The sequence below is a fragment of the Camelus ferus genome, chromosome 20 (assembly GCF_009834535.1).
Source record: "Camelus ferus isolate YT-003-E chromosome 20, BCGSAC_Cfer_1.0, whole genome shotgun sequence".
Classification (NCBI taxonomy): domain Eukaryota; kingdom Metazoa; phylum Chordata; class Mammalia; order Artiodactyla; family Camelidae; genus Camelus; species Camelus ferus.
Window position 1 is genome coordinate 35835316 of NC_045715.1, and position 72089 is coordinate 35907404.

Genomic DNA, 72089 nt, shown 5'->3' on the forward strand with positions numbered 1-72089 from the left:
ATCGGGTAGCAGGCTGAGATTAGAACCTGAGATGCAGAGCAAATAACCCAGTGCCCATTATTTAATGCTGAAGTGTTACTCAAGATTGGCCAAATCAGGACTGCCCTAGATCAAAAAAAGAAAAATTAACTGGGCAAGTTATTTAACCTGACTCTGCTGTGGTTTCCTTTCCTGCAAAGCAGCAATAATACGACCACTGCCCTCCTCCAGAAGGCTGCAGTAAAGATGACATTCTACATAAAAACATCTAGAAATGTGCGGTAAGTGTTAACTGTATGATTACCTGCCACCAGAACTTACGTCTCACGATTCCCAGATGCGACGAATTGGCCTTCGCCGTCTCTACAATCACTGGCTTCCTACCTCGACGTCTGCACGATGATAAACTCTTTAATGGCCAAAGCATTTGTTACCTCTTTATACCTCCTGGCGCCTGGCATAGGCATCCTTTTTGTAATTAAACTTTTTATGTTGAAATGCTTATAGAGTCAGATCCAGTTGAAGGAGGTAATACGGAGAGATCCCCTCTACCTGTCACCTGTTTTCTCCAGTAGAAAGAGTTTGCAGAACTAAAGGACAGAATCGCAGCCAAGACAGATACTGCCCTCTAATTTTATTCACTTTGCCCCAGTTTGACTTGTACGCACGTGTGTATGTGTGTGTGTGTGTTTAGTTCTGTACGATTTTTTTTTTTTTTTTTTTTACAATCCAGGTCTTTTCTTTACACCCTTTGTGCCATGAATTCATAGGGAACGGGTTCCAACAATTCAGGCTCCTTTCCGTTGGTTCTGACGAAGTGTGCTTCTCTGGGTGGCGCTCCAGCTGAACCCGAGTACCTTTCTCTTTGGCTTCCTTCTTTTTCTGATCCTTTTCCTTCACTTGTTTCTGGAAGCTGTCTTGGCTTTTAGAGGGCTTAATATGCTCAACACGCACCTTAATTCTCTTGGCAAGAATCCTTCCCTTAACTTGTTTGCTTATGACAATGCCAGCAGCCTGCTCAGTAACATTGTAGACTCGTCCGGTTTTGCCATGGTAACATTTGTGGGGCATTCCTTTTTGGACAGTACCCATTCCCTTGATGTCTACAGTGTCAGCTTTCTTATAGATTCACACGTATGTGGCCAAAGGAACAACTCCATGTTTTCTAAAGGGCCTGGAGAACATATGGCGGGTGCCTCTCCTCTTTCCCTTTTCCTTGTGTTGGTCATTTTGGCGAATTACTGGAAGGTGGCAGTGCCAGCTGAAAGGAATGGTTCTGCACGATTTATCACATGTGCAGGTTCATTATGACAGTCCAGATACAGAACAGGCCCATCGGTCACAAAGACCCCTCGTGCTGGTCTTTCACAACCATACCCCCTTCTCTCCTGCACTCTCAACTCCTAATCTCTGGCCACCACTAATCGGTACTGAGGTTTGTTCACTCGGTATAGCTCACTGGAGATTCGTCCAGATTGTGGCTTGTATCAACAGTGTGTTCCTTTTTCTTGCTGAGTCGTATCTGATGATATAAATTGTAGCACCGTTTCTTTAACCATTCACCCCCCTGAAGGACATCTGGGTTGTTCCCTGTGTTTGGCCACTAAGCATAAATAAAGCTGCTGTGAACCTGTAAGTACAGGTTTGGGGGTAAGTATAAGTTTTCACTTCTCTGGGATAAAAGTCCACGAATGCACCTGCTGGGTCGAATGACAATTACATATTTAGTTAAAATATAAAGTCATAGATGGATTGCAAGTAAAAGAAGGAAAATAAGCGGTCATCATAAGAAAGCTGGCTATATTAAAACCAGACAAAGTAAACGTCAAAACAAGGAGAGAAAGGGATCCACTATTACGATACAAAGGTGCATCCATCAAGAAGACACGTCAGTCCTAAATGTGCAAGTATCTACTAACAGACTTTTGAAGCGTATGGGACAAAACTTAGTGGAGAAAGAGACACATCCACAAATGTATTTTGAGATTTCAATCCTCTCCTCTAATGAAGCAGACAAAGGAAGGAGGCAGAAGATTTGAGCAGTGTCCTGAGGAATTCAGCCTAGGAGCGAACACCGCCCACCACGCATGTCAGCACACCTCTGTCCAAGAGCACATGAAATAGTCATCAAGAATGACCATAGGCTGAGCTATAAAATGAGTCTCATGTTTAAAGCAGTGACTCGTACAGAATGTTCTTGGACTGCAGTGACATTATGTCAGACATCAATAATAGAAAAAAAAAATCTAGAAAAACCCCACAGGTTTTGAAATGAAGTTACACACTGTTAAATAACCCACGGGTCAAAGATGCTCTCACAAGGGACATTAGAAAACACAACTGGACAACGATGAAACACAACTTAAGAAAACATATAGGACGCAGCTAACACAGCAGTAATGCAGGTGAGACCCACAGCTTTTTTTCCTCCTAATGTCTACTTTTATTTTTAAAAAAAAACTCAGTAGGAATAAATTCCAACATGTTTATGTGTTATGTATACATTCTGTCTGCTTTCTCGCAGCTTAGCGTTTGTGCAATAGTTAATCAGGGACGGAGTGGAATTCCAGAGTTTTATAGTGCCCTAAACTTTCAAAAACAATGTGAAAATATTTGCTAGAATAATAAACACAAAATGGAAAGATGTAATTACATATAATAATTTCCAACAATGCAAATATTTCAGCGATTCCCCTTAACCCTTAATTAAATAAGACAGCATCTTTTTCCAAGCATGGAATCCACAGCTGTAACTGGTCATGTTAGGCTGCAAGCTTATTTCCAAGCCTATTTTAAATGAGAGTAGAAATAAAATAGATTTCAATACAGAACTTCATTTTACAGTAACTTTGTTTGGGATTTTTCTCTCTGTGAATTAGGAAATACTTGTAAATCAGTAAAACAAAATAAGAAGGCAATTACAGAATTGAGCCATAGAGGGCACTGTTACTTAAGTCCAGAGGGAAAACCTTTGCTGTGGAAAAGGGAAAAAATACCAGCTCTGGAACAGACCTGAGACAGCATTGAGATTTTATCCCTGATTTTGCAAAGGAGACATTTGAGGTCCAGAGGGAGCAGGTGACTAATGCCACCTCTTGGTTTCGGTTATGCCAGTGGGTCATATCATTTTTTTATTGAAGCCTAGTCAGTTTACAATGTTGTGTCAATTTCTGGTGTACAGCATCATGTTTCAGTCATACATACACATACATAGATTCCTTTTCATATTCTTTTTCATTATAGGTTACTGCAAGATACTGAGTGTAATTCCCTGTGCTGTACAGAAGAAACTTGTTGTTTATTTATTTTATATACAGTAGTTAGCATCTGCAAATCTGGGTCTCCCAATTTATCTCTTCCCACCCCCTTTACCCCCTGGTGACCATAAGTTTTTTCTCTATGTCTGTGAGTCTGTTTGTTTTGTAAATAAGTTTATTTGTGTCTTTGTTTAGATTCCACATATAAGCGATATAATATGGTATTTTTCTTTCTCTTTCTGGCTTACTTCATTTAGAATGATGATCTCCAGGTCCATCCATGTTACTGTAAATTGCATTATTTTATTCTTTTTTATGGCTGAGTAGTACTCCATTGTGTGTGTGTGTGTGTGTGTGTGTGTGTGTGTGTGTGTATCTTTTTTATCTAGTTATCTGTTGATGGACGTTTTAGGTTGTTTCCATGTCTTGGCTATTGTAAATAGTGCTGCTATGAACACTGGGGTGCATGTGTCTTTTCAAATTAGAATTTTCTGTGAATATATGCCCAGGAGTGGGATTGCTGGATCATAGGGTAAGTCTATTTTTAGTTTTTAAAGGAACCTCCATTCTGTCGTCCATAGTGGCTGCATTACCACCGACAGTGTAGGAGGGTTCCTTTTTTTCACACTCTCTCCAGCATTTATTATTGGTAAACTTTTTTAAAAATGTTCTCAAGATTTTGCAATCTTCTAAGGATATAAAAACATAAATAACCACAGTGATTTCTGATTTTTAAATAGCCATTTACACAAAGCGATGTGCTGATAACATGTACCGGTGTTACTGTGCCCCTTAGTAAAATATTAGAATACTTAGCGTCTGCATTTATAGATCTGCTCTGAGCCCTGGCTGCCACAGCTTTGACCCTTCCCTGGAGCTCCCGATGATTCACCAATGAAGCGTTTAATTCCTTATGAAAAGAGGCCCTCAGCTTATTACCAAGCTCAGTGTCCTTTCTGACTGTTGGATGCCCATTTTATTTCAGAAGTTGTTAAATATTTTGGATTTTACTGCTGAACTTATAGTATCATCAATATAATGAAGGGGAAAGTGTATTAGAGCACATGCTTTGGGATCTCTAGACTTTTGAATGATGGCCATTCTAACTGGTATGAGGTGATACTTCATTGTAGTTTTGATTTGCATGTCTCTGATAATTGGTGATGTTGAGTGTCTTTCCATGTGCCTGTTGGCCATCTGGATGTCTTCTTTGGAGAGATGTCTGTTTTGGTCTTCTGCCTATTTTTTGATTAGGTTGCTTGTTTTATTGATATAAAGCTATATGAGCTGTTTGTCTATTTAGGAAATTAGTCCCTTGTCGATCACATCATTTGCAAATATGTAGATTGTCTTTTTGTCTTGTTGATGGTATCCTTAGCTGTGCAAAGGCTTTTAAGTTTAATTAAGTCTCATTTGTTTATTTTTGCTTTCATTTCCATTATTGTAGGAGCTGGTTTGAAAAAAATATTGGCTGTGATTTAGGGTTATTTACATTTTTGTTTTTAAGGCCAATTTCAGACGCTTGCCACCAAGAGTCTGGACTATGACAAACTTCTCTACTTTGCATTAAGGCCAATCATATTCAGAACTCACGGTTTTAGGTTGGAAAAATTTTTAAAAAAACGTTCTAGGGAACTCACCAGGACTGTGTTTTGGGAGGTGACAACTAAGGATAGACAAACATATGAGAACGTGTTCATGTTTCATTTTCTCTGCCCAGAAATTTTAGTTCCTAAGTCATCGATTACAATTGGTTTTTTTCTCTTGATGTCTCCATTGCACTCTCAGAGGGGTAAATTACTTCCAAGGGGACCATTAAGAAAATATAATAGTAGAAAGCAGATGCAGGCTGTGTCACATTTAATACAGTGGTGTCCTCTGACTCTCCAGGGCTGAAGGGCAGGGAGGGACACTGCCTGCCCGAACGGGTCAGCTACGTGCTTTTAAGTGCGCAGTCTCATTTCTGCCCCCAGGGCAGCTCTGCAGAGTAGTCCCACACCTGTCCCTTTCACAGATGAAATATCGAGACAAAGGAGTGATGTCACCCTCTGTCACCCAGCCAGCACGTAGAAATCGTAGGATTTGAACTCAAGTCCACGCTCTTGCTTTTATACTAGAAGTACTCGTATCCCATCCTGACAAATTGCCTAAGGACTTCAGAACACGATACTTTTGACTGAGATGTTAGCTCTTCCACTGCTTTCATGGATGCCATGATGGAAGTATGTTGTATTTGAAAGGTCTAAAAATGCAGTTCTTTCTTTTAGAAGTTTATGGTTTCAGGTCTTACCTTCAAGTCTTTAACCCATTTTGAGTTAATTTTTATGTATTAAGATAGCAGTCTAATTCCATTCTTTCTCACGTGGCTGTCCAGTTTTCCCAGCACCATTTGTGGAAGAGACTGTCCTTTCCCCATTGTATATTCTTGGCTCTTTTGTCGTAAATCAGTTGACCAACTGTGGGTTTATTTCTGGGCTCTCCAGTCTGTCTGCTTTGGTTACCAGTTTTGTAATGTGGCTTGAACACAGACAAAGCTGGAGACACCATTGCTCTCGATGTATCTTCCATATTTTATGTTTTGTTTCATAACACGTTAAGAGTGAAAGGGACCTGAGGGGTTATCCAGCCAATTTCAGCCTCTACTTAACAAGAAAATGCAAAGAGAGTGTATGTTTCTCAGCCAAGGTTGCCCATGCACCCGGGTCTCCTCCCTTCCTGTCCAGACCTCATCAGTTCCCTCCCAGTGCCCACTTTTCTAAGCATCACCTGGCATGTCTGTTCAGGAGTGTTGACAGGGAATGTTAAATATTTACACAAAAGCATAATGGAGAGGCGAGGGCAGCCGGTGGCTTATCTTCAGGGAATGTGGGAGAGACTTAACCTAAACGGATAGTTTATTAGCAATGTCTCTAAGAACTTTGAAGTGAAATAGCCTGTTTACAGTTTGGAAAAGGGCCCCTTCCCCAGCTGAGATCTGATGCCCTGGCATCACAGAGATGTCCCATGTCCTTCTCCCCACGTCAGGCCACCCGCTATTTGAAGGATACTGCCACATTTTCTCTGCAAGGTCCCCAAGAAACCTCCCGAGACACAACCTGCACATCTTAGTTAACGTTTGTGTGGATGGTGGCTTAGGAGGAGGTGGCCAAGGCCAGCTGCCTGCACTGAGGGACAGAAGGGCTGACCAACAACCTCAGGCAGGAGCCAGGTGTCAGGGGCAGAGGCATCCTGGGACCAGGAGGAAATGTCTTATTCATCCAGAACTGATGGGCAGGAAACAAAACTTTGGGTGAGAAGCAGCCACGTGAGGGTTGGAGTGCCTGGTCTCAGCACAGCGATTTCTGAGAAAAAGCCCTCTTTGCTTTATCTCCCTGTTTATATTGTTCTGGTCCCAAAGCCCTGACTCCTCAGCTGTGTTCAGGGGTAAAACTCACGAGAGGCAGTGCTTGCTTTCTGTCTTGGATACAGACTAGGTGCCACTGCCTGGTTTTCAGATCCACACATTAGACTCAAAGACAATTGTCATTTGAGACTTAAAATTGCTTTGTGCAAAACTGAGGTTCAGAAAGTGATCGAAGTCCTTGTTATTCAACGTGGCCCACAGATGGGCAGTGTCAGTATTAAGAGGGGGGCTTCTTAGAAATGCAGAAATGAGGGTCCCCTACCCCAGGCCCCCTGAGCCAGGACAGGCACTTTATAAGACATGTGTACGCTAAGCACTGCCCTAGGATCGTTCAGATAAAGTGGACGAATCAGATGAGTTCTGACAGAAGGGGATGGACCAGATGAACTGGGGATGGGGGCAGGACAGGGATGTTGACCCAACAACAGGGGCTGGAAACGGCTCTCGGCAGAACCTGCTGATTCAGTCTAAGTGCCATGACACTGGTGTGCACACAGCACCCCAGTACCTGGTGATTCACCGTGTGACCACTGACTCAGGGCGGTGACAGTTTAGAGTAAAAGAAACATTCACTTCCAGTGGTCCTTCCCCCCGCCCCGCCCCCCCACCACAGGAGCGGAGGGCTGGAGATGAGGCATCTGTTATCATCTGGGCTAATTAAAAAAAACAAACCCCACCGCCCTCTGTTTAGTTGTAGAATTCACACATTCGAGAGTTTTCACAATGCTAATTCCATTCTTTTATTTCCTCATACCACAAACATTTCACTCCCTTTTTACAACCTGAATTTACACAAGCAAATTGCGAATGGAAAACAGGCATTCGTTTATCTTCCAAAATGCATGTATGAAATTTAGCACAAATCCTAGTATTTATACATTAACAGGCTTAGCTGCAGCTTTATTGCAATTTCCTAAAATTAGCATTAGTTTAAATATTTATGTCTATAAAGTTTGTATAATCTACTATACATAGTTATTTCATAAGCAGTTAAGACTTTTCTTTAATTGGAAAGAAAAACTTCAACAAAAAGCTCTAACAATTGTGTGAAACTTAAGTTATTTACAATTAAACATTTAGGGCCCTGATTCACAAAATTTAGTGCAGATCATGATTTCTTGATGAGTTTTACAGAGAAGGTAAGGAGTATGTAGAATATCCCCCAGGTCAAATCTAGGATGAATGGCTTTTGGAAGAATGTCACGTGCCACTGGAAATGAGAGCTAAAGTAACGAAAACTTTAGCAACCGCATTTGATTTGAAAATTTGTATGCAGGGGCCACGACAGAAGAGCTGGTGTCATTCTGGACATTCCTCTTGGTATGTACAAGATGAAAAACGATTCTCCTTTTTTCACACACAAAAAAAATAGTATTGCCTCCCATAATCACTAGTGAACTCAGTCTTTCTTCCTACAGAGTTGTCTTCTGACTTAATGCCCAAAGCAGCAAATTTAAACAAAGCAGGACTGTCAGCTCAATGGGTTCTGTTTAGTGGTGAAGGCTTGAGGGACAGGGTTACCGAGTGGTTAGCTATTATCACAGGGAAGGTGCCCGAAATCCAAGATTTCCCTTGAAACACTTGAGTGGACTCCGTAGTGATTTAACGTGTACGCCAAAGGAAACGACTCAAAGAAAATGAACAGGATTCAAACTGGTTTTAAAGCGAAGTGACAGGTTTCAGTGAATCAGGTCCCAGGTAAAGTCTTTAAAAAAAACAAACAACCTAACAAAAACAAACCCCAAATGTACAGTAAACATTTTAAACTCTGGAATGCAAGTATAGTACAATTAATTACCAGTACATGACATTTACAAAACTGCTTACACAGTAGGCATTCCAGAGTAAGAAGTGAGAAATGTACAAGCCGTTCACGATGACTTTAGATACAGTGTTATTAAAATACATTGTTAATCATAAAAATACTTTACTCTGTACATGTACACTGTATAAACTCTAGGTTTGCCTAGCTGAAGGAAGCTTCTAGACCCATTTCTGGCGAGCGGCCCAGGTCAGCGCTGCACTCCGAGCCGATGTTCACACCAGCCCCGCGAGCAGGGACACGGTGACGCACTTTCCCTGCCGCGGGACGTCTAGTTGGAAGGGTCGGTTTTACTTCCACTATATTTTACTTTCCTAAATGCTGGTCCAAGTAACTCTGGGCATTCACATAATTCGTTTGCAATTTGGTTACACTTTAAAAGAAGGCTATAGTTTATTTTGTCAGTGATGACACTGTCTTGCTTGTAGTCAGGATGCTTTGCGATGAACTCCCTCATCCACCTGGCAACTGTCATTAATTCTCCTGAAAAAAATGTAACAACTTAATAGTACAGTGTTTTTTTTTTTCCTTTAATAAGGTGACATTTCGTGGCCAACATAACACCACCCTGAAGAAAAATCAACCTGGTGTCTTGGTGTCGCTGCCTGGCAGGGGCTGGGAACAAATGTCCTGGAATGCTGGGAGAGTTCCCCCCCTTCAGTGCTGCGGGCAGGCAGCTAGAACACACACCTCCCACTGCCATGGTACCTGTTAGATGCCACCCACCCAGTGACACTGCCAGCTCTTAAGGAACAGGAGCCAACATGCAGCTGAAGGTTCAGACTGGCTGTGCTGGCACCATGAGCCTGCCTCAGGACAGGAGGGTCCCGTGTGCCCAGAGCCATCTCTGATCAAAGAGGCGGAGGGTATATGCACGGAGAAACCAGCAGGTACAGCATCTGAGGTGTAGATCCTGGGTGACTCCAAAGAATTTTACAAAGCCTCGAGTGAAACCCAGATGCCATCACCATCACGACTCTCCCCTCGGTCACAGCTGACAGCTCCCCGTGCCAGGCACGTGTGCGGCACCGCCACTGTGATTTCCTCCAAGCCAACAACGAAGCAGGTGCCTGGAGCTGGGCCGCGGGGCCCGGCGTCCTAGCCACGTGGCTTAGTTACCCTGCAGCCTGACTGAGACTCGCTGTAAAGAGAGCCCATGGTGACGTCCCCCACACACAACTGGGCACTGATGACAAACAGGCAATTGAGAGACTGGACTTCATTGCCTAAGATGCCATCGGCTAGAAGATGCAACGCTATGTCATGAACCAGTAAGAACAAAAGCACTGCTAATTCAGCTGTGACTGTCAAGGATGTAAGGTGGATCCAGCTAACGGGATGTTACAGTGTGGGAACCGCACACTGTAAAAGACTACTTTAAAGACCCAATGTTGTGAGACTGTGAGGTTCTGCCTGTATTAAGAGATGTTTTAAAAATAAAGAAAAGCAAAAGACGCCATACCGGACGCTCTCTTCTTGATCAGCTTCAGGTAGTTGAGAATACTGCATCTGGTGTCCACATCCACCTCCATGTTCTCCAGGTAAGAGTTCAGGATGGGGATCAGCCCAGGGAACACGCCTTCCTATGGGAAGCAGGCTATGAGGTTGGCTGGGTCTTGAGCCCAGGGGTGCAGCGGTAGGGAGGGTGGGGAGGGCGTGGGTGCGGGATGGGGCGCCCGAGGGTGCAGCTGTGCGGGGCAAGGGGGGTGCCTGGCGCAGGAGCGGGGATGGGGGGCGGGGCGCGGCCCTACCTTGCCGTTGATGATGGTGTCGATGGTCATGAGCGCGTACTCCTCGGCCGCAGGCTCCGCGCCCGCCGCCTTGCCGCAGCCGTCCACCACAGCGCTGCCACCTGCCGGAGGGGCGCAGAGGGCGTGAGCGGCTGCCGCGGGCCCGGGTGCCCCCAGAAATGCAAGAGAGCGCAGTACCTTTGCAGATGTCTTTTCTGAAATAAAACCTGCCCCGCAGGACGGCGTCTCGCTTCTGTGCCACTTTCATGTTCTCGTCCACCTACGGGGGAAGGGCAGGCGCGGCCGCGTCAGCACGTCCCAGCCGCGCGGGAGGCCGGGGACTTGCGCCTGGCGAAGCCGACCTCCCCTCCAGGGCTGCGGGAGCCAAGGCCAGGCTTCTCACTTCAGTTCAATGTGGAGCAGGGGCCTCTGCCACAGACCGGGGTATGCTTTTTTAGTAACAAAGGGGGAATTCTAAGAGAAGGTCACCTTAAACATCAAAGAGAAAACGTACGCTCCCCAGGCTGTCCACACTCCGAGGCGCCTTCGGGATGGCCGGGGACGAACGTATGGTGTTGGGAGGGTGGGGGCTGGTTCCCATGGAAACAGCCCCTTATTTCTATCAGGAAATCTTTGGGGAAGCTCCACAGACAGAAACGAGTTGGAGGGTCATGTGGAAGTGGGGTGGACAGTACAAAGTCTTCAGTTACTTAGCTTCGCCCCTCATACTCATTAACTCCTGTTGTTTCAAAACTGGGGGGGGGGGGGGGGTGGTAAGTCGGTTACTTATTTTTTCAATGGAGGCACTGGGGATTGAACCCTGGACCTCGTGCATGCTAAGAGCGCGCTCTACCACTGAGCTATATACCCTCCCCCGCTGTTGTTCTTTAAAGACATATTAATCCAAAGCTCGTATCTAGATACTTCTAGAAACTTACTCAATAGTCTAAAATTTTATCATGGCTAGGAACAGCTGGTTTCATTTCTAATAGTATTTGCATTTTTCTTAGTCTTGACAAAAATTCATTAAAGTCAATGGTTTTGTTTTGATTTCTGCTTTTATGAATTCCTTTTCTGTTCTTTAGATTCTTAACTTAGCTGCTTAGGTTTATTTCTAATCTTTCTGCTAAAGCATTTAAAGCTACGATTTTCCCTTGGAAACTAGCTTTGCCGGCATCATTTCCCTATACAATCTATAATTCTATATAATCTGTAATCCTAGTTTGGACTTAATCTAAAACCTATCAGAAAAACTAAAAGCTGTTAGAAAAACGATTTAAAATTTCCAGTGGTTAACTGTTGTTGCATTTTGGTGGGGGATGTACCCTGTATGGTGTCTACTTTTGAGAAGTAAAAATCTTCCTTGATTAATTTGTTATTCTTCCTCAGGGCATTTAAAAAAGGTGTGCTGTGGTATGAGATCTCTGATACAGGTGACACAACCACGCTTATTAACCATGTCACTTAACTCTCCTGTGGCCCTTCTCATTCTCTGAGCGTCATGACCTGTCAGTCACGGAGTAACACAGGCAAGGGACTTTGCTAAGTGCTTCACCTCCACGAATCCCACCTGGCCTTGGAACAAATAGCCCCGTGTCTCCCTGTTTTACCTGCAAACTGAGCTGCACGGAGGGTAACTCACTCTGGTTAAAAAGCTGGTAAGTAGTGCAAGTGATTTATGAATTTAGTGCCCACCCCAAACCCATATGTTACCCACCATACTACAGTGTCTTTACATTCTCACCTGTCTGAGAAATGTTAACTATACTTTATGGTAAAACAAACAAATAAATAAATAAGAACCACAGCTTAATGTTATCTTGAAAGAGGATACAAAATTGCTTTCTGTATCTCACTGAAGACTTCCTCACATTTTGCCTGTTGTTACTTTCTTTCTTGCTACCTTCTGTCTTTTTAAAAGGTCATTATGTAGCTCTTTCCCTTGTTTTAGGTATAATCTCATGCAAACAGATCCCACTCCATTACTTTTTTATACCATCTGTTTTAGCTTTGGAAGAGAAGAATTTAGTCTGCTCAGGTTTCTTTTCATTTTATTTAACCACTGCATGTTCTCTGGGCTTTACTGTCTCAGCACGGCCGTAGCCCCAGAACCACTTTTGGGACACTGGTAAGTTTTCTTGGTTCTTTGCCCACCCCCTTTAGCTAGGAGATGAGAAGTGAACAAGTCCTATTTCTATACTATTAGTAGCTTTTCTTACTTTTGTGAAATTCTCTCTCTAGACGTCAAGCATGAAATCTACCGTCCACCTCCTTCCACTGTCCTCCTGCATTAGATAAGATTCCTGGCTTCCTTTCAGCCCTAATTTCATCTGTCATGTTAGAATCACTTGGAATTTAGACTAGTTTGGCTGGCTGCAGAGAAGCCCACAGTCCTAATTCCTTACCCTTCAGGATTCTGTATAGACACTGCTCCGTCTCTTTTAGCATTTAATGTTTCAGATGAGAAATGGTATCAGTCGATTTCTTCCCCCCTTCTTAGGAGAAAGTTAATTTCTTCTCCTGTCTGGATGGTTGATCTTCTCTTTGAGATTCAGAAATCCTTAGGTTTGGTTTCTTCTTTAAAGATTCCTGTCTTCTCCGTAGTGAATTCTTTGACTTAGGGAAAATTCTATTATTTATTTTCCTTGTTGTATCTCTTTTATACAGATCATTCTCTTCTTCTAAATAATTATACAAATGATGCACCTTCCAGAGAAGTTCTCTCATGCTTTTCCTGTAATATCCATTTCTTTGCCATCTTGCTGGGGTGAATCTCAGTTTAGTTCCCTAAATCGCTGACTCTGACCTTCAACAACACCTGCCTACTGGTGAGTGTGCAGTTTTAAAAGTGTGGCTACCATGTCCTTCATTTCTGGGAACTCCTCTTTTCCTTGTTTACTTTAGCTGTGACCCTTCTCTAGAATTTCTTCAAGGGCACTAATGAGAATTTCTTTCAAAATTCTTTCGAGTTTCTTAATTAACTGTGGTTCACTGAGGATAACATACTCCACAGGCTCATGGCCCTTCTCTTTAAGGCTATTAAAAGTTTTCAGTTTTCTACTGACTTTCAGACATCCACGGCTGACCCCTGAACAATGTGGATCCACTTACAATGCACGTGGATGTTTTCCGGTACTCAGTACTACAGTATTACATGATCTGCTGTGGGCTGAATTCCGGGATGTGGAGGATCCTGTGTAGGGAGGGCCAACTATCAGTTATATGCGGTTTTTTGACTGCATGAGGGTTGGGTCGGGTCGGAACCCCTAACCCCCTCATTTCCGAGGGTCACCCGTATTTAGTCATAAGCAAAGGCTTGGACTGGACGCTTAAATGGTCCACCTTACCCGGGCTGATCTCCCAGCGGGGGCACCACAGGGCTAGCCCGGGCCCACAGAATCCTGCAGGTCACCTGGGGCCTGGTGGTGGCGGGCAGGTGTGGTCCCTCCGGGTGTGCAGGGGCGGGGGGCACAGGTGCAGGGAGGAGGCAGTGAGGCACCTGGGGGGCAGTTTTATCCTTCCCTCCATCCTCGCTGAGACTGTGCTGCTCTCTCTCCTCTGCCCAAAAACCTCAGCAGACCCTCACCCTACCCGGCAGCCTGGCCCAGCCACTCTCTGTGCCAAGAGAGCCCACGGCCCAGGAACTACAGACCTCTACCTACTTGGCTACTGCCCCGCAGCCCACAAGCTTTGCTGCCCCGCGGCCTGGAACTGTTCCACGGCTCTGCCAGGAAACTGCTTCCAGAAAGCTCCTTGTTGGTCTCTGCTGGGCTGGGGCTGATTGACTCGGATTTGCTTTTCCGATGGCGGCAGGGCCACCTCCACCTGGGTTCCTCCGAGGTTCCCTGTGCCTTCACTACAGCAGTTACAGGTCCCTCCATCCCAAGTCTAACACCGTGTCCGGGACGGGATTAGAAAGGACGAAGTCCATTTGCGGGACTCCCTCCAGCCATCCTCTTGAATCAAACGCCTCTAGAAATGAGCAGTTATTCAAATGCAACCCTAAAGGTCTTTCAAATGGGCTGAGTAAGGGGGCTACTTGTTTTCCAGGAGTCTCCACAAAAACTACCAAAATCTATAGCATAAGCTTAGGTTTAAAAGGGGAAAGAAAATGTTGGTGGAAGGATGAACATTTCACTCTAAAGGGTGAACAATTCTAAGTGCGGTCGAATGTGAAACAAATCCTGTATAGCAGTGAGCAGCCGATGGTCATCTCCAGATACCCACCCCACCCACCCTATGCTGGAACTCGTCCTTACCTTCGACAGGGGAATGAGGAAGTCCAGTTTGTAGGACAGGATCACCCTGGTAAGCAGCACCACAAACACCACGTATGCAGAGTTCTCGAAGTCTGTCAACTGCACCTGGACGAGGAGCCGGGGGACGTCATGGACCAGCCGTGCAGACGCACTCCTGCCCGACGCGCCCCCTCGGGTCCCCTCACTCCCGGCATCTCCCACCCGACCTGGCCCCAGAAGCCCTCTGCCTACAACGGCTTCTCAGGAAGCAGCCCTCCTGAGCAGCCGGGCTGATCTGTGCTGCCTTCGGTTAAGCTAAGCCTGTGACAGGGCAGGTGGAGGGGGGCGGGCGGCTGGGAATGGACATCTGAGCTGGCTCCCGCCGACGGCCTCGTACCTCCATAGGCCGGAATTCCACTCTCCATCCAATGTCGGAGTTTGGGGGAGGAGGCTTAAATCTCATCGTCTGCCAATTTGTGGACTGAATATTCTGTAATCAAAAGCTGAGAATGAAGCCAATTTCCTGCATGTTCAGGAAGATATTAAGATGATTTGATATTGAATACGTAAAGCAGACATTTTACTGTCTGCACCAAAAGCTCGTCAATTTACAAATACAAAAAGGCACCATTTAAGATTTTCTCAGAGTGTGAGCTGCTAGGAAAACAAAACAGTGAGTGTGGCACATAAGTTAGGAGACACGTCAGCAGCCCTGAAAGAAGGGGTCGTGTTACTTTTTCGGGCAGCATGTTTGAGGAAACAAGAGGAAATATTGATATTAACAAAGAATTCAGAACCGGAGAGTAAGAATCCTAAAAGAAGGGTACTTTCATGGACTTAAAATCTGTCTTCATTCCCTGCTGCACTGGGTCACAAAAGTCACAGGAGGCCCTACTCTCACAGACTCCGCACAGGCCCAGAAGACGCCCCCACCCTGGTGAGCGATGTGAGATGCACTCAAAACAGAGCAGGTACCTCGAAATGGTCAGACTCGTTGGCATCGTCCAGGTGTATTTTCTCCTCAAACAGAGTCAGCGGGTCTCTGATGAAGAGGTGAGCCACGTGCTGGGCCAGGAGGTGATCGATGCCTGCAAACAAAAGTCACTGTTTGCTTCCATGCCCGAGACCCTGGGACAGCTCAGGAAGCCTGCGGACGGGGTCTAGAAGCTCAGGAGGTGGCCGGTTTGTGCAGCGTTCTTGCGTTGCCCGAGACTTTATCCTGCGGACCCTGGGGGGGGTGGTGTCGGAGTTTTACTTGCTCCCTCCACCGTGCCTGTGGGGACACTGACGTGGCCCCGGGAACAGACCCCCGAAGTAAGCTCCTTTCGCTAGAAGTCAAGAAGGTCTCACAAGTATTTGTAATGTGAAACGTTGGGAACAAGCAGCCTCATTAGAAAAGCTGAGAGACTTTATAATTAAAAATAGAAACCAGACCAGGAGTCAAGCAAAACTAAAGGCTTGCAACCAATCTAGAAGAACGGAGCGGAGGCCCACCTTCCTGCAGCAGATGGCCGTAGATCTCCCTGTCTATGGTCAGGTCGAGGTCATTGTACTTCTCCCCGCACTCGGACAAGTAACTGTCGATGGAGTCGTACCGGGATTTACTAATCCTATAGCTATTGTTCTTCAGCGGCTAATATGTGAAGAAAAAAAAAAAATGAGTGCCGTATAAAACTACCTAGAAGTAAACTAATGCCCCAAATAAGTATATTGAAATGTTATACATTTTACATATAACTACATAAACCTTTCCAACTTAAACACGAGATCCTGCAAAAAAGCTAGTTAACCCTGAAAAGTAAATTATTAAAAAAAAATCTGGAGGCAGTTTAGTCTGGTCTGTTATGATTTAAATATATATATTTTAAAGCAGACCACCTTCATTCTTATTAAGCTAGGAAAATGCCAATGTTAAGAACAAAAATATAAACCTATAATGAAAAACAAAGCTACTGAAGTGATTTCTCCTTTAATGTTTCTTTCTACTTAGAAAGCACGTTCAACAATTGATGAACGATTACATAAAGACCAGAGCAGCAGTGGTGCAGCCCTGGTTGAGATCCTCAGAATCACCCGTGAGGGCTCGTCTACTAACACCTATGTCGAGGTCCCAGTTCTGGACGTACTTCCTGGGTCTCGGACGGGCCTGGGTGTCTACTGCTAAAGCTCTCTGTAGGTGGCTCTGATGCGCACTCGTGGTCGGAGAGATGTGGGGTCACAGTTCAACATGCAAACAAAAGGCACAAACCTACCCTTATTAGGCAAACCTAACCTTTTATAAGGGGCAAAAGGATCTTGGACAACACATTACACTTTCCACAGCAGAAAGCATCATATACAAAGCACTCACGTAGCGCCAAAAAGCCTTCTGGTAAAACCAGCCATCAGCGCTGACTTCCAAAATACAGTCACCCTGTACTACCGACTTTAGGTGGTGAAACAGATACAGGTTTTAACAGATGATGGAAATTAACTGTCCTCCCCCCCAAGACCCAACCAACCACGTTTCCCACATTCTCACCCCAAACACATACTGTGAAGCCAAAGACAGGTTGATAACCTGTAAATTTTTTCCCACGTGTGACAAACCCACTCAAGGTAAAAATTTTAGGGGAGACTTCAAAACTGCGAGTCGTTACCATAACCCCATTTTACCTGTTGGAGTTTAAAAGGCTATTAAGGAAAGTTATTCCCACCTCCAGTCCTCTCTCCTCCCGAGTTCTATCATCTACAGACGCAGAAATCACTCCCCAGCGACAATCAATGTCTGACACATAGCCTCGGTAAAAAGGAGACGCAGCGCTCAAAGCCATCTAAAAACAAACAGAAGTCAGCACCTGCAAGTTCAAAGTGTCACTCACATGCTGAAAAAAGCTCCATGCAGTTACCCCTGGTCAAGAACCGGTTTATGCACCCTTACAGAGTTCCGCTGCAGCTGTCTCTGCCTGCCTTCTCCTTGTGAAATACACCAGAAGTGACTCAAATCCCTGCATCTGATGCATTTAAATCCTCCTCTCAAACTATCACGTGAGGGCTCGGGGGATGGGAGAGGGAAAACGGCTAAGCTCGAACTTGACACTTTGCACACAAACACCCTACTGCTTGGCAACACTAAACTCTACAGTTTAGACTCTTACCCATTAGTTGTAAATCTGCACGTTACTTTTGTTAGTTCAGTTCTAAATAAAGTTTTAACTGGACTTAAATAGCACACAGTCAGCAAATTTTGCACATGCAGTCTTTACTATATATAAAGGAGTATTTAAGATTAGATGTAATTTCTACTTACAACAATTGGGCAGATAGTGGCCAACTGATCATACAGGTAGCGGGCCTCAGATATGCTGCAGGCTTGGAACGTTACCTGTTTAAGAATCGCAAGTTACTCAACCACAACACAAAGTCATTACCATCCTCCCTGAGGAGTCAAGTCTGAAGGAAGGCAGCCGGAGGAGGGAGGGGGTCGGGGTATTGATGACAACCCTGAACACGGGAGTTTTGGTGTAAAAGCTGGCTCGGATGAATTCTGCTAGAAGACGGATTTCATCAGGTTCACATCTAATATGAATAACCGTGTTCCTACGTTAAATAAGATTAAGAAGTCAGGAAAGAAAAATAAGACCTAGATTAATGGTGAGGTTCAGCCTGGCATTTCCTCTCCTACTGGGTTACCTCCCTCTCTAGCTTCCCATCCACGGTGGTTAGCTGAGGGCTGTGTAAATTCTGGTGCAAGGGGGATTTGGAGATGCGAGCGATGGGCTTCAAAGTTCACCGGGAGCACAGCTGGGAAGAGCTTGGAAGGGGCCGTCCAGGAGGAGACTGAGGAGGGCAGGTGGGATGGGGCACACCAGAGCCAAAGCAGGCCTGGTGACCAGGGAACACAGACAGCGAGGAGGGACTTGGGTTTTGGCCTGGACGTTCCTAGGACAGACGGGAAGCAGCAAGGAACAGGACAACAGCCCTGTAAGTGGCTTGGTCTCCGGGGCTGGTGCCAGGAGGGAAAATGTGAACTGGAGGAACAGCTGGGGAGCAGACCCAGGTGATGTACCTGGGGCAGATCGCCCAGGAAGCCCAGACAAGAGGGGTAGATAGGACATTTAAGAGCTGGGCAGAGAAAAAGATCACATAATTGATTCATGCAAATCCTCTAAGAACAATTACTCAAAGAAACCAAAAGACAAAAAAAAAAAAAAAAAAAAAAATCCTGCCCTCTGTGGGGTGCAGGGCAGTGGAAGGACAAGGAATACAGATTGTGGCTAGTGTTGGCACATGTGTGATAACTGCAGACCGGGGACAGTTCTCACGTCCTGTTAATTTGACCACGACAGTCTGAATTCAGTGTTGGCGCAGGAAGTAAGCAAAGTGCTTAATACTTGAAGTAGAAGCGGAGAGAATGTTCACTGTTCCAACCCCAACCTGTCAGGTCCTGCAGTTTTAGCCACGTTTCAGCTCTGCCTTTTCCATTCTGCTCTGACTTTTGTTTAGACAGCGAGTGCTCCTGCGGGAGACTCGCTGGTCTACCTGCTGGATTTGGGGGGCGTTTCATGTCTGCCTGGTGACTGACGACAGACAACAACTGTTCAGACAACTTAGTGCCCTTAACTTTCCTGTCGTTCCTGTGTGAATTATGAAGTCAGGGCTACATGTTAATTAAAACTTGATGATAGTTAGCCAGCCGTTACAAATTAACTGAACATGGAGAAGGGCTGTGTCACTGACATTAAGGAGCAAGAGTGGCAAAGGTTAAAACAGAGACTGAGAAGGACTGGCCATTAGGTCACCGATAACCAAAACAAGGGTGGTGTCTACAAAGAGGTGGGACTTCAGAAGCAGCTTGTGCGACAGAGACGGGAGGCAAAGTATTAACATACTTACCTGCCGGGACCCCCGCCCTAAAATGTGAGCCCCAGGACGGCTCTGCCTTGTGGCTCTGTCCCCAGTGTGCAGGACAGGGCCTGACGCCCACTTGGTACTTGACATTTATTAAGTGAACAGAGTGTCCTGAAGGAAAGAGCTCTCAAGAGGAGAACCCAGGAGCGGAGACAAGTTTGATTGGTGTACAATGGTGAGTTACTTGAAAAAACTGACCCTACAGTCCAAACATTTATAGACTGAAATTAAAAATACGTAAAAGTTCCCCCAAGGGTTTTGACCACTGAATGCTTTTGAATACACATCTCTTCTTCATTTATTTAGGTCCTTTGTTTTGCATTCCTCTTAAGTATTCTAGAGTGTCTGTTATTTTTAATTTTAAGAAGATACTGTGCTAAGCATGATTTTTTCTTTTCAGTTTCCTGATTGGCTTCTCTTAGATGGACTAGCATATACTTGACAATTCACAGGCAGATCCTGAAAAAGCCAACCCTAGAGAAATTCCATAGTTGAGTTACAACAGTGATAGGACTCAGTTATTCTAAACATACTGAGTAACTAGTTTCCCTACCCCAGGCCTGACACAGCTCTTGCCAAAGCAAACAGGACATCACTGCAGTAATGGCTTCTGTGGGGTAAGGAAAAGAGTTCTCAATACCTTAAAGAGATACGAATATATGAATGATTTTGGCTTCTGGTAACCTCCTAAAGTACCACATGAAGAGGAGAAGCAATGTCACTAGGAAATTGATGAGGGGAGAAAAAACAAAATATGAAAAATAGATGTTAGAAAACCTGAATACCTAAGATCTGTCTAGAGCCCAGTGTTGAAACCACAGGACTTTCTCAGGGGGGAAAACCTTTCACGACATGCATGAGCTGACTAAATGGTTCCTGAGAAGTCCCCCAGAAGAGTCAGGAATTTGAGAATATGGTTAAAATGTGTTTTGTTCTGTACAGAAGTCTCTCATTAACCGTAAAAAAAAATCCTTTGAAGCCTTTTTTGCTGCTTTATTGTAATAAGCAGTTTCTAGTGTTCCATTTAAGAGAGAAAGCAGAAACTTCTGTGGCTAATTGTGGAATTTGTCTCATTTCCCATACATTTACATGCTCTCTACTAATAATTTTTAAGAAGAGTATTGAAAGTGGGGTGCTGGACATGCTACTAAGAAAAAGAAAATCTTCAGCCCACAACAAAACTTCACTTGGATGGAGACCTGTATCTACGGGCAGTAACAATGTTAACTACCTACCACTTGGACATATTTACTTGTATAAATACCCTGTTTCAAGGGAAAGAACATTCCCTTGGAATGAGGCAACTGTCCTGTCTGTGGCAAAACACTCTGGTGGTTTAATATTAAACCAAGGGAAAAAGGCAATCAGTACTCCAACAGCACTGATACAATTTTAAAGCCATGTGCTGTGAGTTCCAGAGCTGAACGGTTCCCTTTAGAAATATTTGTAATTAAGATAGGAAAGCAGATATGCAGTTAAAAGTCAAAAGGTCCCTTTTTTTATGAAGTGTGACCATCTGTAAGGAAATTTACTGGCCTAAGTTTGTTTGGAAGACATGTGTTCCACCACCTATGTAAGTCAGGAAGAGCAGGAAAAAATGTTATCCTTGGCCATGGTTATTTAAACACGCTTAGCATGGACAAATCTGACTCTGGTGTTCACTTCTGATTATACATAGTTGTAAGAGTAAACGCATCTGAGACATACGAGCAAGAAGGTGTGTGTCTGGGCTGCAGCTGTTGGAACGCGGGGGTCGCTGGGTCCCTCAGCCGAGGGGAGAACACGGACTAAAGGCTGGGGTGGGGCCCTCGCGTGGGGCCGGCTCTGCGCCTCTAGGCCCCCAAGGACACCGTTTCTCATCAGACAAGTCATCAGAACTGGATAGAACCTCTCCCTGGATAAATAACAGGAGGCCTTCTTATTTAAAATTTGAAATCTTCAATTTGAAACTTTTAACTTGGTGCGACTCCTTCTTCTGTCCTAACATGATCTTAAATAAGTGAAACATTAAAACAATGAAATACTAGCTCAGAGTCAGACCTGGAAGGGGCCTTCGTATAAACACTTCTTTCAACTGATGAGAAAACCACGCCCATTTGGGAGTTGCCCAAATGCCTGACAAGAAACAACACTCGAACACAGGCTCGTGAGCCGGGCCACAACCACTGCCGCGTCGCCAGGAATCTGATCAGATCCAGGGAAAGTTTTAACCAAGGAATTAAGAGAAAGGCTATTCTTATTCTGCTTCCTGTGAAACATAGCCAGGGGCTGCTCAATGTTTATTCTTCTGGCACCACTAGATGCCTTGCAGGAAAATAAAAATTTAAAAGTCCAGGCAATCTCCCCCTTGGATCACAAAGTGCATCCGTTGGGGTTCATTTCAGAAATAAGATCAGAGGGATATTTACAATCTCAAAGCTGGACCATCACTAGATGGCAGCAAAAATCAGGCCCGTGGAAAACAGAGACTGGCCCCAGAATAGCTCACATTTTAAGTTAATCAACAACCACATCTTGGTAGCTCTGAACTGTAAAGTCTGTCAAGAGGTAACTTCCAATGAATTTATTAACATGACTTCATTGGTTTTCAGAAAGATGTACTATTGTCATTCCAATCTGGTTAAAAGGTGGCTTTTTAAAAGGCAACACGCACACAAGGAAGGAAGCCCATCAGTAGGAATGGGTGAGGGCGCCTCCCTCCCTGCATGTGGGAAACGGTACCTGGAGACAGCAATTGCCCATCCCGAAGCCCATGGCATCCATGTAAATGTGGTCCGGCTTAGCCGCCTTCGCTGCCTCGTCATCCTCGGGAAACGTCTCTATAAACGGAGACGGCGTGTTCTTGTCCTTAAATACTGTGTTATTAAAAAAAAAAGAAAAGAGCCGGAAGCAGGTGAGAGTCAAGGATGAACAATGATGGGGGGGGCGGGGGGCCCTCCCACCCACCACCTCGGCAGACTCACTCGGGACATTGATGACGACTTTCTCTCCCCTCCTGTGCCGGATGTTCCTTGTTAGGGTGCTGAAACAGACAACAGACGTGGTAAGTGCATCACCTAAGAACCACCGTGCAAAAGAATTTGATAATATTCAAGTACATGGACTGAAATCCTCCATCAAACTCATCCTCTAAGACAACCCTACAGAAAATGCACACAGACCAAGAGACTGAGGGAATTCCTTCAAAGAAGGCTTCGCATGGGTACCATGTCCTCTGGCTCTTGCTTGAGAACGTCATTCCCTCCCCTGCCCAAGCCCTGATTTCCGAGTCCGTGGAACTCACCAAAACCAAGTTCATGTGTTCAAGATCTGCCAGGGTCTGGTATCATCGTGTTTCTAACACTTACCCAGGCATCTCTGGACCAGTACCTCATCACTCCCTCCACTCGGTCTGCAGCCTTAATACTTATCCTGCAGACCACAGCGTCTGATCCAGAAGCCACCAGGCACACGGGGGTGACTGAGCACTTGAAATGTGGCCGGTCCTAACTAAAGCGTGCTGTGAGGGTGCACACACAGCAGACCATGAAGACCGGGTACAGAAATAGAGTAAAACTTCATATTAATAATTTAAAAATACTGATTACAAGTTAAAAATAATATTTTGAACACATAGGGTTAAATAAAATGCTATAAGTTCACCTTTTTACCTTTTTAAATGTGGCTACTAAATTATTATTATTTAAATTATTATTAAAATGATGTTTGTGGCTCATGTTACGTTCCACCCGACAGGGCTGCTGTCAGCGAGGCTGGCCTTGACTCCCTCAGTGAGAAGCACCCTCCTTCCTCCAAGGACAGTCTCTGGTGTTACCAGCAGCTGAGTGTCTCTGTGTTCCCCAGGCACACTGTAACATTTGATGTTGGGGCCTGTGTTAACCTATCCTTCTCTCCCCCGGGAGACTGCAAATAGCAGGTGTGCAGACCTGTGAGAGGAATGAAGTCACAAGGTCCCTAACTCTAGGTCGGGAGCCCGGGTTCAGCATGATGGGTGAGACTCAGAGGTGCAGAGCTGAAATCAGACGGGTGTGGGCCCGAGACTTCAAACTACAGACTAGCAGACCTGGAAGTTAACAGAGCAGAAGGCGGAGCCCCAGTCACGTAACGGGTATTGTCCGTGTCAACCCCACTGTAGGGGCACACGGAGTGCGACAGCAGAACACAGGTGCTGGTGGTAACATGCACAGGGGAGAGGGTAAAAGTAACGACGGGAGAGCTTCCCCAAACAGGTGTGTGCAGAGAATCAGGGCTGGAAACATCCTGTGGCTGAGTTAACAACTTCAGGATGACTTGGAAAATGGGCAGATCCAGCCCGGATAGAGGCGGCACCGACCCAGCAGCCTTGGGGGTGCTGAGGGTGTGCGCAGGCGCAGCCGCGGGTCTGCCGGCTTAGTTACAGAAGGAGCCGGAACCCAGGAGCTGCGGGCTGGGGCTGGGGCTGGGGTGCAGGGGTCTGGTCCCTCGCCTTTCAGCACAAACACACTCACCTGAAGCGTGGGTGCTTGTTGATTGCTTCGTCGGGAAAGAAGAGGGACTTGGAAGCTCCTCCTTCGACCGGGCGGGGCCTGAACTCGGGCAGCGTGAACCCAGGGCAGCCTAATCTACAACAAATTGAAGAACTAAATAGATAGAATCTGTCTCCGGGGATTAGTTCTGTCTCGCTGCTGCTGAACACTGCCTGTGTGACGCTGCCCTTTGCAGAGAGTCTAGTGCGCAGGTATTCTACAAACACTGTGCCCGCAGCAACCACCCCACTGTGCTCTGTCTTTGCTCACAAGCTCTTCTCTTGCGACTGCAGCCCTGTAGCAACTTCATCAGCGCCTGGGCCCCTCAGGGTCTGCAGGACGCATGCTCTGGCCTGGCCACCCCGGTGGTTCCCCACCGCAGCTTCAGAGGCGGCTGGCTGTCCTTCCCAGCTCTCGGCTCACCTGCTGATCCCTGCACCCCACCACCTCCTAATAAGCCTGCTTCGGATCTGGAGGGGCCTCCTGCTTGTTGCCTCCGCAGGTCACCCCATGGACCCTCCAGATCAGGCGGGCTGTCCGCAGGTGTCCCCATCCGCCCCCAGACCTCCCTCTGGAGTCTGAAACCCAGCTTGCTTACCTCACTTCACCCCAGAAGAGCTTTAATTCCAACACAGACACAAGCTCAGTCTCTAAAGCTCAAATTCCCCATTACCGGCAGTGACGTCACCGGCTCCCCCGAGTTAAGAAATTTAAGGTCACCGCTATGTGTGCCGTGGGGGAGACCCAGACTAACAGAAACCAGAGGAAACAAAACAAGAAAGGCTCTTGTCAGGGCTTAGATCTGTGGTGGGAAACTTCTGGCTGGAGGGCCAAGACTAATGAGCCCAGGCCTTATTTTCAACCCCACTTTTCATAAAGTTGGCTGCCCACATTTGCCTTGTGAACCATCCAATTTGCCATCCAGTCTTTTCTGAAAAACAGTTCTCAGCTGTGGGGAGGGCTCCTGAGAACTCCTGCAGCTCCGTGCAGGCTTTGCCTTGGAAAGCCCTTGAGGAGAGTGAGGAACTGAGACCTGGGGGAGTCTTCACTAGCCAGAATCGGGCTGGAGGAAGAGAGGCGGCAGTGTCTGTTGGGCAGGAAGCAGGCTTTGGGCCTCAGGCCCTCACCGCCCACAGCACAGCCTCTCTCCTGGACCGGCACTGTCCATCGGACTCTCTGCAGTGATGGAAATGCTCACTGTCTGCACCCGCGGGACCCACAGGGCCGCCACCAGCCATGGGTGGGCACTGAGCACTTGGAATGAGGACAGTGAGCCTGAAGAACTGAGTCTCTCATTTTATGTAAGTCTGGTTAATTTAAATTTAAACACACAACCGCTTCCTGGATTACAGGTCCAAGCTACAGTTCTGCCTGTTTACAGAAAGAAAATCACTTCCTTATCATTTAACTATGGATGTAAGGTGAGGCCTCCACAACTAAATAATTATTATTCCTGCTCTGTTTACAAGTCCAAAAAAGTGCCCTCCCCTCATAAAAGATTTGGTTAGACTTTTTAAAAATTAGATTTTTAGAATAAAACTTATTCCTAGCTCAACACTCCTCCCTTAATAACTTAAGACAAAGAAAAAGATACTTCTCTAAGTGTTGGATGAGTTGTTTAAATAAGGTTTCCACTATTCAGAAGTGACCATGGAGATTTAAAAAAAAAAATTCCCTTTACGTGTCCTTCTCAGACCAGTGGTATGACTGACACTTGTCGGGAAAAAAGGAAGGTATGAGAATAGTTCAAAGTGTTCCAGGCCATGGACACCAACTGCCGAAGCACCTCTGAACTTTGGGGAGGTCAGCGTGCTTCACCCCAACCTGACAGAGATCCAGCACAGATAGGCAGATTGACGACTTGGTGGAGCTGCATTCTTGTGCACGGGCCCTGCGTGTAACTGTACAGGATTTCTCCACCGCATTCTAAGCGAAGGACGCAATTCCACTGTTCGTGTTACATTATAGTTACTTTCATGAACTTTTAGCCGTGGCTAGGTTTAATGACAAATCCTAAATTTTCTTTCCAGTACAATATCCAAACCTGACCCAATGACTCCCTGGTTCTTAGTTAACACGTATGGACAGACCCTGGGAGCACTGACGCCAGCCCCGCATCAGGGCCCCCCCGACCTTATCTGGAGGGAGCCGTGGTTACAGCGAGCTAGGAGAAGACACGACCATCTCCTTCTTTCCGGGGTCAGGACTGCTCGGCAGACACTCGCTCTGTCCACTGGCCTGGGGACGCAGTCACGTCGCTAATCAGTCCCAGGGTCCTTCTCATCCAGCCCAGACACGTCCTCCCGGCCACCAGCACCGGCCGAGCCAGGCAGGTGACTCTGCCTGCAGCCCTGGTGTTATAGATTCTACTGGACGCAGCGTGGAAAGTGTGAACTGTCCGCAAAGCTCGACGGTCATCAGGGCCAGTGCCTGGGTCGTGATTTGCTCTCTTTATCACCTGCCGGGCACGCTGACACGGGAACTAACCTGGGAAATGAGGTTATCGTGCAGACAGCCTGGTTGTCTCCCAGAAGAGACGTCGCCTCCTGGCGGCGCTTCCTCATGTTGTCCTCCACGGTGTTGAACTCAGGACATGGTCCCCCCGTACGGCTGGCCCGGTGTCCCTTCGATCATGTAGCTCCCGTACTCTGGTCTCCAAAGGGTAGGGTGGCTGTAGGGGAGAAAAAGTTTTGTTCCATCTGATTCTTGTGCCACAGTCTCCTCCATTTCTAGATCTTAAAAAGTTGCTTCAAAAAATTCAGAAACCACTGGGTATCAGTGATGCCAAGAACTCCGTTACAATTCCCAAAGGCTAATTTCCCAAAACTCTTCAGCTATGTAAGAGTTAAAAGTACTACGGGGTTCAAAATATTTATAAATAACTGGGGTGCACGCAGGGCACTCACTGTCCAAGACAAGCACGCCAGTCTACTTTTCAGGACAGGAGGCAGGGACTTACAGGCTCGTTCAGTTTGATGCTGGGCCCCAAACTCAAATGCAGCCCCCCTCGAAGTCTAGTGAGCAGGAAAACGAACCTGGGAGTGCATGCCCCCGTCACCTCTGTCTACTCAAAGAAGTATTTTTAAAAAACATTCTGCCAGCCAAACAAAACCCATCTGCAAGTTTTATCTGGCACCACAGTTTCATCTCGGTAACGCTCTGGCATTTTCTTTTTTTTTTTTTAATGTTTAAATAGTAAAGAGCTTTGTACTGAGTTCACCCTTCTAAGTGCTTACTTGTGTGTTTAAAATGTCAACACCCTAAGAGGTAGGTATCATTGTTATTACTCAGACTTTACAGATTTGGAAACTGAAGCACAGAGAAGTTAAGTAACCTGCCTAAGGTCAGCCAACTGTTAAGTAGAGGAAGCAGGATTGGAACCTAGGCAACTGGGAACCAGAGGCTGGGCTCTCAACGGCTGCACACTCCTGCTTCCTGTCCATTAGAAGAAAGATGCTATTTGAGTGGTTCTACCAGTTCAGAAACTCTAAAACAAGCCTTCAGTGCATCAGCTTACTTTGGGTTTGTCCTTTCCCCTTTTTCTTGCAGAGTTTCAAGAACCTCCTCTCCAGACAGGACCAATTGGACTTTTTTGTTTTCATGATCGAAAGACACCAACATGTACTCCACCTATTGAAAATAAAGGAGAGAAAGATTGAACCTCCTCTAGATGCATGCTTGGTGTGACCTTTAGGAAAAGAAGGAGGGAAGTGTAAAGGTTGGAGAGGTTCACAGTAACCTGAGAACTCACATTTGCTTACACCATGGTGCTTAGGGAGCGAGTGTTTGCATAACATGGAAACCTGTTAGAGAGAATGGCCAACAGTGCCCTTGCTGAAAAGAACTTTCCTCAATTGCTTCTTTCCCCTCTTCTAGGGATCACCTTACGGCAAGGTCTGGGTGCCCACTTTAACAAACTGTACTTCAAAAGACAAGTATTTCAAAGCTAGGATTCTGTAAACTGCAGCTCCAAGAAGTAGTCGCATTTTGCAATGCACTTCCTCCGTGGGCTTACTTTCCGTTTAGGAAAGTGGTCACCTGGGCATTCTAATCAAGGTATTTCACCCTCCCTCACTGGTAGGTTATTTAATCATCTCACTATTCAGTCCCACCATTGGACAGTTAAATCATAATCAAACACACCGATGTGGAGAAGTTAGTTTAGGAGTTTTAACAATTTCGTTTTGGTTGTGCAAGAATAATTTATGACAACATCCCCACCCTGAACTCATACAAAATTTAAAGTGCAAGGTGCACCAATTCTGCTAAAAATCACGAGTTATTAAAAAAAAATCACGAGTTAAATACCAAAGGAAGGCTTTGCTGGGCAGAGTACAAACAGAACCTGCTTTTGTTTTCCCTAAAACCGCATGCTTTAAAAACTCATGAGAGTTGGTGTAAACAGTGAAGACTGTGAATCATGGTTTACGGTAAAATAAGACACATTATCCGCATGTAAGGAAAAGGCTTGAACTGGACCATTCAGACAAACACTTGAGCACGCTTTGCATGAGACACCAAGATGGAGAAGGGACGGCAAACTGGTGCTACAAGGCAGACAGGTCCGGTCTGCACTGGTACTTTGCTTGGCTTGTAGTAATTTAAAAAGGCAAGCAACAATACCTCCACTATCTACCTTTTCTACCTGGCATTTCACATGTCAATCCGGATCCCCAGCCTGAAAAACAAAGCCAAGCAGGAGGTCCAGTGGCAGGCTGGGTCCAGAGGGGCAGGGGCTGGGCTGCCCTCCTCTGAGGGGGGCGCTGGTCCGCGGTGGACCGTCCCCTTATTTAAAGGTACCCACCCTCCCGGTCTCGGGACGGTGTTTGAGTCAGCCATCCCCATCAGAGAAAGGCTACTGTTAAGACTGCTCTGCCCTTCAGCCAAGAAATATAAAAGGAAAAAAGTGTTAGTAACCATAGGAAATAGCCTGGCAGGTTTAAAGGACAACAAACAACAAACTTTCTTTTTTTCTTTTTTAATTCTTATTTTTTATTGAAGTGTAGTCGATTTACAGTGTTAGTTTCAGGTGTACAGCAAAGTGATTCAGTTATAGTTACATACATACGAACCTTTATACTTTTTCAGTTTCTTTGCCATTACGGCTCATTACAAGAAATTGAATATAGTTCCCTGTGCTATACAGTAGGTCCTTGTTGCTTACCTAGTTCATATATAGTAATGTGTATCTGATAAAGTTTCGATTAACTTTTGTTAGTTGTTGCTGTGGACTGAATGCTATCCCTCCCACCCCATTAGAAGGGAGGCCTGGGCAGAGAGCGAGATGGCAATTAGGTCAGGAGAGATCTGTACCCTTTAAAGAAGAGAGGAAAAAGGTCTCTCTCCACCATGCAAGAACACAGGAGAAGGCAGTCATTTGTAAACCAGGAAGAGGGCCCTCACCTGGAACTGGATACACCAGCACCTTAGATCTTGAACTTCCCAGCCTCTGGAACTGTGAGAAATAATTGTCTGTTCTTCAAGCCACCCACCCTGTGGTATTTGTTACAGCAGCCTGAACTGACCAAGACATTGTCTTACTGATAAGTTCAAGTTCCCATTCATGCTTCTCTACTAGACTCTTTTAGTTCAAAAAATGGGTAGGGGCTTGATTTAGGTAACACAAACCAGAAATGTGGTATCTCTACCTGTACAATCACTCAATGTCAAATGCCTGAAAGCTGTGGGCTGCAGAATCTGGAACTGCTCCCAACGTTAGGTACAGGTGTTCAGGTAACATCTACAGATCCCGGACTCCGGGACAGCTAAACCTGATGGAACAGGAAACTTCGTTAAGCCTCTGGATGGATATCTGAAAACATCCAAAGTATGAGACGTGGGGTTTACCTTTAAATAAGCAGCATGAGGAGTGGTGTGCCATGAACTTGCCACTCACGCATCCTAATCTTCAAACTCATCATGCAAAGTCGGCTCGATCACCCATTTTACAGGTGGGCAGGGCTGCCCAAGGCCACAAGTGGCAGAGCAGGGATTTCAAGGCCCAGCACACCTTGCTGCTAGGACCACAGAGGATGCCAACCTTGGTTAGTGACAAGCTTTTTAAAAAGCTGTTGTAAGCTTTGAGGCAGGGATATGTTATAATACTGGCCGAAAATCTTTCAAACCGATTATGCCTCCGTTTTACACAGTGGGCCTGATAGTGAATGACAGCAGCTCAGCTGTAGCAGTTACAGATTTAAATGGATGGGTCACACTGTAAACCGACTAAACTTCAATTAAAAAAAAAAAGGCAATAAATAAATAAACCAATCGATGGATGAGCCTGTCTCCTGTCTGCTCTGTGTAGCACCTTACACCCTCCCAGGTAGGAAAAAAAACCTTCCTCCTTCATCACTGGCTCCAACACATCTGCCTGGTATCAACTGTCACGGGGTGACGCTATCTTTTTAGCTGGATGACATGCTTCCGGAAAGAAAGATGAAGAGATACTTCCTTGCTGACTGGGTTCCCACCACTTATCTATTATCAAAATGAACCAGAACTGTGGTACCAACTATATAACCTAGATTGCAATCACTTTTGTTAGTTTCCTAGTTTTGAAATGACTGAAATCCCCAGTTTTCAGAATCATGCTCAGCCCAGAGGCTGAAGGCCTTGGGTGGGACAAGAGAACAGAAAACCCAAACTCAGGTTGTAAATATCAGCCCAGTGGATGACATTTAAAATGCTAACAAACCAAACTCTCCTTAATTAAAAAAAGAATCACCCATGATCTCATTAAGCAGATGAAACAGAAAAACATCAGAATATTTACCTCATGAGAAAGAGAAACTCACTTCTGGATAACATCTGAGTTCAGAATTGCCCAAACACCTTCCAAACTCAATTTAAGGCTTTCTGAAATAATTGTCCCCTACAGCCGAAGCCTCGATCTTTTTGCATCAGGGTTCAAAAGGGCTCTCTGACCGCTCACCTTTTGGTTACCTTAACCCTCCCCCCACCTCAATATTTCACGTTTATTTCCAATTCTAGTCCACGCAAGCACTCAAAGAGTTAACTCGATCCTTAGGAGCCAGACCGGAGCTGTAAAGGAGTTTGGTTCGGTAATTGGCTGTTCAGGAATAATAAAAACTGATACATTAAAACAACGTTTCCCCAAACACCTAAAGCCACCATGATTTATTTTATTATCTCTGGGTTTTTATTTCCATTCTACCCTTTCTGTTTGCGTAAAAAGGATGAGAGGAAAAGGCAAAATCAAAGAAAAAAAAAAAATAACGAAGCAGGACATAGAGGCCCTTTTGTATACAACACAGATTCTGAGGACTAGTTTCTGCTTCCGAACTTCAAACATCTGGGCTGCACACCCAGGTACAGTGACACCTCGCTGTGCATAACAAGACGCCGAGAGCTGTACCCGAGGAGCGATAAAAATGGGTGCAGCGTGACTAATTCAAATTCGAGTAATTGGCCTACCATTTGGAAGCAGCAAAGATACCCACCCGGCTCCATTCTCCCCAGACGTAATTCAGAGAGGGCACTGCTATTTGGCACTGCTATTTTTAAACGGAAGAACAGGCCCGATAAAAAAGCCCCACCACTTTGAGACATATTTTAAGTGTGTGCTTTTTCTACAAATTAAAATTAAAATTCCTTAGCTGTCTATTGCTAAAAGGCTAAATGTTATCCCACTAGAATGAAAGTCTCTAATATCTCTGAGCTGTTGAATCAAAGACAAAGGCACATTCAAAAGATTATTACGTGGTTTACTTGTGATACGGGGTTGCTAGGAGGCAACAGCCCTCCAGCCTTTTAGCGCAGGTCCGCACAGGCGTGAGGTGCTGGGTGTTCATCTGAAATGAGGCCAATAAAAATAAAGAATTTTAATTGACAGAGATGTCAGTCAGTGGTGACCATATATAGTAGACAGTGAGATACCTGTGGCATTAAAGTTCGAGATAATAGTCCATATCAACTATGAACACAAATCTTAAAAATCTCAACATTTTAATATTAAGTCTTTAAATGGTATTTACCAGTAGTTTAAAGTAATTTTTTTTAAAAAAAAAAAAAGCATTTGGATATTCTACTATGAGGGTAAGGGTTTCAGGAAGTTTAGTATTTGAACAAAGGCTAGACATTTAATAAAATACTCATTTTTAAATTTCTACTCCCTGGAGGTGAAAATCAATTACCTATTTAGGAAACAATCTAGTTCTACCAAGCCTCAGAAGCAGCTGGAGGCAGTTCCCTCTTCAGGGAGGTTAGACTTTGAGGAAGTTCTTCTGTCAATTTCTGTGTAAATTAGAACAAAGGAATTTTCCCAGAGAAACAATGTTATACAAAGGTAAGGTTGGGGGGTGTGCCTCTCAAAGGTATTTAACCCATCCTGTGCCTGACCTCTAGAGAGCAACCCCATCACCAAGGTCCCTGAGGGACAGTGAGCCTTGAGAGCTTACATTTCCTCCCAGGCAGTGGGATAAGGACGAGGACTCGGCCTCCTTGCACCCTGGAGAAGGGCTGTAGCCAGGGGGTCGGGTCCAGGAGGGCAAGGGGCTGATGGGGGAAGGGTCGGATCTTGGCCCAGGAAGAGGGGGCAGCAGGGCAGGGTCTGCAGCCACCCCACCGAAATTCAGCACTCCGGATTCAGGGCCAGCTCCCCCACTCCACTGGCCCACGCAGTAGTCTTGACGCCCGCTGGAACCACCTGTTGCTTCTAGGAGACCCAGTTTTCTCCGACACTAACCCCTACAGAAGCCCGCAGCCTTTCTGTGACAGGGCTCTAATTAGCTGGGGACCGTTACTGCCTAAACACACTGCTTGCTGCCCCTGCCCTCACTGTCCTTTCACCCACCCAAAGTCCTGTGCCGGGAAAGCCCTACAGAGCCAGGCGGATGTGGCTCCTGCTCTCATGGGGACATGTGGCTGGAATAACAGCCAGTAACTCAACAGAGCCACGTGATCTGGATATGAACTCCACATGACCATCTGAGCTGTGCATGTGGGACTCGAGGGTCTGGTCCCGTCCAAGGCTTCCTAGGGAAAGGGACTGGCCAGGCAAAGGAGGGGGTCCTCACAAATACGGTCCCCCCAGAGCCCTGATCTGACCGCAGCACAGTCACCTGTCTGGCTGGCCAGAGATGCAGGCAAACTGAGCCCGCCCCCAGGGACCTGGCCAGTCATCCCTCTCTGGGTTACAAACTGTTCCAAAGCTGGTACCTTCTGTCCAGAAGACTGTTTCCTCACACGGCAAAATATTAACGACCAGTATTTTTGAGCACTTTTCACCATCTAGTCAGATGGGACCCATTTCTGCATCTAGCATGAGACCCAGACTTGGAGCACCCAAATGGGTGCCTGCCACAGTGATGCTACCCCTTTAAATCACCCATGGTGAAACAGGGAGGACCTGCACACAAGACCAAAGGGCAGCAGGGCCTGAAACAAGGGATGAACTTGTGCTGACCACAAGTCCAGGGACCATCTGTACATATTGCCATTTTAGGCTGTAACTGTGGTATGTTCCCCAAAAGGAAAGGTTTTAGTAGCTTAAAGTTACATCAAATTCTTATAATACCTACTATATTTTGACCTTCCCCCCACTATGAAATGCCATTTCACAGCACAGACTTTACATGGGGTGCAATGCAGGGAAGTTTATACTTGTAACACAAAATAAATGTGGCCTCACTCTGCCCTGGTCCTCTGTTGGCATCCTAGATCAGGACTTTCCAGAGCAGGGGGCTTTTTATTTATGCTAATCTCAACTTTAACATAAACGATGCACAAATGCATACAATGCATGAAATGATGAATTTCCAACATGATTAGGTAAAGTAACTTCCTTGAATGATTATCAAAATAAATTCTTCATGTGCCAGATTAGTGATATGAGGCCTAAGTGGGGGGAAAAAAATCTTAAGATTTAAGAAAGAGAAAGAAAATCAAACCAGGGAAAATTGTGGTGAATCTCATATGGCGGACAATGACACAAAAAGAAAGGGAAAAAAAAAATCACACTCTCCATTACGGTACATGAGTGTGACTTTTTAAGAGTTAAAATAAAAAAACTCAGTTCCCAGGTTCCTAACTGGACATTGCAAACAATCCTATTGCTGTAGGAAGTTGTACTGGACAGCACTGGACTCGAACACAAGAGAAGCCACACCCTGGAACTGACCTGGACACAGGACTTCTGGTACAAGGGAAACCCTTAAACGTAGACCTGCTCTTTCACGCCCTACAAACGGTAGGGGACATTTATTTTCTGGGCCTCTGAAATTGACACTGGCTTTTTTTTTTTTAACCATGCCACTATACTTCAGGAATATGTCAGTTTTAATTTTCTGATGGTTAAAAGACCAGGTTTAACTCACTCCTACCTTATTTCTGAACCAGACTAGCAGAACTCAAAGAGTCTTCTCAGAAAAGACAGCACATCAAGTTAAGTTACCCACAGGGAGGTTTGCTGCGGCCACCCACCCGGCACTCCACAATTTAGAAACCTAAACCAGAAGACACTTCCTCCTGAAACAAGTTGTCAATGTAAGTAGTTCTTGTTTCCCTCAGCACACCTGCAGGTTAGTGAGCATAAGTGAATTCCTTGGCTCTTTCCTGAGAGCAGAGTCCTGGTCACCACATGGCTGACCAGTGAGGGTGTCTTGGACCACGTGCTCTGCAGAGGGGGCGGGAGGGAGTGAGGGATCAGGGCCACCCAGGGCCCCTGAAAGGACTCTGACAAGGCACAAGAGAGCTCAGGGCTTCAGCAGGGGCCAGGCAGTCCTGGGGAGGACACCCTTCCTCCGTGGCGGGGCTGGCTCAGAGCAGACAAGCCACAAAGCCAGCTTGGTCTTGGGTGAGTGTGTTTATGAAGTTGACCCAAATTCTGGGACCAACAAGACATGAGAAATTCAGGGCTTGAGTTCTTAGGAGTTGGTGGTCAATTAACTCACTCAACAAATGGGGGGCAGTGGGGGACTGCTTTCTAGAGAGACTGAGAGAGGTCTGGTGCTGAAATACAGGGATGCCAGTTAAATGCCTACAATCTCAAACCGATGAGTCGGGGCTCTGGCTTTGGCCCACTACCTGCTGCCCGGATGAGGGCCGCTGGGCTGGCGGCATAACTGTCAAGTGAGGTCAGCCGGATCCCCATAGAGGCTCATCCATTTCACAGGGCTGCTCTGCCAGCAGCAGATTAACTGGGAAGGCAGCGGCCACGTCACTAAGCCTGTGGCATCTGTCCTGCAGACCCAGAAACTGACCACACATACTCAGTACTTTGGGTTTGAAAGCATGCTGGCCTTTAACTGGGCAGGAATCGGGGGCCTGCACTTGGGGCGCTAAGGCGTTCATCGCAGCAGCTGCCTTCGTTCCCACCACCCCTCACCCCACTCCCTTCTGGTCCACCGCCAGCCTCACGGCAGGATGAAGCCCCCAGACACCATCCCAGAGCTCTCAACCTCCTACCCGGGAGGGAGGTGGTCACGGGGAGCTCTGGAGTCGACCAGTTTGAATCTGAAACTTCTGTGTCTGTTCTTTTGTAAAATGGGAGTAATGCCTACCTCAGGGGGGCACTGGGGAGGATCACAAAAAATAATGCATGTAAGCGCCTAAAACAGTAGTGAGGACACGCATCAGTCCATGTCAATGGTGACTGCTTTCTAGCCCTTGGACAGCGACACACTCATTGAGGCAAAACAGGATCTTGTTAAGTGTTCTTCAAAATGCTGGTTATAACCCCTTCGGGGGCCGTGGTGCCTTATAATCAACACTACAAAATAAATCTTGAAGTAGAGTAGAATAAAATATCAGAATATGTCACTCGCGGGAAGCCTGTTACTGTTTCACCCAGAGTTTCACACGGGGTGTTTGTTTCAGGTACTCTTGGTTTCAGTAAAAGTGAAAGCCCCAGTGCAGAACACCCCAAGCTCTGCCGCAGCCAAACTGGTTCTTTCTCCGCCGCGGGTCAAGTCGCTTCCCTCCGCTCCTCGACATTTTCAAAGGGCTCACACGCGGCACAACGTCCAACATCCCCCTCCACCTCCCGGTGCACAGGCCCATCTCCGGCCCCGCCCCCCACGCCGGCGGCCCCGCCCCCCACGCCTGCGGCCCCGCCCCCCACGCCGGCCCCGCCCCCGGCCTTCTCTTTGCTGCTCCACCCGCCCACCACTTCGAGTCTGAGACAGCACTCCTCTACTTGGCAAGCTTTCAAGGCAGCCCTTCAAAGAGCTGGCTCTTGCAGGGATCAAGTCAAGTGCCCCCTCTTCACAGGAACCTTTGCAGGCCCCCGACACTAGGTAGGACCCCCTTCTTGTTCGCACCTACTCTAGTGCCTGCTGGAGTTGCGGGAAGTGGCTATCCTGGCCGGAGCAGTCTTAATTTTCCCTCCCTCCTCACACATATTACAATTATTTAGAGTGGTTTTTTTTTTTTCTCCCTTCTCCAGAGATGAAAACAGTGTTCCTTCCAATTCTAAACTATCATTTCTGTAAACTCTTCCAGAAAGTCTCAGTACAGGACCATCCATTTTCCTTTCCTTCTCAAATACAAGACATGACACACACGACAATGCCAGGAAGGTAATTTTTTTTCAAACGCACCGTCTCGTCACCCAAAGCTTTACCTTTTTTTTAGCATATGATCTCTTAAATTGTATGCACGTTACCAGTGGAAATCTAAAACTGATTACGTCCTCTTCTGCTAAAACAGGAAGACAGTAAACACATTTCCATTTTTTATTAAGGCTTCAGACTTCGTGGGCAATTTCATTTCTTTCAACTAGAGTCATAACAGAGCGAGGCCCTGAGAGGCGCACGGGCTGCCGCGTCTAGACCTGCTTTTCCAAGCTGCTCTCTGACTTGGTCTCTCATTTCTGCCTCGACTGATTGTTCTACAGTTCATACTGAGCTGAGGAACAAGACTGCAGAAACTGTGTATAAACTGAGTGATCTCCGGGTAAGGGCTTGAGACACACTTCTAGGAGTAAAGTGCATGCACTCTGTACGCAGAGGACTTTTGCTTACTTCCTAGTTCTTGCTGTTTGTGCATTGGGGCCGGATCCTGACCCCTGGGTACCACTCCCACAGCAACGGCGGCTTTGGGGCGGAGGGGAGGACCATGGGCAGGGCTGCTGCAGCCTGTGAAGGACGACACGCCTTACAGGTACCCGACTTGCGTAAACACGTGAACGCTCCCAGCGGGAGATGAAGGGCACGCTCCCAGATAACCTCTGTAGGTTCCCGAGGCTTCCAGTTCTCAGCGCATCCTTCCAAACAACTTTCGTAATTAAAAAAAAAAAGTTCACTTTCCAGTGTTTAAGGTTACTAACATTCAGAGAAATGCCAGCAAGCTTTCACAGGTACTTGGAGATCTTCACTCTTTCTCTGGAGCATTAAAGTATGGGGAGCCCTGTGCACCCTGATCCTGGTGGGTAACCCGAATGGGGCACTCACGTCTCAGATCCTTACGAGCTTCCAGGAAAGGGGTCGTGGAGGCTCTCACCTTAAAGCTTTGCTTTAACTCTGTTAAATCAGCATCCAGTTCAAAAACAGAGGAGTTAACTGAATCCAAAGGACTGAAAAAGGACCTGGGGGATGGGAGACAAGACAGTGTGTTTGTGTGAACATTTACGTAATTAGGAACATCTGATCTGGGGGTTCTTTGCAATCTTGTTGTGGAAACAAGTTTAATTACTAAATCCTGAACATCTCAGAACACAGAAAGCTCTCCAAACAGCATCCCAGAGAACTGTAGCCCATATGAACTCTCCAAAAATACACCAACCTGTACACCTGAGTTTTCCAGATACCTATAAAAGATGTGCTCTTTTGGCGAGAAGTCTGAGGCTTATTTATGTTTCCCTACCTTTCTAAACAATGTTTGAGAAACCCAGCCTCTAAGTGGAGATTCAGGGTCAGCATTCTAAAATACTCAACAGGTTACCATCAGTTTCAATACACAATGGAGTTAAGTTGTATTTCCGTGGCTACTAACTTAAGCGACCCAAATGCATACACTTTCCCAGTTCAATTCTTTTTCTTTCTGAAAATCACAAGATTTCAAGGACCCTACAAGCTGTGAAAACATTCATGGGCTCTGTGCCGTTTATTTTGGCCAGTAACCCATTTTTGCTCCTTTCCCAAGTTCTTGATTCATCACAGATAGGTTGCTGCCAAAGCCTTGGGTCCCTGCCTAACTGGCCAACCCCATGGCTTCCTTTCCATCCCCATCCTTGCACACCTCTCGAAAGCCTGCCGCCCTTGGTGCCCCCACGGCAGGCCCACTGCCCCACTGTTCCTTCTCAGCTTCTCACACTGCATCCCTGCCCTCAGTTCCTCACTGGCTTATCTTGCTCTCCACCTTGGTTTTAGGCCTGGGGCTGCCTAGCCACACACACAGTCTCAGGTGTCGCTCCGGCTCCTCTCCTCACTGTCTCCAGGCATCTCTACTGGATGAGCAGAGGGTTCCGAACCTGAACCTTGAAAGCAGTTCCCCAGGAACTATCCCAGCAGGGACCCTTAGTCACTTGGTCATCAGAGTTAGGAACCTGGGAGAGATGCCACCACTCACGTGCGGGTCCCTCAGACGCCTCCTCCAGAGTATCTCTAACACTCACAAAGCTTTATCTCTAGAACCCCAGGCTAACTCTCTTCTGTCTCCCAGGAAGGACACGACCTCTGCAGTGTGAGCTCCCTGTCCCTAGTTACCCCTCCCAACCCATTTTTCACACTACCACCAATGGGATCCAGGATCAGTCTCCCTGTACCATTCCTGGACTCAAGGCTCCTGCTGTGGCCCAGGACCAAGGACAGCCTCAGCCTCCAGCCACTCCCTGTGCCCTGCTCTGGTCCCACATCACGGTGGTAACCCTCACCTACAGGCATCTTCACAGTCGCACATCTGTACATCCCTTCTCCACCTCCCTCAGAGGTCCTTCTAGAAGGCCCCCTCCCCCATCTATACGACTCCCAGGATCTCCAGGTCTGGAGCAAACTCCTCTCCCACCTGCCCGCCGCTACTGCCTGGCACTGGGGTTCTTCAAGGGCAGAGAGCTTCTCCCTTTTCTTGGTTTTTCTCTTCAACCCCACGACCTGCCTTGATAAGGGACTGCACAGGAAGGGCTTGATAAACAGGAGTCTCTCAGTGAGTACTTAAAAGTCATCTATTGTGGAAATAAAGCTTTTAGTGTTTGGCCACATGTAAGTGAAGCTCAAGTCTCAGCTTTTCTGAAGGAAACATTCTGGCTTTTCTACAGAGAAGCTGTGAAGCTCAAACAGGTTTACTCAGGAGTTAAAGAAAGTGTTTCTAAAAATCTAATATCTATGGGTTTGTAATTAGATTCCTTTTTCAGTAGCCAGTAAAATACGTTCTCTTTGAAAAATGCTAAAACTCAAAAGGCGACAGGATAAGGAAATGGAGTCTACCTTTTCTTGTACACATTTCCTGATTTTCACAAGTTGTGTGGAGTGTAAAGCATTCTGAAACAGTTAAACTGTTAACAGATACAATTAGGAACTTCATCTACATATGGAAGCACATAATTCAAAACCAAATGATAGAATATTTTCTGATTAGGCTTACAGATGAGGAGACTGTGGCCCAAAGAATTTACGTTCTGTATCTAAGATCGCACAACTATTTCGGGGAAGACTTGGGGCCACATGCCCATCTTCAAATTAGTCCATTCATAAAATGTATGCAAATTTTAAAATAACTCTGTTTTCACCAAACACCCAGTCATAAGATGGTAACAGTGATACTCAGTGATGAAAATTATAGTGTAAAGACAAAGAAAATCCTGACTTGGCTAAAAATTTGTCTAAATCTTACTTGCCGGAGGTACCTTATAACCACAAGGGTAGCCAGCCTTTGGACAAAGTCTATAGACAAAGGAGAGCCGAGGTGGAAGAATAATAGAAAACAATAGATCCACTTCTGATCAAGATGGAGTAACGGTGATCAGCTTTGCCTTTCTATTGGAAACAAGTGAAAGAGAGAGAAAAAAATATGTGAAAGAATCTTCCAGACACTGTGCCCATCCCCATTCCCCCAACCCCACCAAGACACTGAACATCACATAACAAAGGGCAGAGAGCCCTGTGATATGGGGGCAAACGTCTACCTAGGTCAGCCCCACAACTGCCCCAGCTGCCTGCCTGGAGACAGGCACCAGGTCACGGGCAGGGAGGCGAAGCGGAGCCCTGAGGCCTCCCTGAATTGAAGACACGGAGCTGAAGGTCTGAGGAAACCAAGTCAATGGGAGTTCACAGGACCAAGTACCAATGAGAAGAGAGCTGCACAGACAACCCTGGGGACCTGCAGAGGCTCCCCGGGAAGGATTCGGCAGTGCATCGACCCACACGTGTGAGGCGAGGACCCAACGCTGGGACAAGGTGTGTTCCCACTGACCAGAACGGAGTGACTCCTAGTTCAGCGGCACTGGGGAAATACTCCTGAAGGTCTTGCCTCAGAAGGGAGTAATTTGCCCAAAACTGAGACTTCTTGGATCTGCCAAACAAATTGCAAAAGCAAGACCTAAAAGGATCAAACTATTTCCAAATAACTACAATCCAGAACAAAGCTTACGAACAGTTTCAGGAACATACAGTATCAAGCGCCCAGCGAGATAAAATTCGTAATGTCTGGCACCCAATCAGATTACCAGGCTTGCAAAGCAGCAGAGGAATATAGTCAAATGAAGAGGAAAAAACTCAATTAAACCTGACCTTAAATAGCAAAGATGACAGAATTAGCAAAGATATTAAAACAGAAAGAAAGAAAATACTACAAGAATTTTATAGGGAATTTTGTATTCCCTACGTTCAAAAACTGAGTTTAGTAAGGGTGCAGGATACAAGATAAATATACAAAAGCAATTTTAATATATCAGCAACGAACAATCAAATTGTAACTTAAAGAGTAAATACCACTTAAAATAAAATTAAAAAATTACAACACTCAATGATAAACCTGACAAAAGACATGAATGACTTAACCACTGAAAACTACAAAACACTGATAAGAGAAATTAAATGCAAGTGGACAGAGGTGCTTATTCATGGGTTGGGAGCATCTCCCCAAAACTGATCCATAGGTTCAATGCAATCCCAGCAGGGTTTATTTTGTTTGTTTTTGGTAGAAACTGCCAAGCTGTTCTGTGATTCATGTGGAAATTCAAAGGAACTAAAAGAGTCAAAATGAGTTGAAAAGAGCAAGGTTGGAGAGCTGACAGCACCTGATCTCACGACTTATTATAAACCACAGCAGTAAGCAGTAAGAAGAGCGTGGTATAGGCATAAAGGCAAAGAGATCAATGGAACAGTACAGAGTCCAGAAATGAAACCACACACACACAGACAACTGATACTAGATAAAAGTGCAAAGGCAGTGGAGAAAGGAGTCTTTTCAGCAAAGGGTGCCGGGGTGCTGTGCAAAAGCAACCAAAACCAAAAAACCTTACATCATTGACAAAAATTAACTCAAAATGGATCATAGACCTAAATGTAAAACCTAAGACTATAAAACTTCTAGAAGAAAATACAGGAGAAAATCTTTGTGACCTCAGATTAAGGAAAGATTTCTTAAGATACCAGACCAAAAGCATGATCCATTTAAAAAAAAAGGGGGGGGGACAAACTGAATTTCATCAAAATGAACAATTTCTGTTCTTCAAAAGAGTTGAGACAGTTCAAATTTCAAAAGAGGTGAAACAGAAAACAGACTGGGAGCATATATGTGCAAAGCATGTATCTGGTAAGACTTAGGTCCAGAACACAAAGAAATCTCAAAACTCAATAAGAAAACAACTCAAACAATTTATTTCACCATAATGTCACAAAAAAGACATATGCGTGGCAAATTAGCACATGAAAAGAAACTCAACCTCAGTGGTCTTTAGGGGAAGTGCCAATTAAAAATACAATGAAATACCACCACACACCAATTAGAATGGCTAAAAATTAAAGAGACTGACTAATATCAAGTGCTGGCAAGGCTGTGGATGAACCAGAACTAGACGGTGAGAATGCAGAATGGTATGATCACTTTGGAGAAGTCTGGTAGTCTCCTTGAAGAGTTACAGCACAACACTCCCAGAATCAAGATAGATGAAACCCTAAGTCCACAGAGAGACATACTTTTCATAGTTTTGTCTGTAATAGCTAAAAATTGGATACAATTCAAATAGTGAATGAACAAACCGAGGTGAGATACACACAATGGGATACAACTCAGTAATTAAAAGGCATGAGCCACTGATACATGCAATAACCTGAAGGGGGTCTCAAATTACATGTGCAGAGTTTAAAGAGCCAGACCAAAAAAGTACAAGCTGCAAGATTTCCTAGATATAGGAAATGCAAACTAAGCTGTAGAGACAGAAAGCAGATGGGTGGTCACCGGAGGAAGTGGGAGGGAAGGGGAAATTACCAAGAGGCACAAGGACATTTTTGGAGATGATGAATGTACTCATTATTCTGATCGTGGTCACTGTTTCACAGATGTATCCATATATCAAAACTTATCAAACTGTACATTTTTAAATATGTGCAGTTTATTGTATGCCAATTATATCTAAATAAAGCTTTGAAAATACACCCAAGTTGATTAAATGACAAGTGTATAAACAGAGAATATTAATTAGCAACCTCATTAGGAGACAGTCCACTCATTAATGCCAGCAACCTCAGTAATGGCCCACATATATAGTTTCCTACCTTTAACAAGACACTCAGATGCCCTGAGTATCTAAAAACGTCTAGAAATAAATTCTATGTTAGAGGCTCAGTAAGTATTCTGACATCTTTTCTCAGGATACAGGGTCTTACACTGAACTTTTACCCAGGTTTCTCTTTCAAAATCAAGCTACACACAGATTCTAGAGTAAGTACATTTGCTAATTCCAAATCAGCAATTAATTCTTCACAGAGGAATTCAACAGTGATACAGTGGGGTCAGAGTAACTCATTCAGAAGTCCAGAAACGTCTTCGAGGGGAGCCAGGTGCACACAAGTAATAAACCTTTTCCTTCCATTGTATTTTCCTCATGTCTTTATTTAAAGTACAGCAAAACCTCTACTAACCCAAAGGCCTCCACAAGCGAATCCTACCCGCTCACTGCACTTATAGCCCCCAAGTGCACAGAACCCGCACCTACCAGTGCTCTCTCTCACCTTTCTGCCTTTATCACTCTGTTCACCTCCCTTCTCTTCATCAGAATAATGGCCTGGAATTCTTCAGGGCGGCTTCCCAAAGATAGTGCCCCAAGCGATCAGAATCACCTGAAGTGTCATGTCTCTCTTACATGTCTACAAAGGGCACAAGGAAACTTCTAGAAGTGATGGAAGCGTTAGACACACACAAATGTTTTCTATGTTCTATTTTGACTGTGGTGGCAGATACCTGGTTGTAGAGACTTGTTAGAAGTCACTGTGCTGTATGTTTAAAATGAGTGAGTATTATTATAAGATACGTAAATTATAAATCAATGGAATTGGTTTAAAAAGAAAGCCGACATAAAACTATACAGCACAAAATGAACAGGAAAAAAAAAAAAACACCCAAACTGAGATGTACGCCAGAAGCAGTAGTCAAGCTCACATTTAAGCCAAGCTTAAATTTTTAGCCTCAATTCCTAACACACAGTTGACCCTTGAATAATGAGAGGGTTAGGGATGGCAAGTCTCCTCGCAGCAAAACATCTGCACGTCAACTTTATGGTCTGGCTCATGCAGTACGTGTTTACTGAAAAAAAAAATCCACATATAAGTGGACCAGTGCAGTTCAAACCCATCCTATTTACAGGTCTATTATACATAAAGCACGAGTTACCAGGTTCCCTAACCTTCAAAAATGAACCTCTTGGTTTAAAAAGTTAATTTTTTGGGGGGGAGGGTGAAATCAACAGAAGGTTCCAACCATGTTTCACTTTTTCCTGGTTGTCACCCTTGTGCTTTAGGCATGTCAATAAATGCTGTTAAACTGACATCCACAGTGACAACAAGAGAGATCCAACACCTGTGTGTCACATGCCACAATGAGCTACGTAGGAAATCTGAATCCTCATGACTTGCAGAGTAATCTGTGCTCAATACCTTATTCTAAGAAATCAGTGTCAAATAATGCATTTTAAAAACACAGTTTAGATTTTGAAATGCAGTTTAGAAATACCATAAAAATTACCTAGCTAATGGAATATCATTGTATCTGAATGGGCAAATCTCAGTTAAAAACCCACAAAGATGGAATGTCTTATTCCCCAATGACCACGGCTATTTAAATGAGATGTTTTAAATGAGATACACTGGGTATTTTAAAATTTCCAAGTAAACATCTTAAGCTACTATTTGTGAGTCTTACTTAAAAGACTAGGCACTTACTTGTAAGCTATTTCACCAACATTATCTCACTCTTAATAACTCTATAAGGAATGTATTACTGTGCCCAATCTACAGATGGCAAAACTGAGGTTAAGAGAGATTACACAATTTGTCTGAAGCTACATGGAACCTTCAATTAGACTCAGATAACTGTGCTTTTGTCCAGTCTAGATTTATAGTTTGGGATGTCATTCTTGTTAAAAGATTATAAGCTTATTTATTAACAAGCTATGCATTCTCAAAATAGTTACTTAACCTACATTCTTAACCTACACAGGTAATGTGTAGTTCAAACAATGAAGGCTATACCAGCCCTTTAAAAATTCCATCTCAGTTTTATTGGTTTTATGTACGATAAGAACACACTCACAAATATTAAAGTATTCTATTTTCCTCTCAAAGTTCACATGGACTTATCTGCTAATTGGACAACTGACCTTCTTGTCTTTGAAAGCCACTATATACTGGGTTAAAAAATTAGAAAAAAATTGTTTCCTTTAAAATGTTTTCCGACACCCATGTAACTTGGAGAGTTTGAACTCTGTAAAAGGAGATTTGATGAAATCTCATACACTGTAAATAATCCAAAACCTGGTGTAATGTGTTTCAGAAACAGACTTGGAGTCAGACAGCTTTCAATTCTGATAATGCCTCTGCCACTAAGTAACCAAAAAGGCTGGCAGGTAGCTGACATTAGAGGCATTACTGGGAAGAGTCGTTATTTACTGCCACATTTGCAGCGTTTATAAACTTTCTGGTTGTGTCTTTTGATGTGCATGCTCCAAGTTAGAAACAAAATCTGTCCCTGAAAAGTTGTGTGAGCTGTGCTTACTTTTCTTGCATAAAAGAAGGCTTAGCAGGTGGCGGAGTCCCCAGGAACACCCACCTCCCCTCCCTCCAGCCCCCATCCTGGGGCCACTCCAAGGGTCTTCCCGGTACCTGGGAGTTAGAGCTCGGATCTCCCACAGAAACAGCCTGATCAACGGTGGCCAGGGTTGCGACCAGCCACACTATGGGTGGAACACGCATCTGTAAGCGGATCTGGAATCCGCTTCCTAAAGGTTCTCACAGGAAAACACTTCTGAGCTCCCCGAAGCCAGCATACACACACTTTTGTGACATAACCGTTTATCTCACGGTGATTGCTGGCAGCCTTCTCTTGACTCGGCAGTCTAAAGATGATCTGTCCCCAGGTGAGTTTCAAAGAGGAACCACCCTCTCATTTTCCAAAGGAGAAAACTGAGGCTCACAGCCACTAGGCAGTTTGGCAGACCCTGGAATACAACACAAGCGCAACCCCAAATCCAGGGTTCTCCCTGGTAAGTAAGTACCACCCGGGATAAATACAGTCCTTGTGACCAGCGCAGAGCTAAGGCAGCAGATCTCCTTCCAACCAGATCTACGACCATGGCTTTAGGCTCCTTTTTGCTTTTTCAATCCAAGTCCATGGTCCTAGAAACCCAACACCAAAACTTTCCACAAAGAGCGGTTTTGGCATCATGCTGACACAGCCCAATGTATCACATCCCAAACATCCCTCTGTACAGCGGGGCGTCCTTCATCTCAGGACTGCACCCCGCGCCACACCCTTCTCCACTTTTTATCCGCCCAGCCCGTTTCCCTCGGCCTCTGCACACAATCAAGCTAACTTCTGTCTGCTCCTCTGATCAAGGACGCCGCCACCATAAACGTGAAACTCTCACTTTTAAACTCCTTTAACTGCAACCATAGTAAGAAATAACTTACAAGCACCCAATATACCAACCCCCAATACCCCCAAATAACTCAAAACTATGACACAGTATTCTCACTACGTATGATAAACTGATACTCTCCATTCATCCTACCCCACTTTTAAAGTCTTGGAGAGAAAAATATCTACGGGGAGAGGACAGACCATAAAATACAATACACAAATGAATACATAGCCATCCCTTGCTATTTGTGACAGACTGGTTCCAGGGCCCGCCAGAGACACCAGAATCCACAGATGCTCAGGTCCCATAGGTGGCCTTCCTTTTGGTATCTGTGGATTCAACCAACCTCAGATTGGGTAGTACTGTATTTAGTATCGAGAAAAAATTGGTATAAGTAAATCCAAGCAGTTCAGACCCTCTTGTCTTTTCAGGGGTCAACTGTATAATATGTCAGGTGTTGTAAAGACACAATGAACTTTAGCCATCTAAAATCTACTCAGTTTACTTCTCAACCCACCAACAGATCATGACCTACAGTTTAACAAATAATGCTCCACAGAAAGAGTGATTACCTTTACAGGATGCTGGAGGAACAGAAGCATCAGCAAACACTTAGGTGCGAGACCCACACCCTCCCTCTCATCACACCTCCTCTCTGCCCAGAGATGGAGCGATACCAAGCTGGAGAATTAGTACCTGCACGCCACAGGTCAAGGACAGGAGAGAGAACCCACCTGGGGTAGGGGTGGGGAGAACCAAGATTTCACTGAAATGTCAGCCCAGGAGTAAGAAAGAGCAGTTTTGTGTGTGTGTGTGTATGTGTGTGTGTTTTTTTTGTTTTGTTTTGTTTTGTTTTTGCCTTAACCACCTGGGCAGTCTTCACAATCTCAATTCTTCCTCTTGGGTCAGGCTGCCTATTTCCAAGAGGACTGTCAATACTTGCAAGCAGGAATTTTATTCTTTCTGAAAACCCTACACTCTACCCAGACATGACTGAAGCTAAATGTAAAATAATAATAAACGAGCAGCGAGTTACTTTTTAAATCTAAGATAAACTTTTCTACTTCATGGATTCTATTAAACAGTAAACTCCCCATTCCAATGGACCCTGGCTTGTTAGTAGAAAAAAAGGGAGTTGTGGGAGAGGGAAAAAAAATCTAGAAGGAATAGAAAATAGATCATGAAATAACACATATACACAAATGAATATATAAAATGTCAGATGCTGTAAAAAAAATGAGCTTTAGACTAAAAACGATATACAAAATACATACTGTACCCCTTTTTCTGTCCAATAAAGTACAGCAAACCAGTTAAAATGTGAATTACTAGTCATTATACTTTTCTAGCTTAAAAACAGCACAATTCCTTCAACTGTAAGACGCAGAATCATTTTCCAATCCTAGAAAAACTAACTTTTTGCAAGGAGGTTCAGAACTGGTGTAGCAGCACTTACTAGAAGATAAATTATTGACACCCGGGCAAGCCATGGACGGCAAACAGTAAAAAGTATAGACAGGCTTTTTGAGAAGTCATTTAATTATCTGAACTGTAAATACGTGTGGTTTTTAGAAACAGGAAGGGAAGGCACAAAAAGCTTTGACAGAAAAGGCTTGAAATCAAATAAGAGGCAATGCTTTCCAGATCATTCTAATAAACAATGGGTCAACATATTGAGAATTTAGAGACCCTTCACCTGGAAGCTGCATGCATGTTGAAGCACGGATTCGTAGTCTATGTGCTAGATCTAGGCCATGGAAAGGCACAAACAAATCCGAATTTTGAAGGTGTGAGAGTTCCCATTTAGAATTAAGGAGGACCAGGAAAGTTCTTCTCCTTTAGGAAAACTGAGCCATAATTAGCTTCAATTTATACTTATAAAGTGAGGCGGTGGGGTGTGATGAGAAGAAGAAGTTAGAGGTTTAAAAGATGCCTGGATGAGGTGGGGAGGAAGCGAAATCCTGAAACCTGATTCCTAACAGCACCGGCCTTCTAGGACAACTCAGCCCCTTTCATATTAATCACAAAGCACACACAGAGACGGGACGGAGGGCTGACAGGCGGCCGGCACACACCCCAGCCTGAAAACTCCAAGCGCCCAGTGTCACACTTTTCCACACGCTCACATCCTCCCAGCGCCTACTCCGCCTTTGCTGAATGGGGAGGAAACCCTGGATGAATGAATGGGGGAGAGAGGTCCGGCCAGAAGGCTGGGAGCAGGGTCCCACTCCCAGACAGCCCCGGGCAGCGCCGGACGCTCGGGGGCGCAGCGGGGACCCCCGGGGGCCAGGGCCCGGCCTCCCCGAACAAAGGAGGCGCGGGGCGGCAGGGGCCGGGGCTCTCACCTCGTCGCCCCACTTGAGCACGTCCTTGTGCCGGTCCTTGACGGCGTGGTAGATGTGCAAGAACTGGAGGATCCCGTGCCGCCGCACGTGGTCGGCGTGGCGCTGGGTCTCCTCCCAGCTCAGCGGTGAGCCTTGGGACAGCAGCCCCATGGCCGCCCCCTCTCCTCGTCCTCGGGGCCGGCGGCGGCCGCTCGGGGCTCCAGGCGTGGGGCGCGGGGCCGGACACTCAGCGGCCCGCAGAAAGCGGCAGCGGCGGCGGCTCGGCCCTGGGGGGGCGCCCTCGGGCCGCAGCTAGCGGAGGTGGAGTTCGGTCCGCTCCGGCTCCCCGGCGCGGGGTCCTCGCCGCCCAGGTGACCGACCCGGGGGTCGGCGCACCGCGCGGACAGAGGCGGCGGGAAGGTGGGCAGGCTGGGCGGCCCTCTGCCCGAAGGCTTGGCCCCTCGCCCACTCCGGCTGCCGCCCCGCTCCTGCTCCGAGGCGGCGGCGGCGGCGGCCCCCACAGCCGCGGCGCGGCAGCGGCTCCCACTCCTCTTTGCCGGTGTCGTGCACTAGCTTCTTCCTACTTGTGACCAAAACCTGCGCCGCCGCCGAGCATGCCCAGTCACATCAGCTCGCTCACCACTCCGGGACAAGATCCGCCGCTCCGGATTTTATAGACTACGGGCGGGGGCGTGGCCAGGAGGCGGTACAGGGGAGGAGGCGTGGCCGAGTGCCCCCGGAGACTCTGGAGGGCTCCGGGGGTGTGGAAAGTACGCAGGCGTGGCTAGGGCGGAGCCAAAGGGGAGGAGCTCGGCGCGGGTTACCGGGTAAGGTCGGCCTCGCTTTAAGCAAACGCGCTACGCAAAAGTCCGTTTTATCTAATGAAAGAAATCAGCTCTGGGTTGAGGAAGAAAGCTGATTATTTGAATTAATGAAGAATCCACCAGACTATCTTTTAGGTGAAAAGGGTCTCACACTTATAAAAACCAGGGTGATAGCAGCAGCATATGGCAAGAAAATCTGTCTACAACTTTTGAGATATGAACATATTACAAATATTTGTGTAGACTCTAAATGAACTATTTGATGACATGTGTTCTTTGGATGGCACAGACACCATTCATTGTAACAGAGGGGCTTTGTCAACATCCCCAGAAGGATCATTAGATTGAATCATCCCCCAAAGTATCTCACCTCCAAACCTAAGATTCGTCCACTAAGTGATTAAAATGATGCTCACATGAGCTTACCATGGGCGTAGAAGATATTAGAAATAACTGGGGTTGGCCTTGTCCTGGCAGGAAAGGGAAAGAAAGGTACCTCGCCCCTAAGTAATTGTTCGGTAAATGTGTCAACAGAGCGATGAAATAACAGGTCAGGGGGAAAGTGACAGCAACCAGATCATACATGTACTGAGGTCAGGAAGTGTGTATTTACTGTGCCCGAATCCCTCACCTGACAAAGTTAACATTTAGTAAGCACGTATTGACTGCCGAATGGATTATGATCGTAGGAGTCTCTTCTCCCACACCCTTCATATTGGATGTGCCCCCCTCTTAGGGCTTGGGGACACAGATACCCAAGGTCTGGCTGTAATTTCCACAGGAGTGTGTGTGTGTCTGGAGTGTGGGTGGGGTATGACTGAAGCTCAGGAGATGTTTCAATCATCTGTTTCAACAGCCAGGATAAAAACCAAGCCTCCTTCTCTTCCTTCTGTCCACAGCCCACTCTTTCTTCCTTGTACCCTCCCCGCCAACCTCACTAGACCTGCGCAGTCCTAGCTTAGTGCTGTTTTTTCTGCTTGGGATTCTCCATCCGACACATTCCTGTTCATTCCTTGAGTCCCAGGACTCCTCTCTGTATTTTGATTGCATTTGTAAATGTCTCTATATCTACATTATGATAAAATCACATATATATACACACACATATATGTGTGTGTATATATATGTATATATATGTGTGTGTGTGTGTCTCCACACTAGATAGTGACTTCGTCTCGGGTAGAGATGATTTATGCCATTTTTGTCTTTAACTCTAGAAAAGTGCTTCGTATAAATGTTAGCTTCTTATGGAAGTCCAGCAGTGAGGGGGAGGGGTGGCGTGTAGTGTTGGTCATTGTCTTGGGGAGGCATCCAAAAAATCACTTTGTAATCCTCATAATCTCATCTCACATATACATGATTGCATGTTGCTGTAACAGTATTTTGGATATGTTGTTATAGTATACTAAATTAATGACCTGTTCTTTTTAGTTTTTAAGGTGGCTAATGGAAAATATGAGATACATATGTGACTCGAATGCCACTTAATTGAAACACCACAGGTGTAGATATTCAAACTTTGCAAAGCACACTTTCCCCCTACACCTGCTGCATTTCTTCCCACCACCTTGAAGCTGGTCTCTTTGGAGAGTGTCAGTTTCGCCTTAATGAGGAAACAGGGACGGGGCTGTTCAGTAGGAGCCTAAGTTCTCATCTAGCCAAAGCTCTACGTTATACTGAGTATAGTGAGAATGAACACTGTAGTTTTAGTCCCTCAGCCCTAGATTCCTAGTTGACACTCACGGAAAGGGGCCTCTCCCACCCTACCACCTAATGCTCAACCAGTACCCAAGAAAGAGCCCCTGGGCTTTGGACAATCCCAAATCAGATGTAGCGTGGTGGCACCACCTGGCAGTTAGGTCAAATTTAACAGTGACTTCCACGCTGCCTTTACTAATTGCCGTTACAAGGGGAAAAAAACCACTACAGATCAACGGAAGTCATTCTCCTCTATTTGACAGAGGTCTGCATTTTTAGATTGACTTCTCGATTCCATTCTGTAGATATCACCCAGGACTGACTTTCGACTTCCGGGAGTGCAAGTTCAGCGGACAGCCTTGCCCAGAACGTTTAGGGCTTTAACGATGGCTAAAGCGAAAAGAAGGCCACCGTATCTTGCAGAATCAGCCTCGACCAAAGGCGAATTCCAGGTCACTTCTTCCGCAGAAAAAAAACTAGAGCCGCGGAGCCAGAACCCACCGGCTGTGCAAACACCGCATCTTACGCTCCCAGGGCCCCAGCCGCCGAAAGCCCCGCCCCCAGGGCGGCCCGGAAAACCCGGCGGGTGGAGTTGCAGGCCGGGAGCGGGCGCGCCGCGCCGCCGCGCTGAGCATGCTCGGAGAGCCGGTGGGTCGCGGGAGGAAGCGGCGCGGCCGCGGCCGCTGCACGCCGCGCCGTTGTTGTGATCCGGCCCCCGACACGTGACTGCGCTGGGCCCGCCCCGCCGCGCGCGGCGCCGCCTCCCCGTGACTCAGCACTTTGTGCGGGCTCCGTGCTAGAGGTCAATCCCGGAGAGGCTGCTCGAGGCCAAAGTCTCAGTCCACCACTCCTGCCCCGGAAGCTGCTGCTGATGATGTTGCGACAGCCATTTCAGACTGGCCGGTTTTCGGGCCTCCCGGCAAGAAGGAAAAGCAAATCGTTTCCCTGTGGTCCAGCGGCTCCCAGTTTCCCCTGAGTCAGCGGCTCCGCACAGAGTCCGGAGTTGGCCTCGCAGAGAGCAAATGAGGAAAGCCCCAGGGTCTGTGCCTGGCCCGGGGGTGGGGTGGGGGGGTCTCAGCTTCAGGCCACTTGCGGTCACCTGCCCCAGCCCTGAGCATCCCCTAAGTGTTATGGATAACTTATTTTTATGGCGCACCTGCTTTATGCCAAGCTCTTTGATCTGGAATCAATAGAACAGTCCTGGTTGTTGCCACGTTTTATGGATGAGGCAACTGAAATACAGTAAAAAGTAAATAAGGGCAGTGGCTACGCAGGGCTTTGAACTCCGGTGTGATTTCAAAGCCTGTGCACTTCCGCTGCACCTCACATCCTGGGTAAAGCTGCAGGCGTCCTTCTGTGGGACTCTTCCTGGGCCCCACCTCCACTAAAGCCCTCCTCCTTTCATACATCCTTACTCCAAAAGACCTCTGGTCTGCCAGATGAGTTGCTTAAGATTTTTTTTTCTTTTTCTTTTAATTAATTGGTAGAAACATACACAGTTATTTCTTCCGAAAGATGTGGGAAAGATTTTCTCCCTACAATTGCATTCTACTTGGAATTTGAATTAATCATATTGAAGAAGGTCCCCAGGGCCTTGAAACAGAAAAGCAGTAGCCAGAAGACTGGGGTCTTGGCCCCAGTTCAGAGGGTAACCTGCTGGGTGGGTCTAAGCAAAGTTATGTTTATCATCAGAGAAACCCCCCCCCCCCCTTTCATCTGTTCAAATAAGAATCTGGAGGAAATGAAGTTTCCCTTCCAACCTAAACATTCTCTAGTGTCTAAATTAGTTGAAAAAGTTATTACAAGCTACTGAATATAGTTCCCTGTACTATGCATTAGAACCTTATTGTTTATCTATTTTATATATAGTAGTTTGTATCTGCTAATCCCAAACTCCTAGTTTATCCCCCGCTTCCTCTTTGATAGCCATGTTTGTGTCATATGTTTTTAGATTCCACATATAAGTGATATCATATAATATTTGTCTTTCTCTGTCTGACTTACTTCACTTAGTATGATAATCTCCAGATCCATCCATGTTGCTGCAGACAGCATTATTTCATTCTTTTTTTATGGCTGAGTAGTATTCCTGTGTGTGTGTGTGTGTATCTCACAAATTCTTTATCCAGTCATCTGTTGATGGACATTTAGGTGGCTTCCATTTCTTGGCTGTTGTAATAGTGCTGCTATGAACATTGGGGTGCACATATTTTTTCAAATTAGATTTATCTATGGACATATGCCCAGGAGTGGGATTGCTGGATCATATGGTAACTCTATTTTTAGTTTTTAAAGGAATCACCATACTGTTTTCCATAGTGGATGCAACAAATCACGTTCCCGCCAACAGTGTAGGAAGGTTCCCTTTTCTTCATCGTGTAGTATTTCTAACACATGATGCTGAGATGTGCAATTGTCATTTTAAGTAAAAAAACCAACCAGCCAATCACAGGACCTCTTTAACTTGGTTTTTAAAAACCCGTGTTTAGTTCATATGGATTTAAAAATATTTAAACATGTTCATTTTCATGGAGAGTTACAAAAGATCCGCTCAGTAAAGTGAAGGCCTTTATTAAGCTGGAGAAGCTTAGGTGTGTAAGGAAGATGGGTAGGAGTCAGTAGCGGGTGAGATTAAATATGTGAGAGTGAAAAAGGATGCCTTTAGAAGCAAGATCTCTCAGGATACATGACTTGATGGGATCCAGAGCACATGTAAAGTGGTGAGATTTTTTTTTTTCTTTTTTCATAACAGTCTGGTTGTCTTTCTGTGAGACACTAGGGATGAAGATGTACTGGGATGGGAAAGGTAGTAGCTGAATTCAGTAGGCTCACTCTTCACTGGAGTACAGTCAAAAAACACAACTTTGTATTATGGACATTTCCAAACCAGCACACAAGTAGGGAGAACATAGTGTGATATTCCTATTACCCATCTGCGGTATTGCCACATAGCTAGTCTTATTTTGGGTATTCACCCTCCTCTCATTAGTTTAGAGCAAATCTTGCTGAGTGTGATCTCAAGTAGTGAGCTCTAAGTGAGCACTGAAGACAGAAAGAGGAACATAAAAGATGATTTTGGCATAGGGATGATGGATGGTCCAGGCAGATGGGAAGGAATGAGCAGCAGACTAAGCCCTTCCTGGAAATCACTTTCCTTCGTGCAGAAATTGGAGACAGCTGACGTCATCCAGTGGTTTTCATTCCAGATTTTCTGGCTATTGTTATAAATTATGGGACCTTGCCTTTAAAAGCAAAGCCAGAAACAAACTCAAAAAACCATGCTTGTCACATGTAGTGTAAACTGTTTCACAATAGCTGGCAGGGATAATTATTACGGTCAAAGGAGGCCCTGTCAAAAGGACAGTAAGGACTTTAAAGCATGTATTTACCCTTTTAAAGCTTCCTAATCTTGGGGGGAGGGCATAGCTCAGTGGCAGAGTGCATGGTTAGCATGCATGAGGTCCTGGGTTCAATCCCCAGACCCTCTGTTGAAAAATAAGTAAAATAAATAAAGACTCCTAATCTTAGTCAACTCCCTTTTCCTCCCATTTCACTTACCTTGGTCCACATACATTTTCGTAAACTTTATTCTGGATTAGATAACATCAAATAATTCACTTTTGGCCCACAGCAACCCAGTACGTGTGGACCATGAGATGTGAAAAAGTGCTAAGCATAATTGCAGATATGTAGAAAGGCAATTGTCCTGGATATTGAGCAATTATGCTTTCACAAGACCAGTTCCTAAAGGAAAAAAAAAAAAGAAAAGAAAAGGAGTCACTTAAGTTTACTTCCTGAAGGCATTTTCCCACACACAATACCCTCTGCCATTTATTTCAGTACTTACGCTAAAATATAATAGGTACCTTTGGGACGAAAAAAAAAAATCAGCTCATTTGAAAAACAGCTTGTCCTGCAGTTCACAGGACAGCCCCATGCCAAGAATCATCCATTTCAAAATGTCAACAGGACCAAGGGTGGGTGAGAAAAGTTGGTCTACATGTATCTGAGTATTACATGGGTGCGGGTGCCTTTCCTTAAATATTTGCAACGGTTTCTGAGGTCATCAAAATGATTGCTTGAGAAGAACTGAACCTATACAATGGTTTGTATCATTTTATTTGTGGTTACCATAAACAGAAATATATACAGCCATCTAGTGTACGCCTAGACTCTGGTGCACTGATGGATCTTACCTGAGGGAGAGCATATGTCATCTTCTTTATCCTCTTTCTTTTTCCCTCCTGGCCTCTTACTGACCCAGCCCTGGTCTGCTCTCCATAGTGTCTTATTTCCTGTCCATGAGAGACTAGATATATACTTGTATCAACATTAATATTAAATGGCAGAGCTCTTAGTCCCCTGTCTACATTTCTTAAAAATACAGTTTTAAAACATGAAAGCTCATTAGGTCTCTTAGAAGCTCTGTTACTGCCAGATAGGAAGGATGGCATACTGGAAGAAGATCTGGCCTGAGTGTTGGAACTGAGTTAGAATCCCAGCTCTGCCCACCTCCAATTCTGTAACCTTGGGCGATACTTGGTTCAGTGGTCATCAAGGTTGAAAATAACACATGGAGCATCTGGCACATATTGGGGGCTGATTAAATGGTGCTTCCTGGGCATCCATCAAGGCAAGGTAGGAATTTCAGGAGGAGCAACGCAATGACCCTCAAGCAGCAGGAAGCTCAGAAGGCGGTTTTCAGCCAAGGATGCTTCTGCTGCCGGAATGGTAAGAAGTTTTAGACTTTTCTGGAAAGACATACCCTTTGAGCCCTTGTTACTCCAAAGTCCAGCACTGTAAAAGCTGGCACTAAAAGCTCTGTCCTGGCCACGAAAAGCTGCCTCTCTGGCACTGCCATTTTTAAGGTTTTATGACTCCCGCCAGTGTCTTTGCTGGAAATATCCATCTGGGAAAACCTCCACTGGCCCTTCTACCTTATTTCTCCCCCCCCCCCCCCACCAGTAAAACCTGGACAAAGTAGAGAACAGCTTGCTACCCACCCAGGTAGTGGCCTTAGGTAGCGGTGCTGTGGAATGATGCTTCAAGGAGGGCAGGCCACAGCTCCCATGGCAGCGTGGGCCAGTGAGGTCACCAAAGAGAGTTGCCCCAAAGCACAACTTGGGGTGGGCGGCTCTGCCCTGGTACAACCCAACCGGCGCCCTGCAGATGAGGATTTGGCCAGGGAGATGGGCACCAGCTAAGTAGGTTGCTCTGTCTGTCCTTGATCTAGGGAAGGAAGGCACCTAAGAAATCACTCCACATCTATTCTGAGGTTCACATTTATTCCTCCCCACAAACCAAATAAGGTAGGGCTTCCCAAAGACTGTGGCCCAGAATGCTAGTGTGCCCTGAAGAGTAACTGAGCTCCAAAGCGCTCATTCCCCTTCGCCCTCGCGTTGACCAAGCAGGACCCCATCTGGGTGATCAGAGCCTCCTGGGCTGGTTACATCTCACTGTGGGTGGCAACATCCTTTGCAGTCAAAATATTCTTGTTTTCAAGGTGTGTAATGTTATGAAAGAGGTTGGGAAAGACTTCTGTGAGGTGTTAGCCCATTTTACAAAAGAGGAAGCTGAGGTTCACAGCTTAGTCCGTACTCAAAGGCCACACTTAGAAACAGCAAGGGAGAAGGGGAGGGTACAGCTCAGTGGTCGAGTGCATGCTTAGCATGCATGCGGTCATGGGTTTGATCCGTTAAATAAAAAATAATAAATAAATAAACCTAATTACCAGGGGGAGGGTATAGCTCAAAGTGGTAGAGCACATGCTTAGCACACACGAGGTCCTGGGTTCAATCCCCAGTACCTCTTCTAAAAAGTAAATAAATAAATAAACCTAAGTGCATCCCTCCCCCCCCAAACAAAGTAAATTAAAATAAAAAAAAAATAAACCTAATTACCTCCCCCCCAAAAACACACAAACAAATAAAAAATAAATTGATTTTTAAAAAATTTTTTAAAAATTAATAAAGAAAAGAAACAGCAAGAGAACAGTAGAACCAGGATCTGATACCAGGTCTGTTTGCCTACAGAGTCCAAGTTCATTCCATCCTCCTCACACTGCTAAAAACCAAACCAAACCATATAAAGAGTAATTCCTAGATTTTGAATAGGCCTTTATGGCTTACGAAGTGCTTTGACAGAAGAAAGGGGGAATTCAGGGGTGAGGGAATAAGCCTGTCTCATACACCTACACCCCATCTGGTACTTTTTCCATCAACAGCCTTAATCTCCTTAACAGTGTGACTTTCTGATCCACAAACTTACAGTAGACGGCCTGGGTATGTTTTCCAGATGTTAAGTTGCCCTTTGATAATTTTCCCCCTATACCTCATTAGTTCTAAAGAACAAGCCTGGACTCAAAGAACAAGCACACTAGTAACTCAGATTTGTATATGATGGTGTAGCTCTCACATCTTTTATCTCACTTGATTCTTACAGCACATCTTGAAGTAAGGCAGTTTTACAGGGAGGAAACTGAGGCTGAGCGCTTACCTGTCTTGCTCCGACAGTCGCACGCCTTGCATAAGGCCAAGCTGAGGCTGGAACACATCATGATTGCCCCAACCCTGCCAGCACTTGGCAGTGGACATTGATTCATGAGTATTTCATCACCAACCCAGTTCTTCAAGAGCTGAAGTTTATAGGTCATTTCAAAGAGGGCTAATGGGACCAAATCCAGGTGCACTTAATGCTGTGACCAAAGATTGCGTTCTCCTTAGGACGTTAACAGTCGCTCCATAGTCCTATGTTTTCCTGATAGAGATACAAGATTTAGCCACTCGGTATCCATGACTGGTGATGGGGGAAAGGAAAAACAAATGTAAATGTTGGTTCCAAGTTAAAAAAAAAAAAAGAGTTGAAGTTTAGCAGATGGTTTCAGTACCCTCCCCCCTTTATCAAAATAGCCTCAATCAACTGTCTTTTAAGAACTAATATAAAAAAGAAGGCTGGCCCAGAAAATGGCTTTCTTCTCTGGGTAGTGGAGCTGCTGGCCTGGGGCAGGGGAGAAGTCAGTGTCTCTCCTAATTAGGGTGATGGCTTGACCACCCAGGTTCACCCCATCTCCTCCCATAAGGTCTTTCCTGATAGTACCCTCACTTGCCCTCCTGCCTGCAGACCATCTTAACATGTAGGCTGCCTTAATATAATACATAATAGGCTGCCTTCATACATATGCCCCCTTCTCACAATTGGATGAAATGATCTTGTAGAATTTTAATACGACTTCATTTTAGAGATGGGGGAAACTGAGCTGGAGAAAAATTGAACAGAACCTGCACTTAAACCTAGGTATTTTGACTGCAAACTCAGGACCTACCTTGCCCCAAGAGGGATGGATGGTCTAATTTCATTCGGTAGAGACTTTCAAAATAAGATAATCATCTTTACTGGCTCAAGATGATACAAAAGAAACTCTTAAACTGGACGATATTTTTAGTTTTTATGCATTTCAGTTTCCCTTGTTATGCCCTTTAATTTCCTTGTCCATAACTTCTTTTGGGTTTTAGAAGAATACCTAAGTCATGTGGTGATGGAGGAAAAGGCAGGAAAGACTGAAAGGCAGATCAGAGGTTGAATCTCTAATCACTAGATGGGCTGGAGAGATAAGAGTACTTGGGAGCTGCAGTAGCTAGAAAACCCTCAAGAAATAATTTCTTTTTAAAGGAAAATCTTCGCTAAGTATGCACCTTAAAGTAAGCCCATGGAAGTAAAACAGGCCACTCTTCAGTATTGGTAGGTAGTTAGGTAAGTGGGGGCACCGGACGGATGTGGAGGGGAGGGAGGGAGGTCCAGAAGATGGTGTTATGCCCGCCTCCGACATAAAGGGGCTTTACTTCCTCTAAGTGGATATCAGCAAGAAACCGGTTAGAACCTGTTGGCTGCAACTGTGTGGTAGTGACAAGGACCTAATGGGACATGAGCCAGTGCTCCTTGTAATATGATCAGCATCGCAGTTTAGGCTCCCCCCTCCCACCATGGGTTTCTCTGTGTGCATCATAGGTAAGGACATGGGCAAAGGGGACAAAGATGACTCAGCACTCCAGGGACAAGAGCCATCAATAAAGAGACCACCTATAAGCAAGGGTATAAGAGGAGGGACAAAGACCACGGCTTTTCCGCCCTTGGATCAGCCCACTTCCCCTTCTTGCAGGTGTACTTTCCCTTTGCTAAATAAAACCTTTAAAATCTTTTGCTACACAGCGCTTCCATCTCCTGTGTGAATTCTCCTTTGGGTAAGACAAGAAATGGGGTCTTTTCCCTTCTCCTTTTGGGGTAATATTACCATTCATGAAAACTCACAGTATTGAAAATAAAATTCTCTGCGCAGAGATGTCCCTCAGGCACATAGCGCCCTTTTTTCCTATCCAGGAAAACCAGATGTAACTTCGGTGAGATCATGAACCACTTTCACGTACAGGGAACTATCTCTGTTCACCCCGCCCTTGGGAAGGTCAGGGACATGGTCCCATAGTGGCAGGCATGTGTGTAGGGGAAATTCAGTAGGTGTTCCGAGTCATAATTAAATTGCAAAGGATAGCGAGAGCTAAATCCTTGGATGTGAGTCTGTCCTTGAAGGTAAGATTATTACTAAAGTTAGATGTAGGCACTATCTTCTTGTTTTCACTATGCAAAACAATAACTAAGAAATCTTTTATACATGCCTTTTAATCTTTAATAACATGGATTAAATATACCCGTGAACTAGTTTTGAAATTAGCACCAGTGTTGATCTGGGCTGCAAAGAACTTTTGGAAGTTGAGATAATATATAAAGTTCCATGATTATGTAACGAAGGCAGCTCTCTGCCTGGCGTATTAAGGTTGTGCTTGTTTATTTAATAAATATTTACTACATACCCACTCTATATGGGTCCTGCTCTTGGTACTGGGGACTTTGGGTGAATGGGAAGGACAGCATTTCTGTTCTCATGAGCTCCTTCCAGAGGGACAAGATGGACAATGAACAAGAGAATAAACTTGATGGTTTTAGGTGCCATTCTGAAGAAAGTAATAACACTCAATTATAACTGTTATGACTTGATTTATGTATGTTAGACCTTCTTCTGGTTAATTTTTGCTAATGACTTTAATGACCAGTGCTGTGATTTTTCAGGCCAAAAAAGCTACCAGCTTTACAGAACTTTCCTCTGCTCCTGCTGGGGATAAAATCTGCTGATTGAAGTAGAGAGTTTTTTCCCCCTTTTTCCTTGGGTAGGGCATATAGCTTCCTTCTTAAATTCCTTCAAAATGAGGTAATTGTTGTTAACTGTTATTGAAAGACAGATGCTTTTGTTACCTTCGATAGTTTAGTATGAATTTATCGGCCTTAGAAACATAATATTCAGACAATGTCTAAAGCCTGAAGTGTTCACGAAAGATTTGGGAATTTATTTGGTAAGCCAAAATAGTGTCAAAATGTCAAAGGATATTTGATTCGATGTTCATTCAATTGACTCAACGTATCATGTGGTTCAGGTTTGTTTTGTTTTTTTTTAACAAAATTTACTTGTGTTGAGAACGATAATTAATGGTATTGCCTTTGCTAACATTAGACTCTACTCTTCTGCAGGGACACCATATTGATACAAAGTTCCCAGCACAGGGTGGTGGAAGACAGCTAGAGTGTAAAACCAGAGGGAAAACAGTCCCATTTTTCAGACATTTGGTCCATCTGATGATGTGAAATTTGTAAGAGATAAATAATTTAATCCAGATTCTATTACACTCAAGGTTGTTTATAAATCCTGTTTTTCTTTAAATTTTAATAAGAAAACAACATAAATTCTGCTTCAAGATGGAATCCCCAGCAAGAGTTTTCTTTTTTATCCATTTTTGTGTTTACTCATAAGAAGTAGATTAAGGTCAACACCATTTTAACTAGAGTAATATGTTCTGAGGTTTCTGAGTTTTCATTTTCAAGTTATGTCTAGCTTATACAGTTTTAGGGCTTTTTATATTCAGATGATTATACGGTCGTTTATTTAACAGGCAAACAGAAATGCCGACGTAAGCCTGCAAATATTTATTTCGATGTTTAAAGTCTGTTAATGGCTCAATTCAGCGAACATGTTGTTGCATGACTAATGAAAGCTGCATTTCTTTTAGCTGTACTTAGAAAGAACACTGTTGGAATAATAATAATAATAAAAAAACAGCTATTATAGTTTGTTCCCTCTGAGGCTTGTAGTTTAGTAATTGCATTAGTATTGCATTCCAGAATCCCAGAGCAAGGACATAAAAACTGGTGTAGACTGTGAGAAGTTGCCAGGAAAAGGGAGAGAGGAGGAAAGAATTGAGGGGGAAAATGAAAGAAAGAAGAAAGGGAAGAAAAGGAAAGAGGGAAAGCCTGGATCAGTGCCTTCGATTCCTTACTGAGCAGCTCCCTAATGAACTGGCTCTCTCCTTCCTTCAGATACTGGTGTGCCAGAACCAGGGCTCCGGGCACATAAATCAGCTTGTTAGTCTGGGTTTTGGGGGGAAAAAAAGATTAAGGAAAAAAAGTAAGAAAAGAAACTGGAAATGATCATTCTGGCCTGCTGTTACTGTGAGGCTTAAACAACCTAATAGATACGAAAATGCTTTGAAAAAATTCTCTACAGAAGAAAATTCTCTAGAGACAGATGGCCAGTTCAGTTCCAGAACATGACAATAACGCAAGTTTAAATAAAGCAAGTCCCACAAATTTTTTGATTTCCTAATACATGTAAAAGTTCTGTGTAAGACTCACGGACATAGAGAACAAACTTATGTTACCTATATATTTACGTATGGTAAGTAGTATTTACTTACGGTAAAGGGGATGGGAAGGGATAAGTTGGGAATTTGAAATTTGCACCTCTTGGGGAGTGATGGAAATGTGAGCTGTCTTGATTGTGGTGGTGGTTTCATGAGTGTATACATCTATCAAAATTCATCAAATTTTATATCTGAAACGTGTAATTTACTGTACAGGAATCATACTACAATAAAGGTGTTAAAAAAAGTTCTGTTTACATCATACTATAGTCTATTAAGTGCAACAGTATTATGTCTAAAAAAGTAATTTTTTATTAAAAAATGCTTTATTGATAAAAAAAAATTAACCATCATCTGAGCCTTTAGTGAGTCATAGTAATAACATCAAAGGTCACTGATCACAGATCACCGTAATAAAGACAGTAATAACGAAAAAGTGTAAAATTTTGAGTGAATTACCAAAACGTGACACAGAGACACGAAGTGATCTGATGCTGTTGGAAAAATGGCAAGAATGGGCTTGCTCGATGCAGGCTGGCCACATACCTTCAATTTGTAAAAAATGCAGTGTCTGCGAAGTGCAATAAAACGAGGTGTGCCTGTATTAATAAAAGGCACAGGCCCCTTGACCGCTTTTTTTTTTTTTTTTTCTAAAACTGTATCTGAGGTTATTTCAGGTGGCCTCCAGCGGGGCTCCAGCCCAGGGAGTGAGATAAACAGCCTTCTTCTTGTGAGGAAGCTTGCCGAGTGTCTCAGCGCTCAAGTCAGGAGCAGAACAGTAGCCCTTTGATCAGTGCCTATTGTGAAAAAACAAAAAAACAAACAAAAAACTATAGTTGTGCGTATTTAAGATATGCTATCTCATTGCTTGGGCTGATGCTGAGGGGGTGATTCATTCTACAAGAGAGGAAAAGATCAAGGAGGCTGATTCATCTAATTCAAGGCCAGGATCAAATAATAATAGAGGTTGCATTACATTCATTGAGGCCACAGTGTGTGTCCATCACCATCAAACTCTTAAGCATCCTCTTATTTAATTCTCATAACCACCATACGAGGCAAGCAATGATATCTCCAACGTGGCAGTTGAGAAAAGCAACCTTTAAGGGTTTAAGCCTGTTTTTAAGGTGACAGATCTAGTAAATGGCGGAATAGGAATTCAAGTCCAGGTGGTCACCGTATTACTTCTCCACCTCAGCTCTCCAGGCATCCCTCTGATTCCTGCTTTTCCGCAGTGCTAGGGGGTCAAGGGCAAGGGGCCAGGGCTCTCCTGCAACGTCAGCTGTCAGCCCTGTAGACGTTGGGGTGAGTGACCTTCCTTTCCCCACCACGTCCCCATTTCCTGTAGCATTTCTGGAGTGTCTGCTCCTTCTCACCTCTTGTGGTGGTGGCACCATCCTGGAGGGCACCTCTCTGTCTAGTTCCATCAGTTCATCGCCTGCTTCTCAGTGACGTGCCCCCTGGTTTCAGCAGTTGGTGAATACCTTGCAGGGGTTAATGGAGGGGCTGGGAAGTGTAGTGGTTCAATAAAGGGAAAGTGGCAGGAAAAGGAGTAAAGTAAAGGTACCAAGGAAATATGAATGGACCCAATGAATAGTTATTAAGTGCCTACTAGGTGCCAGGTACTGTGCTAGGTGCTGGGACAAAAAAGTGAACAAAAAGTAGGGTAGTCCTCTCACAGTTTACAGCCAGGTTGGGTAGGAAGAGGTGTTAAATTAAAAATGTATGAATTAATGTGTAACTTTAAATTATGATGTCTTATGACACTAAAACTGTGCTATGCAGCAAAGAATAAGGAGAGATGGATATTGTTTGGATGGGAAATGTTTGCAGAAAATGCCTCTCTGAGAAAGTGATGATTAAAACAACGTTTATAACCTGACACTGAAATACTTGCATATTGATGATTCTAGAATAATACAACTATTCACCTTTGATGGAAGTTTGTGGGTAATAGTAGGAAATGCATTTATTTTTATTACATAGGCATACTATAGTTTTTAAAAGTAAACTGCAGGATGACTGGATAAAGAAGTGGTATATTCACACAATGGAATACTACTCAGCCATAAAAAGAATAAAATAATGCCATTTGCAGCAATGTGGATGGACATAGAGATCGTCATTCTAAATGAGGTAAATCAGAAAGAGAAAGAAAAATACTATATGATATCACTTATATGTGGGTCTAAAAAAAAAAGAAGAAAAAAAAGGACACTGAACTCATCTACAAAACAGAAACAGACTCACATAGTAAACAATCTTATGGTTACTGGGGAAAAGGGGTGGGAAGGGATAAATTTGGGAGTTTGAGATTTACAAATGTTAGCCACTATATATAAAAACAGATTTAAAAAGTTTCTGCTATATAGCACAGGGAACTATGTTCAATATCTTGTAATAGCCTTTAATGAAAAAGAATATGAAAGCAAATATATGTATGTATATGTATGATTGGGATATTGTACTGTACACCAGAAATTGACACATTGTAACTGTAGTTCAATTTAGAAAAAGTAAATTGCAGCTATAAGTGATTATTTCTACATCTGCTTTAGTTATAAATTTTCAGGAACTATTATTTCATTATATTCATATTACCTGGAGTAAGTCATAATAACCACTGGTTTTTACAGATAAAATATCAATTGTTTTGTGAAGATATTTCTCTTTTCCTCATATCCTCTATTAAACAACTCCTACACACATAATAGAAATTATCTTCTCACTATTTAATATGTTTTAATATTAATATTATACAGTATGTGGGCAACACCTCATTTTTAAGTCTTATTTGTGTAACCACATAGTGTTCTCTTTCCAGTAAAATGTTACTTAAATATTTGGTTTAGGATACATCTACATTTTCATTGAGAATAAATTGATAAAATTTTAGCAACACTTAGTGGCCAAATAAAACACTTAAAAATCTTTTCTAAAAAAATAAAATATATAAACCTTCCCCTTACCTTTTGAATATAAATTATCACCTTATTTTCTATTGAACGTTACTCCTTACTTTACATTAAAATTAGTTATCTTAGAGGGAAGAAATAGTGATCAAGATCTTCTATATTCCATTGTTACCTCTGAGCAAAACCTTTATGTAAAACTGTACACATGTATCTCACAGTGTAAAAGTAATGTGTGTAAGGAACTTCACAATTATTAAAGTATTCACTGCAGCATTAATTTTTTTTTTTTTTGCTGAATTTCTTAAAATAGTAGAAATGTATTTCCTCGATTCTGATTGTTCTTTGTCACAGTGTACGCTATCTGAATTCAGGATTTGTTTTACGATCATTAATTTATGATTAACGTTATGGGTAGAGTAAAATAATTTTTTTTCCCCAAAAAACCTTCTTATTTAAATTGATGGTGCAGCTTACAACTGCAGTTGACCCTTGGACAACAAGCGGTTTAACTGCCGGATCCACTTATGCGAATTTTTTTGAACAGTAAACACTTCAGTAACACAAAAGTCTTCGCAGGCTTGACTCCTGGGTTATGGAGGGCCACCGTTAAGTTTACACGGATTTTCAACTATGAGGAGGGTCAGCACCCCTAACCCCTTCCTTAATCAAGGGTCAAATGTAACGGCAGCTTAGAATTGGCAGAACACGGCATGATGTACATACTGATGTCAGCAGCAAGTCTTGATTTCATCCATCTGCAGTATAAAATGAAATACCAGTTATTTTTAATATCCAACTTACCCTGGTTCTCCCCAGAATGTGATTGTGTGACCTCAGCCCGTGCCCCTGTCCCCCGCTTTTCTGCAGATCTCACCTACTAGGTACTCCTGGGACTCCTGGGAGAGGGTGCCTTACACCTGGATTTCAAGGGGCTCCTCTCGGGTCACCACGCTGGACCCACATGCTCTCTGTCTGGGCCACGCCTACTGCACGTCCAGCGGCCTCCGGGACGATCTCGCGAGACTTCCCAGTCCAAGCAGCCGGCGAGGTCCCGGATGTTTCTCCGGCAGGTATTCAGTCATCGGAGCCTGAATGGCATCCGCGTGCGGGAGCGAGACGTCCGGGACGCGGAACTGCGCTTGCTCGCTTTGTTCTGGAAGCTGCTCCGCTCAAAGCCAGGTGTTCTCCAAGCCTCTGGGGGAGGTTTCTGCTGCGCCTCCTTACTTATTGCCGGCCTGGGCCTCTCAACCCTCCTTTTGGCCCGCCTTCGTTCCCGAGACGGGTCTGCGCAGAATGTCCAGGCGGTGCCAGCTCTTAACAGGAAAGTTCTGCAGTGGCCTCCTCTCCCCGCCAAAGGCATCAAGGCATTTAAAAGAAAACTGAGAAAAGGTAGTCAGCAGTAACAGTGGGGACCATACTAGCCGTCACCCCATTTTAAAGTTAGTAAAGGCAACAGAGAAAACCGGAGCTTGAATGACTTGCCCAAGGTCACAGACCTAGGAGAACCACACATAGGATTAGAACTCAGAATGGTCTGCGCCACCTCCCATAAAAAGGCTCTTGGGTTTTCTTTGTCCCCCTGGCTGTCTCTGCCGCTTGCTGAGCCTGTCAGGTGAGGGAAGTAGAGTAATGAGTGGGAGGCACCCCTCTCCTCCAAGTGCACTGGGTTGAAACGCCCCCTGCCATGTTGCTTTTGGTGGAGGCGTAGAGCGAGCCAGTGTCCTAAGAAAAAGGCTTCTCAACGTGTTTTCCAGTTTTTACCTTTCATTTTTCTTTCTTTTATGCCATTTGATTTACGCATTATATGTGCTTAAAAAAAAAAAAGGAAGCTCCAGATAGTTGAGAAATAAGTTATAAAAGTGATGACATCTTCTGTTACAAAATCATTTTTATGGTTTAAAGGGGGTTTGGGGTTTTTTAGTATCAGTTTTCTCGCTTGAAAGAACCAGTGAATTGAAAAATTCAGTTCATTTTACTCATTCCAGCCTTTCCTTTCCTCTCTCCCACTTTTTCTCTCTTCTTTCCTCATTGATCATTTAGGAGACACCTGCAACATTTGAGACACAGTGCTAAGCTTGGGCTGCCGAGATGAGCACAGCTGGGACCCTTCTTAGGATACTACACTGCAAGGAGCTTGATCTTTAGAACAGAAGGTAATAATAATAATAAAAAAATCTGTAGTGTGAATTAGAAAAGGATAAATATTTAAGCGAAATTCTGATAAAAATGGGTTTTTTTTTGTTTTTGTTTTGTTTTGTATGTAGATTTCTCTCCACTGGAAGATAAGGGCACTGGGGAAGCAACAGTGGGAGGCAATATCTGGGCTAGACTTTGAAGGAGAAGTGAAGAGTTGTTGTGTGGAGATTGGGACACGGATGCAGAGTTTTAGGGTGTAGGACTATTAGGAACTACACCGTGGTGTTAGAGAACAGGCTGCTCATTGTCAACAGTGAATATTTCATTTTGATGGAATGTTAGATTTTGAAGGTGAATGATTAAAAAAATAAGTTTTGAAAGGTAGGTCACACCCAAATCTAGAAGACCTAAAATGCCAGTCTAAAGACTTGGGACTTCATTTTGCAGCGGGAGGGTATAGCTCAGTGGTAGAGTGTGTGCTTAGATGCAGGAGGTCCTGGGTTGAATCCCCAGTACCTCCACTAAAAAGAAAAATGATAAATTGAAAAAACAAACCTAATTACCTATCCCCCAAAAAACAAAAAAAAATTTTTTTTAAGGAAGAAAAGAAAAAAGACTTGGAACTTGGTTTTGTTTTTCCCTCTATTGTGCTGAAATTTGAATCAGTTATACCCCTTAGTTTATAGCACAGTTTGGACATTGGTCTGTGCTAGGCTCTTCTGTTTCATCTTCATTCATTCGTTCATTCATTCATCCATTCTGTTTTCTTTTATTCTCACTTCTGATTTCCATCCCCACTCCCACCAATGGCAACCTTTCTAATGCACCTGATGCTCATACTTTTTTGCCTATATTTTTATTATCTGAATACTATTGTATGCATGTTTTTAAAAATACCCTTTATTGTGGAAAAGTTCAAACATAAAAAAGTAGAATATTATCATGAACTCCTATGCATCATCCGTTTGCAGTAATGATCAGTTCATGTCTAATCTTGTTTTAGCTACAGCCCCGCCTTCTTTGGCAGTTTCTCCCATCAGATTATTTTGAAAAAAATCACAGGCATTATATTATTTCATCTGTAAATATTTCAGCATGACTCAAGGATAAGGACTTTTTTCCGGGGGGGGGGGGGGGGGCGGGAAACATTATATTAACGCTATTATCTTGCTTTAAAAATTTCATGAGAATTCCCTAAGTGTTTCTTGAACAAGTGGTGTTCGTATTTCCCCACTATTTCTGTAGAATATTAGAGGAGATTGAAATTATTGAAATCTGTCAATTCAGAGGCGGAGCCCTGCAGAGCTAGACTGAGAGCTCTGAGGAGGGGGCATGCCCTCTGAAGGTCATGCTGAGGCTTGGGTGGAGGCGGGGAGGTGGATGTTGGGAACACTACAAGCCAGACCCAACTGTTACTACTGGAACAAATTTCCACTCTTGGGGAAAAGAAGGCTTAGTGTGGTGGTAATGTTTCCCTTTGTGATTTTCCAGTTCTTTAGAACTTGGACAGCAATTCCTTAATTATGTGAAATGCTTTCTGTTCACAATAGCTGTGTGTTTCTGCCTCCTGGCTGGATTCCAGCTGATTACATCATTTCGTATCCCTTTGGCTTGTCCACTCCACCACTGTGTGCATATTATCTGGAGTTTTAGTTCTAGATCATTACACATGTGTTTTTTCTTATTTTTTATATTCTCTTTTCCTTGCTCATTTTTTTAATTAAAAAAATTGGAGTCTGTATTTCGTGTATCTTTTTCAGGCAGTATTTTCTGGTAATTTTTTTTTTTCATTTTAACAATCTGATTGAGGTATAATTGAGGTACAATAAACAGCACATATTTAAAGGGTTCATTTGGTAAGTTTTATTCCATGTGTACATTTGTGAAATCACAACCATAATCATGGTACTGAACATATTCACCTTCCATGAAAGTTTTTTCCTGGTGTTTTGTAATCCTCCTCCACACCTCCCTACCCTTCTCCATCCCCAGGCAGCCACTTCTCTGCTTTTCATTGCTATAGATTAGTTGCATTTTCTAGAATTTAATGTCAATCAGTCAAACATTATGAACTCTTTTCTGTTTGTCTTGTTTATTACCACAATGATTTTGAAGCTCATTTGTGTTATTGTGTGTATCAGTAGTTCATTCCTTTGTATTGCTGGGTAGTATTTTATTATATAAATGCACTGCAATTGGTTTATCTGTTCACTTCTTAATGGACATTTGGATTGTTTCCAGTTTGGGCTATTACCAGTGAATTTGCTGTGAACACTCAGGTACAAGTCTTTGTATGGACATCCACTTTCCTTTTCCTTGGATAAGACATTGGAGTGGAATGGCTGGGTCAGATGGTAGATGTACATTTAACTTTTTGAGAAACTGCCAAACTACTTTTCAGAATTGTTGAACCGTATCACATTCCAGCCAGCAGCATATGAGAGTTCCAGTTTTTCTGTACCCTTGGTGACCCTTGGATATGGCTGGTGTGTGGAGGCATTGTATTATGTTTTTGTTTTGCATTTTCCTAATAATTGTGTTGAACATCTTTTCATGTGCTTATTTGCCATCTGTATATCTTCTTTGGTAAACTGTCTGCTCAAGACAGACCATATTCTGAGCCACAAGTCTCAATACATTTAAAAGGATTCAGATCATATAAGGTGTGTTTTCAGACCACAATGGAGTTCAAATAGAAATCAGTAACAGAATGATATCTGGAAAATCCCCAGATATTTGGTTCCAGTGTTGCTGTTAAGAAATCTGATTCTTATAACTTTATGGGAGATGTTCTTTTTCTCTGGAAGCTCTCAGAGTTTTCTATTTCTCTTTGATATGCTTAAATTTCCCAATACTATATCTGAGTTCTTTTTGTTTAATTTTTATTTTTTGTGGGTAGGGGCAGGTAATTAGGTTTATTTATTTTTTAGAGAAGGTACTGGGAATTGAATGAACCCAGGACCTTGTACCTGCTAAGCATATGCTCGACCACTTGAGCTAGACCCTCCCCTCTGTATCTGAGTTGTTAATCTCTCTTGTTTGGCACTCAGTTTTTTCCATCTGAGTTCTTTCATCTTTCTTTAATTCAACGGCTATTTATTTTTATTATTTCCCTAAATATTTTTTCCCTGCCTTTAATTTTCTCTCCGTGGATTCCTAGTTTCAGTTTGTCAGCATGTCTACCTTTATCCTCCATGCTGCTTAACTTTTAATTTCTTTTTCTTTTAACTTTATTTTATTTTATTTTTTGGTGGGGGAGGTAATTAGGTTTACTTATTTATTTTTAGAGCAGGTGCTGGGATTGAGCCCAGGACCTCCTGCATGCTAAGCATGAACTCTACCACTTGAGCTATACCCTCCCTCTTAATTTCTATATTTATCTCTTTATCCTTTTTTTCCTGCCTTCTGGGAGATTTCCTCAGTCCATTCTTCCAGTTTTGCAATTTATTTTTCCCATCTACTATTCTTTCTTTAAGTGTTTTTTTTTAATACTTAGTCTTTCCATTTGGCTCTCTTTTTGACTATTCCCCTGCTTCGTATTACCAATATCTTTTTGACAACATTGCTTGTGTTTATTTTAAATTCTTAATCTGTGTGTTCCAGTATTTCTGCTTGATATGATCCCCATTGCTGTTTGTGGTTTCCCTTCTATGGTGGTTCCAACCTCAGGTCTTTTAGCCTGTGAGCTGATGTTCCCTTAGAGTTATCAGATATCAGGAGGAGACACCGAGGCTCATGCCCTAGTTTATGGCTTCCCTGTGATTTGAAGAAGAGGTGAGAAGATAAGCCCCAGGGAGAGCATCCTGGACACCAGGACTGCAGTCAACCATCCGTCTGTTGCTCCTGACCCCTTGTCCCCAGCTAGGCATTCCTCTGGGAAGCCTTCGCCTCTAAAGTTTTAAAGGGAGAAGACAGCTCTTTCATAGGTGATCTGCCATCCCTTATGCAGGATCAGGAGGAGGATGGGAGGAGTGAGTCCATGGGGGCAGCTGGTCAACCTCCCCCCACCCATATGTGGGCTCCCGCTGCTGCCTGCTGACTCCCAGTGGTGATAGGGTGGGCAGTGGTCCAAAAGAAATCGGGGAGAGGCAGAGCAGAAACTGGCAGCACTGTCTCACCCATTACTCTGTCTCTGCATGCCTCTCCGCCCAAAGTTGATGATGGCATTCAGTCTCTCCAGTGACTTCTCAGTTTTTAAAATTAATACGTTCCTCTCTCTGCTGTAGTCTCCCCATGGCTGATTCCCCGTGGCCGGTCTGTGGTAGACACCTTCTAGGCTTCATGGGGGAGCAGTGGGGGATGTAGGTTACCGAGAGCTTTTGAGTTTCGCTGTGGGAAGATGAATCTCGCAGCAGAGTGCAATAAAAAGAGGAAGGAAACAGTTACTGGTCTAGGTAAGCAATGACAAAGATCTGAATTAATAGTTTGTGTCTTGAAGTGAAAAGATACTTTTTTCTGTATAAATGGTTTACTTGTTAGTTGAGCCCAAAGCTGTTGTTTTATTTTATTTTTTCCCCCCTAAATATGTTTGTTCTTAGCTTTTTTTTTCTTTTTTGAGTGAATTACAAACTAAGCACTGGGAGAAATTCAAGATGTTAAAATGAAAAAAGGAAGTTAAATGAGGCCAGATTGGAGAGCAAATTGTTATTATTTAAAGCTCACGGACCACCCTGAATATGCAAAATTATATTTAAGAAAATACAGAAACATGACTCCCTTCCATTTAGCAGCTAACATTTTCAGGAAATTTATACCACATTTCCGTGTGTGTTTTACTCCACATACTGCCAGCATTTAAACTTATTAAATTTGAGGAATTTCCTCTTACTTTTCTTTCCCTTAACCTTTTTGGAGAGTGGTTCCCTTTCTCTTTTTATAAAAATAGAGACGATGAACAAATGTTGTGCATGTTCACATTCTTGGGCTGAAAGCTGGTCACTGGAACCCTGTCTTGATCCTCCATGGAGCAGGCTAGTTGGAGCTTTTGTTACCCCCCTTGCAACTATTCAGTATGTTTGCCCCTCCACTCAACAGTGACTAGCTAGTCTCTATTTTTATTTTAGACGAAAAGCACAGAAATCAATTTGAAATGCAGCACTCAAGATTTATGTTAACCATAAACATATGAAAAATGTTCAATCTTAAGTAAGACAAACAATTTTTTTTTTTTTTTGCCCATCAAACTGCCAAAAATTACATGTAAAAAGATTGGGGCAGTGAGAAGTCTCATAAAATACTGCTGGGAACATAACTTCTGCTCACCATGAAGGGTTACTTATCGCTTAGCTATAGCTGCCTCTGTGTTGCAGGTGAACCCCACTCCAACCACATCCCAGATACAGTGGTTCTCAAACTTCAGCATGCCTCACCATCACCCAGAGAGCTTGTGGAAATGTGAATTGCTGGGCCCCACCCCAGATTTCTGATTCAGTACGTCTGGGGTGATGCCTGAGAATTTGCATTTCTAACAAGTTCCCAGGCTGTGGTGATGCTGGAAGTCCAGGACCAAGTTTAAGAACCACTGCTAGAAAGACGGATACCATATGATATCACTTACGTGTAGAACCTAAAATAAAAAGGACGAACGAACTTATTT

The 72089-nt window shown here is 44.4% G+C and overlaps 1 protein-coding gene, 1 long non-coding RNA gene and 1 pseudogene across 2 annotated transcripts in view; 1 reads left to right on the forward strand and 2 right to left on the reverse strand.

The window, feature by feature from the left end:
* Positions 1-681: 681 nt before the first annotated feature.
* On the reverse strand, positions 682-1217 carry LOC106729308 (annotated as a pseudogene).
* A 6137-nt stretch (positions 1218-7354) lies between these two features.
* GCLC (glutamate-cysteine ligase catalytic subunit) lies at positions 7355-48822 on the reverse strand. The gene is given in 17 exon segments (XM_032463279.1): positions 7355-8944; positions 9924-10044; positions 10213-10313; positions 10390-10471; positions 14451-14555; positions 14827-14919; positions 15405-15517; positions 15924-16062; positions 17126-17242; positions 17719-17793; positions 22041-22174; positions 22283-22341; positions 23807-23920; positions 26312-26412; positions 26414-26495; positions 27342-27454; positions 48203-48822. Coding segments are annotated over 17 exon segments (1911 nt in total). The 5' UTR covers positions 48353-48822; the 3' UTR covers positions 7355-8732.
* A 16450-nt stretch (positions 48823-65272) lies between these two features.
* The window catches only part of LOC116658321, a 12102-nt gene continuing 5285 nt past the window's right edge, over positions 65273-72089 (forward strand). The window contains exons 1-2 of the long non-coding RNA XR_004313663.1: positions 65273-65746; positions 66398-66510. This is a non-coding gene — a long non-coding RNA (uncharacterized LOC116658321). The remainder of the gene's footprint in view (positions 65747-66397; positions 66511-72089) is intronic.